Source organism: Ruditapes philippinarum, unplaced genomic scaffold, assembly GCF_026571515.1.
Source record: "Ruditapes philippinarum isolate M1 unplaced genomic scaffold, ASM2657151v2 ctg4875_1_1_1_1, whole genome shotgun sequence".
Lineage (NCBI taxonomy): Eukaryota > Metazoa > Mollusca > Bivalvia > Venerida > Veneridae > Ruditapes > Ruditapes philippinarum.
Window position 1 is genome coordinate 1 of NW_026861885.1, and position 70,350 is coordinate 70,350.

General features: G+C 32.2%; 9 protein-coding genes across 13 annotated transcripts in view; 8 read left to right on the top strand and 1 right to left on the bottom strand.

The window, feature by feature from the left end:
- The first annotated feature begins 6,334 nt into the window (after nt 1–6,334).
- LOC132717242 (methyltransferase-like protein 27) lies at nt 6,335–14,078 on the top strand. 3 transcript variants are annotated; one of them, XM_060700674.1, is made up of 6 exons: nt 6,335–6,393; nt 9,584–9,721; nt 10,555–10,683; nt 12,383–12,518; nt 12,983–13,075; nt 13,508–14,078. In XM_060700674.1, the coding sequence occupies exons 2-6, from the start codon at nt 9,617–9,619 to the stop codon at nt 13,690–13,692; spliced, it is 648 nt and encodes a 215-aa protein (XP_060556657.1). In that variant the 5' UTR covers nt 6,335–6,393; nt 9,584–9,616; the 3' UTR covers nt 13,693–14,078. The 3 variants fall into 3 exon arrangements, with proteins under 3 accessions (XP_060556657.1, XP_060556658.1, XP_060556656.1); XM_060700675.1 differs by lacking the exon at nt 6,335–6,393 and adding an exon at nt 6,478–6,596; XM_060700673.1 differs by lacking the exon at nt 6,335–6,393 and adding an exon at nt 6,590–6,725.
- Nucleotides 14,079–15,257: 1,179 nt separating this feature from the next.
- On the top strand, nt 15,258–22,331 carry LOC132717243 (uncharacterized). The gene is made up of 8 exons (XM_060700676.1): nt 15,258–15,444; nt 15,987–16,099; nt 16,885–17,095; nt 18,081–18,211; nt 19,040–19,235; nt 19,578–19,697; nt 20,623–20,742; nt 21,938–22,331. The coding sequence occupies exons 1-8, from the start codon at nt 15,424–15,426 to the stop codon at nt 22,235–22,237; spliced, it is 1,212 nt and encodes a 403-aa protein (XP_060556659.1). The 5' UTR covers nt 15,258–15,423; the 3' UTR covers nt 22,238–22,331.
- A 400-nt stretch (nt 22,332–22,731) lies between these two features.
- On the bottom strand, nt 22,732–27,935 carry LOC132717244 (uncharacterized). 2 transcript variants are annotated; one of them, XM_060700677.1, is made up of 8 exons: nt 27,754–27,935; nt 26,897–27,052; nt 26,389–26,540; nt 25,741–25,973; nt 24,880–25,072; nt 24,117–24,221; nt 23,372–23,494; nt 22,732–23,035 (listed from the first exon to the last, which is right to left on the bottom strand). In XM_060700677.1, exons 2-8 carry the CDS (start codon nt 27,036–27,038, stop codon nt 22,760–22,762), a joined length of 1,224 nt encoding a protein of 407 aa, XP_060556660.1. In that variant the 5' UTR covers nt 27,039–27,052; nt 27,754–27,935; the 3' UTR covers nt 22,732–22,759. The 2 variants fall into 2 exon arrangements, with proteins under 2 accessions (XP_060556660.1, XP_060556661.1); XM_060700678.1 differs by lacking the exon at nt 27,754–27,935 and having other exon boundaries at nt 26,897–27,078.
- Nucleotides 27,936–29,613: 1,678 nt separating this feature from the next.
- On the top strand, nt 29,614–34,332 carry LOC132717245 (uncharacterized). The gene is made up of 7 exons (XM_060700679.1): nt 29,614–29,824; nt 30,625–30,862; nt 31,486–31,586; nt 32,018–32,219; nt 33,104–33,214; nt 33,602–33,718; nt 33,881–34,332. The coding sequence occupies exons 2-7, from the start codon at nt 30,707–30,709 to the stop codon at nt 34,169–34,171; spliced, it is 978 nt and encodes a 325-aa protein (XP_060556662.1). The 5' UTR covers nt 29,614–29,824; nt 30,625–30,706; the 3' UTR covers nt 34,172–34,332.
- A 2,469-nt stretch (nt 34,333–36,801) lies between these two features.
- LOC132717248 (uncharacterized) lies at nt 36,802–41,648 on the top strand. The gene is made up of 6 exons (XM_060700681.1): nt 36,802–37,303; nt 37,916–38,013; nt 38,426–38,624; nt 39,024–39,140; nt 39,564–39,674; nt 39,960–41,648. The coding sequence occupies exons 1-6, from the start codon at nt 37,109–37,111 to the stop codon at nt 40,245–40,247; spliced, it is 1,008 nt and encodes a 335-aa protein (XP_060556664.1). The 5' UTR covers nt 36,802–37,108; the 3' UTR covers nt 40,248–41,648.
- A 42-nt stretch (nt 41,649–41,690) lies between these two features.
- LOC132717249 (uncharacterized) lies at nt 41,691–46,273 on the top strand. The gene is made up of 6 exons (XM_060700682.1): nt 41,691–42,291; nt 42,972–43,069; nt 43,539–43,737; nt 44,058–44,171; nt 44,474–44,584; nt 44,945–46,273. Exons 1-6 carry the CDS (start codon nt 42,070–42,072, stop codon nt 45,230–45,232), a joined length of 1,032 nt encoding a protein of 343 aa, XP_060556665.1. The 5' UTR covers nt 41,691–42,069; the 3' UTR covers nt 45,233–46,273.
- A 1,257-nt stretch (nt 46,274–47,530) lies between these two features.
- LOC132717250 (CAP-Gly domain-containing linker protein 1-like) lies at nt 47,531–55,686 on the top strand. 2 transcript variants are annotated; one of them, XM_060700684.1, is made up of 9 exons: nt 47,531–47,651; nt 48,369–48,526; nt 49,846–49,992; nt 50,599–51,003; nt 51,209–51,318; nt 52,442–52,640; nt 52,953–53,081; nt 53,630–53,740; nt 54,289–55,686. In XM_060700684.1, exons 1-9 carry the CDS (start codon nt 47,624–47,626, stop codon nt 54,568–54,570), a joined length of 1,569 nt encoding a protein of 522 aa, XP_060556667.1. In that variant the 5' UTR covers nt 47,531–47,623; the 3' UTR covers nt 54,571–55,686. The 2 variants fall into 2 exon arrangements, with proteins under 2 accessions (XP_060556667.1, XP_060556668.1); XM_060700685.1 differs by lacking the exon at nt 47,531–47,651 and adding an exon at nt 47,694–47,864.
- A 1,152-nt stretch (nt 55,687–56,838) lies between these two features.
- LOC132717247 (golgin subfamily A member 5-like) lies at nt 56,839–62,936 on the top strand. The gene is made up of 9 exons (XM_060700680.1): nt 56,839–56,911; nt 57,555–57,735; nt 58,086–58,238; nt 58,558–58,842; nt 59,257–59,366; nt 60,284–60,482; nt 60,871–60,999; nt 61,478–61,588; nt 62,628–62,936. Exons 2-9 carry the CDS (start codon nt 57,562–57,564, stop codon nt 62,907–62,909), a joined length of 1,443 nt encoding a protein of 480 aa, XP_060556663.1. The 5' UTR covers nt 56,839–56,911; nt 57,555–57,561; the 3' UTR covers nt 62,910–62,936.
- Nucleotides 62,937–67,528: 4,592 nt separating this feature from the next.
- Nucleotides 67,529–70,350, top strand: part of LOC132717251 (ribose-phosphate pyrophosphokinase 2) — a 10,544-nt gene continuing 7,722 nt past the window's right edge. The window contains exons 1-2 of the mRNA XM_060700686.1: nt 67,529–67,771; nt 69,772–69,955. Coding sequence (XP_060556669.1) covers nt 67,605–67,771; nt 69,772–69,955 — 351 coding nt within the window. The 5' untranslated portion in view covers nt 67,529–67,604. The remainder of the gene's footprint in view (nt 67,772–69,771; nt 69,956–70,350) is intronic.

Below are 70,350 nucleotides of genomic sequence, written 5' to 3' on the forward strand. Positions count from 1 at the left end.
GGGTTTCCTGAAGAGGAGAACAAGTACCCAAGTCAGCCCCAGCATCGACCGGAATCCTGAATGAATCCAGGTCATGGGAAATGAAGGCTGACCTAAAGGAACAACTACAGTTCCCCAGGAAATCGCCCAGACTACCCTCCGGCCAGACATTGTTTTATATGGTCCAGGAATCCTAAAACGAGTGGTGCTGGTTGAGCTGACAGTCCCATGGGAGGAACGCATTGAAAGATCCCACGAGCTCAAGAGGTCCAAGTAACGAAGACTTGGCCCAATCCTGCAAGTCCAACGGCTGGAAACACTCAGGTCTTCCCGATTGAGGTCGGATGTCGTGGCTTTCCCATCACAATCAGTGGTGGAGGATGCTCGGAGCAATTGGGCATCAAAGGAGCGGCACGAAAGCGCACAGTCCAATGCTCTGGGGAGAACAGCCGAAAGAGCGTCCAGTTGGCTATGGATGCTCCGTAGCAAACATGAATGGCAGCCAAGGTAGACGGGGTAGGGCCTGATCAACCCTACTTGTTCCACCATCCCGAGGGTGTCCCGAGTGTAAATGGAGCGAAACACCTGCAGACGGATGGTAACTCGGCTGATGACGTCTACCTCCAGCAGGACATCTGTTATTCAACTCTAAAATGATGAATATTTATATTAGACAGACATCAATCCATCCATTCCTATTCCTTTAATTAATTAATTAATTAATTAATTAATTATTTCATTCATTCATTCATTCATTCATTCATTTCATTCATTCATTCAAGGACTTCCGTTGCACAACATCGCAACGGCGTAAATCTTATATAAAACTGTATGTACTAAGTTAACAATAAAATTTATTCAACAAATAAACAAGCAATAGCGGATTTCCTACATTCTTCTGTCTGAATGTATTGGGCATGGTTTCCCGTGCTCATCATGTGAACCCCAACTATGTTAACCAGTCACCAAGCAAAATTGTCGACCTTGAAATCCGTTAATCCGTTAACTGTCCAAAAAGCTATACAACAACAATACGCCCAATTGGTCTTAAACGTTCCTGAAATTGAGGCTGAAAATACGAACGAAATGGGACTGAAAGTGAATTTCATTATAGCCTAATTGACTGTTCGGAAATATTTAAATGAGTAACTTTAGCACTGAATATAGCGCCCAAAGGGTTTTAAAACAAATCAATACAACTAAATGCACTGTTTAAACTTTCGGCCATAAACATAAGTGCCTGGATCTAGGAATTAGCGACCATGCCATACGTCTATGGCAAAACATCAAAGACCTAAGTATAATAAGTCATGTTCGGAGTTCTACCAAATGGCAACGTCGCACCCAGTTATACCTTTGTGACACGACGCCTGCCACCGCAAAAAGAGAGACAATGTAACTCTTTTGGAAGCAGCGACCATCCGAACATTAAACACAAATTAAAAAGAAAAACGGATTGCCTGATGAGAACGGGAACCAGCATTATCACACTTGTACTACTCAAAGCAATTACAACTACCGTACACAAATGCTTATAATGCAGACGATATCTGTGTCAGAAACAAACAATTGCCAAAGGAAGGATAAATGCACCCAATCAGCTGCAAATAGAGCGTAAGTAACTTAACTAATGTCAGGGTGTTTCAGGTAAAAACCACCGTTTTCAATTACTCTCTTAGTCGCATAACTATTTACCCTTTTTTTGTGCTAATTTCATTGCAGCATAATAACCTGAATGGCGTCATGCATTATGACGTGGAAATATCTAGGACCAAATGATTTTACATTTAAAAGTAACAAAAATGATCTTGATTACGCTATCAATTTGTGCACGAAATTCTTATAGATTATTTTGACCTAAATCATTACCCCCACAGTGTAATAAAATTATGTCGGGTATATCTCCAACCCTCTTTAATGTCTTAAATTAACTGAAAACATCCGGTATAGACATTTTGCTGTAGCCTTGCCACCAAATAATAATACACTTCAAATCTAGGCTTGCTCCACCAGGCCTTTGCCTTGCTACCGTAAATGCTTGCTTTAGTGTAGACGATCCAATACCTTTTCTGTGCTTTGAATACATTGGCTTGAATTAATTCAAAGCTAAGGCACCTGCGTGTTAGCATAAAAAATGGTTCACCTTATATATGTAGAATTTGATACTACTTCGATATAACCTTCACTTTCATCTACCAGTAAATCAGATATTAAAATTACATTTGCAGCTGATATTTTGCTCGGTCACATCACTCATTCTAAGGAAAGCAAAATATGCAAGACAATAACCTGCTGCGAATCCATGACTTTAATACAAATTTGAACAAACCGCAGGCAAAACTGACAAAATATGCTGCAATACATGTTGAGGTATTGTTAGTCTTGACTCTCTTACTCTGGCAGACCTCTTCAAACCCTCTAAAAGCTTGTCAATAATGTAATGCATTGAAACGTAACAAACATTGCTAATCTTTAATCGAAACCCAATTGTATTACATATAAATGGGCAGTTGAAAATGCAATTTCTTTTAATGATAACCAGGAAATAAACATGACTTTTTGCTCTATGGTAGGTGGCCAAACTGACTGCATGCTTTAAATGTTCCTAAAACGTTCAAAACAATTAAGCCTTGTGTTGTAAACTCTGTGTTATCTGCAAACGAAGCGTTTAACTATCTTTCAGCTTCAGATTGAACCTCAATGAAAAAGAAACGATCTGGTATATTCGCTGTTTTCTGGTTTGCCTCTGCAGTAAACTTTCAGAAACAGTCCAACTGCATTCGAGAAGTTGAGTAAGCGATTGAGATTGCACTGCTTTAAACAAAATACCTAACTCCTTTGCTAATAATACAAACTGACGAACTGATTGCATAAAATGCTTTGATTTTGATGCTTGCTTGATTATGACTACAGCTAAATTCTCATTATCTAATAAAACTTTCTTATGTTGAAACTGTCTCCCCCATAAACATAAGGCGAGCATAACAGGGACTATTTTTAAAAAGGTGATGTCCTTCATAATCATGTCACACAATGTTTTAGGCCACACAAGAAACGACTATTCTACTCCGTAAAAACAACCATAACCCATTTTTGAGTACCCTGCACTGTCAGTAAATAACTTCAAATTACTACTATCTAACCATACGTCATCTGGGATATAACTGACACCGCGGAATGAATACAAAAATGTGAGCCACACCGTTAAATAAAGTCTTACCGCTTCTGAAATTCTGAAATGGGAAGCATATGATAAGGCTTTTTAACATAGGACATGACATCATAGCATCTTCGCAAGAATTTCCTTCTCGAACGTAATGCTTGACTGCAAAAAGACATTTTACATACTAATGACGACACACTGACGAAACTGAACTGAGGAGTGCACTGCCTATAGTTAAAATAAAAACACTCTTTTGTACTTTTTTGCATACTGACCCCAAACATACTAGCAGATGCACCAATGTATAATAACCAAAGCTCATAATCTATCTTGGCAAAAGATATGCCAGTTGGATCTGCGGCCAGGCGCAATCTTAACTGTTGATCGTCATCTCAGTCCCCGTACTCATATAGGGAGGGCTCATTTTGAGGAAGTTGGTTGGTTACCAGTACATCAGAGGGTAAATTTCCTTATTCTTGGTCATGTACATAAGATACATAACAATAGTGCACGTAGTTATTTAAATGAGCATTTTCAAATTGCAAATGAGGTACAATTCTTACTCCACTCGATTTAGAGATAGTAACAGTTATTCTATTCCAAGAGTTAAGGGTTTCGTAAGAAAACATTTGTATTTAATGGTTGTCAGGGAATGGAACAGGTTACCAACACATCTTAGGTTCATAGCAAGTCGTGATAATTTTAAAAAAATCTCTTAAGGAACATTTTATGCAATCAATATCTGTTTAGTCATTTTAATCTAGTCATCTTACCTAGTTTTTATTTATATATTTTTTATGTTTAGTGCATATTTTAGTAGTACCTATTCATTGTCAAACATATCTGTCATAATAATTATGATTATAATACATGTGTGATAAATTTTTGTGATGGAAATACTTATGTGCAATAATTGATATAAGAAATTGTGATTGAATAATTTATGTGCAATACTTAAAAATTAGTAAATATTTTGCCTTTCTGGTGTCATATGATCAATTCTAAGGACCACAATGGAAATAAGTCGGCTTATGCCTTCTTTTTGTGTCATCCTTGGTATTGAATATATGGCATCAACACATGCACTTTCATGTTTACATGTATCTCTTGATGTTGACATTGAATTTGTAGTTGTTTTATGACATGTATTTTTTACCAGAATAAAACTATCTATCTATTCCAACCTTAACCCATGTGCCTATTTGATGCTGTTTTATAGTGTTTATATATTTTTAAGGATATGACTCCAGAAAAAAATCCGCGCAGTCTGATTAGGATCCATGTTGTTCGCTATCAGTTTCTCTACTTGTAATAGAGTTGGTAAGCGATCAGCATGGATCCTGATCAGACTGCGCGGATGTGCAAGCTGGTCTGGATCCATGCTGGTCTCAAACCCATTATGTTGGTTTTGTCGTGACGCGGCTCATATTGCCCTGAAATAATTATATGTTTTATTGTGTTACTGACATGAAACACACGCTGATTATAGACACTTGCAACAGCTACCGGGCCCAAGTCAAACTGAAAATCATTACCAAATATAGTACAATTTTCTATACTTGCCGGTGGGGAAATTGGAGGCTCTACATGAGGCAAAGTTGTCGATGCACTTACCTATTACAAATAAAGTGACATGACTATGTACCCTTGGTGGATCTACTGCAGATGCTAATTGACTCTGTGGTACAGTTGAATTTTGACTAACTTCTATTTGCGTGATATAAACCATAAAAATTGAATTACAGGATCTTTAAACGCATAAAAACCTTTTATTTTGAAATGATACTAAAGTTAAAGATCCTGTTACTCAATTTCTTATGGTTTTATATCATTAGTATAATGCTCAAATGAAGATTTATCAATATTGTAAGTTCAAAAAAAAAACAAAAAAGAAAAAAAAAAAGAAAAAAAAAACATTTTCAAAGATATAACCGAATTTACATTTTCATGCATTAAATGAAAGGAGGTAATTAGAAATTTATTTTCTGATGTCTGAGTCAAATTTTTCAATAAGAAAAAAGAAATGAATGCATATATTTTGATGATTACATATAATGTGGCCAAATATTTGCAGTACATATTTTACATATTCTTCGATGTTTGAAAATTGTTTAAGAAGGATAATTATAAACATATATAAAATTTCACTTAAGTGTGGTTACAACCTTAATTACAACATACATCATCTTTAAACCGAAAGAGGTATTATTTTGATCTTGGTCAAGCATGATAATTCATTCAAATTAAAAATGATACATATTTGGTAAAAGTTGCGCATGCGCTTGATCATATAGATATTTTATATGAGCCGTGTCAAGACAAAACATCATAATGGGTTTGCGACCAGCATGGATCCAGACCAGCCTACGCATCCGCGCGGTCTGATCAGGATCCATGCTGTTCGCTATCAGTTTCACTACTTGTAATAGAGTTAGTAATCCTGATCAGACTGCGCGGATGCGCAGGCTGGTCTGTATCCATGCTGGTCGCAAAACCATTATGTTTGTTTTGTCGTGACGCGGCTCAATTATGTTTTCTTTCTGAATTATTACTGAAGCGAATCGTATTAGATGAAGTTTAAAAGTTATAAGTAATTTCGCTACTGAATCTGTTCCTATCTTTACAAGAGAAAAATGATAACATACTGCATACATACATTCCTTATCCGAAGTTGTAACTAAGCTTGCAATACCTTGTTAAATTCAAATCTTAACCCTGTCAAAAATCTGGATCAACTTTAATTATAATCAAATCTGCCATTGGAAATTACTAGTATTTTAAATCGGTAACATATTTTGATAGTTGGTGGTTTAAATTAATAGAAAAAACATTTTATGCTAAATATATTCTTATGCATTATTTTAATGGTACTTAATCAGGACCTTATCCGGGTTTTTGTCCATGGACCTAGTGCAATGACTTTTGTGTTTAAACTTACCTTAATGATAAATGGATTATTATATTAAAAAATTCTTGCATATCAAAAAATTCTTGCGTCCTCAGAATAGAGTATGGAAGAGCACTAGTGTCAATGATATAAATTTAGTAATTCGTAAATTACAAATTCTGATCGTTAAATCAAGTAAGCATAAATGATAAATTTTCTTTTATCATTGAGTTGAGTCAAAATCATGTTGACTCAACCGGTACACAGAAATTGCGCGTCAGCTATTATTATTACATCTTGTGTTACTACAACAACCTGAGTAAACACCTAAAAATCGACGAAACCCTGATGTTATCTACGGGTCGTGAGTATTTTACATTTTACCTTCAATTTATTATATTTTTATTGTATATTTGATTCTACTTATTGTGTGTTTGTATATGTTCGCAATAGCTATCGCTGAGGTTTAAACATTCCAAATAGTTCAAGCATATACAATTATGTACAACTACATGCCATGATACAGTATTGAAAAGATGTAATTTTCTCTCCTGTGAATAGGAAATGGTATAGCATAATGAACAGTAACATGAAATAATTACATTTATAAAGAGTGAAATGAGTTATAATAGTAATAAAAGTGAATGCAACAACTGTTGTGCATCATATTGAATTGTTATTTCGAAGTGGGAGTAGGTACGGAAGAAAATATTTTGATGTGCAGTTTTAAATTCAGAAACTAATATATTTATACTCGTTTATGTTTGATTTTCTTATTGCTCATGGTAAGGAAGTAATCTAGAAAGTAGGATAGTTATAGAGGCAGAACTTAGAGAGCAAGATGTGGCCATTGTCATGAAAGATATGATAGATCAGTCGTGAAGAAGGAGGTGTCTGTAATAGTTCTTTATAGAAAAGGAAAAATCACTGATGTTTCAAATATGTTTATTCTTTAGAGATTGTCGGGATTATTTTTTATCTTGGATGTAATACCTAGGATATCTTATAAATATCGTAACACAAATTCATAATGACAAACGATGAAAATAATGAGAAAAAAAAACTAAAATAGCACTTGTTAGCGTTCGTAAATGCATGGATGTACAGAAAACACATAAAGAGTGGTATAAGACGGAACGGCTTTGTGCTAGAGATAAATTCGTGTACAAGTTTGTTTCATCACTGAGCTCTCTTCCGCCGTAAATAGTGAGATTGTTGTTGAAGCTGTCCTGTGAGAATGGTCCTCTGGTGGGAAAAATGATGAAATATAATGACATTTATCTCACCAATAATGTATTTAGAAAAGAGATCTCCTCTGAGGATGTTTAAATTGGTTCTAAGATATTTGTGTAAGATTTGGAGCTTACGGCTACCATGGTACTAATATGAAGGCACTTTTTAAATTTGAAGAATAATCAATTGAGTTTGTTCTGGAATATGTCTATGCTAGGTGCATTTCTGACTTCCACAGGTATTTGGTTCTAGTCACTTTTTGTATAAAGCAGGCAAGATTTTGAAAAGAATTGAGTGTTACAATGTATTTTCTGGTACTGGGATCATTTCTTAGATTATAAGGAATAATATCATCCAAAGATTCAGGGACTTATAGCAATAGATATGGTGGCACCAGGATGTTCGTCATTTTAAAACAGTATTAATTTATGTTGAAGACTTTTAGATTTCAGAGTTTCAAGACCATTGTCTTTGTAAATGTTTGATAGTGAGACTAATTTGATTGCTCCAGACGAGCTGTTTCCAGCTGGATCTGTTCTAATTCATGATCCTTTTAAATTTTGTGTCAAATTGTCCTATACGACGTCTGCATACGTTAAGACTGACCTAATAGAAGTTGTTTCTAGTATTTTAATTACCGCACGTTGTGTTTGGTATTCGAAATCTGTTTACACCAGGAACCATTTTTAAATAGCGTAACTCCAAGGTATTTATGGGATTCTTCTTCAGAAATTTGAATATCATTCATGAAAAAAGGTGGATGATTATGTGGTTGATGCTTCTTAGATATAAGAATTGATTCGGTTTCGCTCGGATTGAACTTGACGAGCCCAGGTATCTGCCCATCTGCTGATCTTGTTACGGTCTGAGTGCAGGATTTCTGCAACGATTTTCAAGAAGAAGATAAAGAGAAGTGTCATCAGCAAACAGCCTATGAATGATTTATGTCCTAAACAATGTCATTGATATAGGCAATGAACGTAAGAGGTCCCAATATTAAGCCTTGGGGAACACCAGCGTAAATATTAAATAAGTTTGAAATAGATCCGGATAGAACAACTCGTTTTTGTCGATCAGATAAATAGTCTTTGGAACATTCGAGGAGATTACCAGAAATCCCTGTCAAAGACAATTTATGTAATAGACCTTGTGTCAGACTTGATCTGATCCTTTGGAAATATCACAAAAAAGCTGCTCTTACTTTTTTGTCTTCATCAAGAGCTTGGCAAAAATATGATAAAATGAGGTAAGTTGAGGTACAGCGACAAATCCAGACTGGAAGGAAATGATTGTTATCAATAAAGAAATCTGAAACATGCATGTGAGCATTTTTTTTCCATCACTTTAAGGATACTTAGAAGCTTTGTCTTTCATTTGAAATATTTTGAAGATCTCCCTTTTTTATACACAATAGATACATAGGCTAATTACCACTGTGAAGAAACTTTTCTAGACCCTTTATAAAGACAGAAAAGGCAGCGGAGTGGATCAGCAAGTTCTATAGTTAGAGTTTTTTTAGGGTTTCATTATTATGATGTTCGAACCTACCGCCATCCCTACCTTTAATGATTTAAGTAGTGAGGCGAATTCTTATGGTGTTGTATGTATGTAATGTGTTTAACGTTGTTTCTTCAAATTCCTTGATGTTGTCAGCAAATTCAGTTTGTTATTGAAAATATATTAAGGCATTGGCTTTGTCATTGTTTGTTGTGTATGTTTTGTCATTGTTAGTGTCACAGTTAGTGGTGTAGTTGGTATGTTGCTGTTTTGTGTACATTTATATTTGGTTTGATAAATAGTTTCAATATTTTCCATTGATCGAATGATGTCAGGTTGCTATACATTAACCTTTCAGCAATTTTTCTTGCGTGATTGGTGCGTGCATTTCTTATTAGTTGTGTAGTCTTATTTCTTAACTGCTTATAAATAGCCCGGTGATGTGCATTGTTTTGCATATGAATTTTATCGTATGCTCTTTTGCGCTTTCTGATCTTTTTTTTTTATAATTTGATTGTACATCCATTGTGAACCTGTTTTTCTGACTATATGTGTTTTGTTATGAATTGTTTCTTGAGTAAATTTATGAAATTGTGATGTAATATTAAGTGCTTTTTCGTTGATATCGTTATGTTGTAGAGTGTACCAGTCGAAAGTTGAAACACTTTGCCTTAGATTAACAAAACCACCCCTATCGGTATAACTCACAGCAGTGTTTGAGTAATACCTCTAAAGTAATGTTCTTTTAAATCTAATTTGAAAATACCAGTTCGAATTACTCTTCATACTCGTTACCTCAACTGCATGTCTTTTTTATATTACAGGTAAACCGTAAGGAGTGCAACAGTCAGTAGCAAATGGCGAATTTCTTTGACAATTTAAGGTCAACAATGAGGGGCATGTCACCATCAGAGGTTGCAGAATGCTACACTAAATGGACGGAAAATGGGCAGTATGACAAGGTAGATCTGGTATAAATGAATTAAGACAATAAATAGATTTTTAAAGTTAATATTTGTAACCATTTATATAATTTTGATACATCTTAAAATATTATTTTCGTTTATGATTCATCATCACTTAATCTTCATATTACAAGACAAGTGTTTATATGTTATTTACGTACAAAAAATGTGGACATACACGTAAAGAAAGATTGACAATTTTCTTTTGTTAACGATTTTATTTTTGTTGGGATTTTACGTGGCATCAACATTGTTAAGGTCATTTTTTGATGAAGGAAGGCACCATGTGTCCCTTTGTGCATAATTTCAGGCACGACAGTAGAAGCACTGATCTTAAGCTGGCTGGAAAACGTCTTCACATACAGTAATCTAAACTCTTGTTGGAATTCGAACTAAATGTGTTAGATTGATGCCTTTATTGAACCAGTATTGATAGAGCCCTAACTCTGAGCTTTCATTCAATACCCGTTTATCATAAAACGCAAACATTTGCATGTGCTCTTATCATAAGAGTTGTGGGGAAATTATGATTGGGTATGCTCAAAAGTCGACAAAATTCTGTAAAAAATTGTTTAAGTCAAGATGTTTTCAAACTTTTTTTATATAATTTCGATAATTATTCTGAAAACTTCCGAAAAAAGTTAAAACCATATAACTTTACTGCCAATACTATGTCCAGTACTTATAACAATTCACAACATAAAACAACTAGCCTTATATTTATAACTTGTTTAGTTTGTAGAACTTCTTTCTCTCATATTTTAATATTCTTCTTAAATGATAATTTTATAATATTGTACTCATTTTTCTATCGGTATTTGATAATCCAGGACATGGAAGCACGCAATTTTTCTGCACCATCAATTTTAGCTGACGAAGTGGCCAAATGTTTCCCGGTGACTAGAGATAAAATTAAGATAATGGACATTGCCTGTGGAACCGGTCTTGTTGGAGAAAAGGTAAATTCCTCCTTCAATTTCATTCAAAAGAACACATTTACATTTTAGCTATTTTATTTCCTAGGTCAAACTAAATGCTTAATCAAGCTACATACATCTCTGGCCGCGTCATGTACTAAAACATATAGGAATGGTAATAACTTTTCAACACTCGGCTATAAGTATCAAATGATTAGATCTTTAGCTTTTTAGGCTGTAGTATATATATGTGACTGTAAAGGATATTATGCAAATATTATAACATATGAATAACGTTGATCATCGCGCTGTACAAAGCTTGTAACTGAATCATATCCTAAAATGAAACGGTCGACTGCTCGCTCACACATTCTGTAATATAAATATTTAGTTAATCATTCTAAGATATGTTATCGTAGTTGATAAAGGTATTATGAACCTAAATTGCAAATACAGTTATATAATTATATGTATAATAATTCAGAACATTTTATTTTACTTCTATGATTCCCATCCTTCATTGTTATTCCCCCTATAGTATTAATACAATGAAACCTTGATCGCAAAATAACAACATTACATTGGTTATTGAAATTACTTTTGCAATATCTAAGACATATTGACATAAAGGTTTACACGTTAAATTTGCTTCCATAAAAGGAAGAAACGGTTTCAATTTTTGATGTTTTAGAGTAAATCAAGACTTGTATTTGGAAACAAACAAATGTCCACCCACCAAGCTTGATCCAGAAAAGAATACGACCTTTGACTTCCAATGAATGCATGGTTATAACAAGTAGAGTATAAGACATTTGAAGAAGCATTTATAAACATTTTCAGTGTAAGAAGCATCCCTGAAATAATTAACAAAGATATTTCCGGATAAAATCAACATTGAAATATTTTTGACATCTAAGTATAACACAGTAAATTTCTTGTATATAAGACGGGATAAAGAAACAGAGGAGCTACACCCCCGTGTAAGGCTTCAGAACCACACGCCTTTTATGCCATATTTAAGCTTAGGGCAACGCTATATCACAATAATATTATTGCTTTGGATGACAACCAAGACCTGGACCTTTAAAGCAGAAAATCTGATTATTTCTCGCAACGTGTAAACATTTCTGGCCATTTTTTTTCACGAAAAATTCATATTATTACAGTGGGCGTACAAATGGACCTTGACCATTAAACTTGAAACCTGACTTCTGCCTGCAACCCGTCGTCACGATGTACAACATATTTATTCCATTCAGGAATCATTCAGTGCGTTCTTATGGAAAAGAAATTACTTTAGATCTACAGTTATGAGATACAAATCTGAATGACAGAATTGTTGACCAGACATAACGTTAAGTCACTTTTATGCAATTTGTTTTTAAAATCAAAGTGTTTCCTTTGATCTTTGAGCTACAGACCTGACTTTCACTCATCACATTTTCTGGACGTGCTACACTTTTACCCTAAAGCTATGACATAAACGGAAGAAGTTATGGACTTGACGGACAACAGTCGGACGGACTTTGTAAAATGTATATGTTGCCCCCATTTTTTTTTGCTGGACGGAGATATAAAAACTGAACCATCACAAAAAAAATACAAATTCTTTTTCATCAATGATACACTGGACATAAAAAATATGTATTATTTTCATGTAAATTGGTCGTCGTTCTTTGATTACAAAGTGGCGTCTTTCTACCCTCCATTTATCTAACAAACGTCATTTTCTTCCTTGTAGCTAGCAGCGTATGGCTTTACAGATATTGATGGTCTTGACCCATCTGAAGGAATGTTAAATCAATGTAAGGAAAGGCGTCACTACAAGAAGCTATATCAAGAATTCTGTGGTGACAATCAACTTCATATTGATAATGGTAAGGCTAAATGTGTGATAAAAAGCGAACAAACATGTGTTATTCTAATTTTAATATTTCTTTCTTAACTCATGCATTATTAAAGAATTGAAAAATATAACGAAAGTGTAAGTTCCTTCTAAACTTTAATATCTGCTTGTTTTATTTGGTTCTATGACACTGACACTCGCATCTATAATACATAACTTCTGATGAGCAAACGCAAATAATTCTAGACTCTTACACCAATAATGTTTTTGAAAGGTAATTTACATTCGCGATTTGTGCCTTCATAATTGATGTGTTTTACACACTTACTTTTAAGAGGAACTACTGTTTCCGCGAAGGTTTCTATGAATACAATACACTACAGCACATAACAGCGGAAGTTCTTTATCTTTTCAATTTCGAAGTTAAATTTGACTACAAATTGTTTTACAATTTTAAAGATAGAAATATTCATTAACTTACTTATTCATTCCTAGGTAAATATGACTGTTTGTTAGTGAGTGCTGGAATTGGTGAGAACCATATACCTTGTTCAGGCCTAATTGAGATGATTCGTATAGTAAAAACAGGTATTTCACTTCAGTGTTATATTTTTCTGGTCCTTTGGGATCACTGATTCCACACTTAAGTGTTTAAGCTGGTACTAAGGGTCCGTCGTGCGGGATGTTGCACTTTTTAATTGATCATCCCTCATGTACAGACTCAATTAAACCGAGTCTGCATTTTTCATGTTATTTTGTTATAATAAATGATTTATTTTTGCCTCATTTTCTCTTAAACTTCAAGACATCATGAATGCGACGCTTTTCCTCCCACTTTATAGTCATAACAAACCCGTAAGCCATTATGGCCCTTTGATTTTTAAATTCGATGGGAATATGAACTGTTAAATTACGATAACAGACTTAAATGACAAAATATAGACTTATCCTAATAACGTTGATTAATACTCGTCGTGTGGTGTCCTTGTACATCAAATAAGATATCAGTCTCTATTTCAGGTGGTCTTATTTTAATTGCGACAAGAAAAGAGTTTAAAGAATATGTCGGAAATGATATTGATGAACTAGATACCTTCATATCGGAAATGGAGAGTGCAAACAAAGTAGAACTGATTGAAAGACGGGATTTTGCGGCTTACTCGGCGGAGAGAGACGGAATTCTTTACATACTGAAAATAAAGTGACGACATTGTAATATTTGCCCATGCTGTACAAGTATTCGGTACCTTTATATGAAAAGATATTATTTTGTAATCCCAAGTATGTACAAATTTATTGCATTGCTGCAAAGTAATAATAGAAAATAGCTATGTAAATTAGAAGTTTATTACAAAAATACTATGACTGTAAGAACTTCAGTATTAAATAATGTTCAATGATAGATCAAAATCTTGATTTTGCTTCTGAATTATGTTCATCTTAACTTAACTTAGGCTTAATAACAATCAACGTAAGTTTCATAACAATTATTGATTTCTCTATATTATTTGTATTATTGATTTCTTTGTATTTATTGCACTGAAATGTACATTTTACTTGAAAATTATAATGTATATGATGATGAACTATGTACAAATAAAAAAATAAAAGTTCTGTTCTGTTCATTAATATTTGGAATGAACACGAGCGTCTTTGCAAGAAATTTGATTATTAAAGTAAGAGAACTTCATCGCCTTGTAAACATTTTGAAGGAGCAACGGAACGGCTCGTTAATAAAAATGGTTCGACTGCAAAATCATAGATTGCGAGTCCGATCTCCCGAATTAGTTTGTTTTACCGATAAGAACATGTAACCTTATACAGAAGCACCTTGTTACAAAACTTTATGCATTGTAGGTTAATTAACTAGTTAATTAATCTTGGATCAGATCAATATTCGAAGATAACCTTCGTGATACTCTTCTGGAGTACGTCGCCAGTATAGGTGTCATGTGACGACAACAGTATTTTTTTCAAGTATGAATGTTTCTAGGATATCATCTCGCTCAATAATATGATGTGTTGTCAGGATGATAGCTCTACGTTTATGTCGCCCACATAAGTTACGCTCGCTTTCACTTTGTTTATTTGTCTTCACTGGTACAAGATTACAGTACGATGTTTGAAAGACATTTTTTATGAAATACGTTCTTTTTTATCGTTATGATAATGAACTGTTCTTTTATGACAGTTATTCGTTGGGTTAAGAAATGCAAATGCAGGTTGTTTTCAAGAGATGATGCAGAATATTACTGTCTGTCGACATCTACGTTTCCAAGATTGTTACCAGAGTTATAAATGGCATATAATTTCACTTCGTAAGGTCACTCATATTGAAATATGTAAATGAGCCGCGTCATGACAAAACCAACATAATGGGTCTGCGACCAGCATGGATCCAGACCAGCCTGCGCATCCGCGCAGTCTGATCAGGATCCATGCTGTTCGCTTACAAACTCTATAACAAGTAGAGAAACCAACAGCGAACAGCATGGATCCTGATCAGACTGCGCGGATGCGCAGGCTGGTCTGGATCCATGCTGGTCGCAAACGCATTATGTTGGTTTTGTCGTGACGCGACTCAAATATCTACAGATAATGCGCATTTTAAAATCAACCAGGGTATAGGGTGAATGTTTTACAAATCTAAACGTGGTTTCAGTAATTTACAATTGTTTTTGACAATTGACTCATGGAAGCATGAAAATAAAGCCCTCTTTGGAACGGATCATATTCCCTTTGATATATCTTTGCCACTTTTTACAGATATTTGATTACTATTTTATCTGAAGTAAAGAAGTTTTTATTAGAGTTTTGATAAAAGAATTCAAAAGCACTTTCATTTTAGTGGAAAGGAATACAAAAAGATAATTTTTATCTAGTTATTTAATTAACCAGAACAATTGGATAATATATATAAGTATGACCTAAATAAGATGTCGACGCAAGGATTTAGGGTAAGTTGTCTCTTTGTATGTAAAAAACGTAACTCATATGTATGATGGTCTAAGGTTTGAGGCGTATAATATATTTTTAATCAGTAATTTGTAAGATTTATTCAATTAGCAAAAATAGAATCAAATCTGTATATCTGTATAACATATCAGTTACCTGTATATAAATTATAAAACAATGATATTATTTAATTTCGTATACATGCATTAGTTACAGATATTACTGATAAAAGTAATTATAGGCAATAAAATTCCAACTTAATCATATAATAATCAGTTACATGTATTTCTTAACAAATAAGTATATCAATTGTTTCGAACTTTAATCTTATTTTACTTAAAATTATCGTAGTTACTTTGTGTTTTTTTTTAAATGTCATGATTTACAAAATGTAAAAAATATTTTCTTTATTTAAGCTTTTTATCAAACATGTGTCATCTTAACGAAAGCACAATCCCTATACCATGCATAATTTATTTTTACTATTACTACACTTCTTCCTTTTTCAAGACATATTTATTTAGTGTGTTGATGTGTTTCATAGGCTTCATCGGGTGCTGACTCTCCGAATTCGTGGTTAAAACAGAGCTATGATTCTGGAAGTCGCTCACAAAATTTCGTTGATGATGAAGATGATCTTATCTCGAGGAAATCAAGGTATTTGTTTGTATTTATTATTGCTATGTGAAACGAAATCGACAGTTTTGAGAAAAGAGTTTTTTACATGTAGCTTACTAAGAGGACAAAGAAAAAGACATTTATATCAAATGTCCAAGAATCTGTAGATACACTGTCACGTTTGTTATACATATATCTTGTATTACAAGGTATCATACTTGCAAATTATTTTGATGAATGAATTACGCTCACCATCGAGAGACTGTAAAGAATAAAAAGTATTTGACTTACAACAGCTGTGCTTAATTATATTAAGTTGCTCTTTCACTAGATTCAGTTTTGTTTAAATAATTACTAGTTAAGAAAATAGATATGGTAGCAATTGACATTGTAATCCTTTTTTTACTATATTTAAGACGTTTGAGTATATTCTTTGTATAATCTTAGAGAACGTGCTTGGGCGTATGCATATGTTTGTATCATAGGAGAGAATTTCCCCCTGAAACCCATTGTTTTACTTTTTTCAGACTTCTTTCCAAAGTAAACAGTTTTCATTTTTCATATAGCCATGTTGTATTTTTAAAACCTTGAGTAAAGTATAGTATTCTGACTGTATATCTGTCTGTCTGTCTGCAAATATCACATTTAGTTAAGAACTATAAATTGAAAATTGAAAATAAAATGCCGCGGGTGCAACAAACATCTTCTGTCAGTAGAACATTGGTTGAAACAACTTATTTATAGCATAACAGTAATGCAAATATCCATACATAGGTCAGCGGTTATAGTAAAAATACAATTTCTTACGTGATTGATTTCTGCAGTAGGGCAATGAGTATAGCTCCTTCAGTGAGGAATGCAAGTCCGATCAAACCAAAGAACCCGAGCGGGTCACGTGGTAAACTAGGAGACGTATTAGAAAAGATGCACGAGGGCGTTGTACTGTCACAGCATGACGTATCAGCTGCTATGAGAGACTATAATCACCTTCTAACGAAATTGGAAGAATTGGAAGCAAAAACGAAAAAGATGAAAGTAAGTCTTTTTAATGATATTAACGAAGAATTTAAACATAATAGAACATACTGTAAAATGTTCATAGAACACATACCCCAAAATGACTCAGCTAACAAGGTACCCAGTAATACACGGAACCAAGCAGAGGAAGGCTTATGACTGGAGAAAGGAGTGGTAGGCACGCATCATCTAAAGGCACAATTAGCAATTTAATCAGAAAAAAATTATAGGATATACAAATGAACACAATCAAAACGGCTGTAACACTTTTTGGACATAATATTTCAAAAGTTTAACATGCAAATGAAAACACTGCTTGAACATTTAACAATGACATAACATGGAAAGTTTAACGTTTCTAAAATGGTACAATGGTTTATAGTTTTTTTCTATAAAAAAAATTTGATAGATCAAGTATCTTGATAAAATAATACCATATTATCAATGTTGAAATGATTATATGCATTGGCGAATTCACCATTTAATCTTCTGTAAAAGATGTTATATTTCGTTATAGAACATTTCATTCTTCTTTCTCACATAACTCATGTGCGTCAAATAAATAGAGGATATTGAATAAGAGAAGGTTCAATACTGAATTTATTGAACGAGTTGAATAATGTTATTTCATTGATCGAGTTTTATAAATTTAGTTAGAAGTTACACGAATATAATATTCCATTTAACACATATCTAAAATAGAATTATTTACAGTAAATATAAACCACTTTTTATTGACGCACTTATAGTGCGACACATTTACGCTATGTCTGTTAAATGCAAATGACGCACACGACAGTACAATACCATATTTAGGGAGTCGCGAAAGCGGCACTGGTATGTCATAAAATTCTGTTTTTGCGAAAATCTCTACCGATATCACAAAAAGAATATGAAAACAACGTGAGGGTAAAGTCTGCGAACCTTATACATGATTTGAGTTTCTACCTTTTGAAATTTGTATGAGAATAGCATAGGTAAAGGATCTTATATATCTATACAGTTACAAGTATCCGGAGAAGAGTCTGATGGCATTGCCCCACCAGGTGAATCTAAAATCACACGAGACGAGAAAGACAAGTTACTGGAGCAGATCAAAAGGAAAGACAAATTAATAGCTGATTATCAAAGCAGGTAATGGTGTCGACTAATAACATTAAATTAATATTTTGATTAATTAAATAAAGTTGATTACTGAATAGATCTAAATACAGCAGTGGAATGCGATCAAAGCGGCTTTTTAATGCCTAGGTGATATTTACAGTATGTGCATATTTCAGTTAAGTTTTATTTTCCATCTACATACATGCATATGAGGTACATTTCATAATATTAAAACAAGTGTACACAGTAAGAAAAACTAGAATACAGCTTATTTACATATGACATTCTGAAGAAGATGAAAAGTTATTATTGTATATCACAATATAAAAACAACAACAAAACAAAGCAAGACAAAAGTGCATAGTATCACAAAAATTAAATACTTAAATACTAAAACCTTTATATTCATTAACCTATTAAGTGTTATTTATAAAACATTTTGTACAGACACTCATGATTAACTTGAATAATATAAAAATTTAAGAATTATCCAAAAGAAAGCGTTTTCATATTTGAAGGACTATTGAGGTACTTCGTTTTTATTCTTTACGGAATATTATACTGTAGTAAGAAAATGTAACCCATACCTGCACGTATCCTTTTTGGGATAAGGTTGATTACCACTGCATAGGGTTGAATGCCATTTATAAATTATTTATTTGAATAGTCTTTATATAAACGTGTACATAAATGTAGTAATCAATAAGGAATTGAATTCTAAATATCCGCCAATTTAGAAATTGTATACTCAGGAAACTTAGTTTGAATTACACTTAATAAAATGATAAATAAACCCGGTAGACATTTGTGATTTCGGAAAAAAATTCAGTACATCTGTTAAACTTTTATCTTATAAAGATTTCAGAGGGTATCACACAAAGCTAAGACAAAGGCAATGAAAAACGTATATGTTGAAGATGTCATACCACCTGAAAAGATTATCAACAGCTTTGTGGACTTGTATGAGAAGGAATGGTACCACGCTTATGAAACGCTGAAGTCATCGTGGCACGACGAGGAGCGAGTCGTGTTTAGTCTGTTCCGAGTTGTCAGAGTAGGTGATTTAATTTTCTCATGTAAAATGGGCGATGAGGGAGATGGGGGGGGGGGGGGTAAGAAAAGCGGAATTACTGAATACGTGTAAAACGGCTTTTTCCTGTTTTGTGTTGCTCATGAACAAACTCTATAGAAGCGATTCTGCCACTTTCCTAAACTATTTCTTATATCTGAATTAACAGAATTATGATTAACATTTTGTAAAATTGCTAGTCAATTATTCTCTTTTATAAAAAAATTATATTTTTGAATAAAAAACTATATTTCGTGATAAAAATGTTATTGTTGCACCTTCCTTTTCTTTAGGATGACTGCAATTTTATTTACAATTCTTCTTCAGCATGCGTACATATTTTGTTTTGACATTGCTGAAACTCAGCGGACAGCTGTTGAAGATTATTCTGCACGATTACAAGAAGTGATGTTGCAGCCAACTTTTACACACCCAATGTCTAAATTGGTATTGACATACTTTTCGTGTTCAGTTTGATTATCTAAATTTGTCAAAAGTAGTCCTTAAATGTTATTGAAAATAACTATAGAATACGCTTTACTCCCTTTCACCAGTGGAAACATATCGTTTACACTTTTTTAGTAAACTATTAACAAATGAACATGTAATTGGTAATTCGAATTTTATCGATTTTTTTTCAAGAATGTATTTATGTTTGATTTTTTTAACCTGTCAATTACATACTGATTACACGGTCGATGCACACAGTATATTAATCTTCGGTAGATGTTCGGTTAGTTCCGTGAGATGTACGCTGTAATTTATTTTTTATCTCTAAACTAAGTGTACTCCGCGCTATAGCGCAATACGGTAAATCACGAGTTTATAATCTAAGTGCCACACGTGTTTTAAGTTCGAGGCCGCGTTGGTCCATGTTTTTTATTATTAATACTTTCAACATTATTGAATCTATATATGATTATTTTATGTTGTTCGTTTTTTATTGTTTACTTAATTTTGTTATGTATATACTCTTTTTAAATAACATGTTTTTTAAGAATTCATGTTTAAAATCAAAACGGATTAAAATCAATAAATGTCTTTTCAATGCCGCAAAACACACTACAAATCTGTTCCATTAAAATATACTGCAAAAATAAAGAAAGAGTACTAAAACAATGGTAACAGTAAGGATCGAACCACAGACTTCTCAATTATCAGGCATTCTCTTTACCGACTGTCCTATTGTGAATTAACGAAAACCTTCACATTAAGCTGGCGTGACTTTCAACCCATGACTAATATACTCCAAATTAATTCACGGACCAAACCGAAGTGGGATCGAATATTTAAATGAGTCCTATAATGTATTCATAATTGACAGGTCAATAAATTCGAGAAATTTTATCTTTTTGGGAAATTCTATTTTTAGAAATATAAACCCTCAGCAGAAGTTAACACAGAGAACCAACAGTATATACAAATAGGTCAACGACTGCTCAAAGATTATAAGAATGTGCTTGTAAGTCAGTCTGTTCCAGCCGTACAGGAGGTAAGAGAAAAAATGAAGAGAAAATAAGAATCCCTAAAGAAAGTCCAAATGGCAAAATTGAAAATGTTGCAGGCTCCTGTTCATGGACAGTACTGTCAAGTGCACACCACCGTCCACTCCCCCTAGTACCGGCTTAGGCAAACTTTAACATTTAAATATGAAAATGGTGAAATTTTAAATTTAGAAACATATGCAGATGTGTATATACGACGTTTATCATAGAACATTCAATGTGACACTTTCGTGCCATTCCATGAAAATACTACTTGGTCTCTTTGATGAATTCCAGAACAGACTTCATTGAGGTTTTTGAACATGATGGGTCTGAAAACATTTTTTTTTTCGAAGCTCTAGAACCATTTGATGTAGGTCGGGACCATTAACTCGTGTACAAATTTTCAAATCATTCTCTCTCCCCCTTTTTTTGTGTGCACAATGACAAAAAAAATGAAAAGCGTTCCAATGCTTTTCACTCAAATTATCAGGCTAAGAATCGCACAAAAATCGATATTCATTAATATTCTGGGTACGTTTCCTTTGCAGAGTTTTTCTTTATCATATGCTTCACTTTGTAAGAATTTCAAATTCAAATAATCATGCTTAAGATAGTATTGTTATCATTATGACCGTATTGTTTATTAGATGATTAAGTAACATGTTCCATAAAATGAAAATATATAGTTTTATTATAACTTACATAAACCCTTTACTGTATAGCCTTATGTGACATCGCATGGTTTTATTTTTATCTATCATCCTGGATGGTCAATATTTTTTTGCAATATTCCCAAGGGGCGAGTTATCTATATAGATGTTCTTGTTATCTCCCCTGATAAGAAGTATTTAATGCATATCGGGTGTAATTTGAATTACAACAAAGTAAAATGAAAATTGCAGACTCGGTTTAATCGATTATGTCAGTGAGTGCAACATCCCTCACGCTCCTCAGCAACGGTTTGAGCGGCACTTAAAAGTGCTGGAATACCCTTAGTCCTTAGGTAAATTAATCATATATTGAATACGTATCTTATTAAATAAGAACTGAATTTAAATATGCAGATAGGTTTGTCCATTTTAATCATTATCTATGATTCTTGCCCACATGCAAACTATCCGGCTGCTGGGTTTATAAACCAAACATGTACTTCAATAAACATTACTAATATCTGTAAGGTTTTATTATTTTCGTTTTCAGCTGTTTCGTAAAGTAAAACTTCCAGAATTATTTGACAGCGGGTTTGTGAACAAAATAGTAAGAGACTTTGTGAATCGAACAGTTGAGTTGATTTGGTTGATGGTCGTGCAAGAGCCTCCGATGATGGTTTATTGGCTCGAACCCAAACAGACCGTTGTGAAGGAATATTTCAAGTTTTACAAAGAGAAAAGAGCGTTAGTGAGACAGACTGTATGGCCGGCTGTATTTCATAAAGAAGGCGGGGCGTTGCTAAGCAAAGGTGTTGTCATGGCGGGAAGTGCAGAAGATTTTGCTGACTGATATACAGATGAATTGAAAAGGGAAATGACAAACAATTTAAAAAAATGAAGAATAGAATTGAAAGCTTGTTAATTTTAATCATAGTAAAATAAATGTTGTTGTTATTGTTATTTTTGGTGATGTGTTTGAGAAGATTCACAATGTATATCTCGCAAACCATGTTTATACAAAGCATCTGCTACTTCCATACCTCTTGGACACATCTCGCATATATCAAATATCAGACTATAGCAATTTAAGAAGATTAACAGATCACTTCCCTTGCGACTTTTATAATTGTTTACACAAGATATGTTAAATTCAGTTCGTAAAATATGATAAAACAAAAATACGCAAGATGGTTTGATTCTTTTTATTTCAAAAATAAAATAATCTACTTCACTGATGAAAAACGGAATGTCCAGAAAAAAATCATGAACGTGAATTTGTAAGAAAAATATAATCATGCTTTTAAAAGCATTCGAGTTTAAGCCAATATGTTCCATGAAGGTCTCGAGAAAACTGTCAAAATGTTATTTTGCTTTAATGTAAGTGAGCCACGCCTTTCTCCATTAGCGGTCCATTTTTGTGCAAAAACAACGCTGGCCAAACGCAATTCTGCACGGCATTTCCGCTCCTGGTAAATGGCTTGAAGAGACTTGTTGGTCTGTCCCCTTTATTACAGAATTCAAGATGCATGGGATTGGCCTGGGTACACATCATCCATATTACTTCTATACAACGATCTATGAACGCTACTTGTGAATTCGTTGGCCGTTGAGCTGGATGAATTGTTTTCAGAATGTCTTCATAGAATAGCTGTAATCAGTTACCAAATTTGTTATATGTAAGCGCTTAAAGAATTCCATAAAAGCTATTTAATTGTATTCATATACCCAATAATAATATTTATAACTACTCATGACTACTTAGTTAATCATATACTATTTCATTTAATTATTATCTTACATTTACCCACTATGCTTATCAACAAATATTCTATTTTGCGCATGTATTGTTTACACACCAAAAATAAAACAAACGACAAGAACGTATATATGCGTACAAAAACTATCATTTACATATACATAACATATAAACGACTATATAACTTAATCAAGCATATTCGTAAAACAATTGAATCTCTCGGCTTACCCATTTGACAACGGGTAATGATGCAACAGATGCATACTTTCTGAAGTCTCTCAGCATTGCATCATTTTCTCGGACAATAGCAATGAGTTGACGATCAGGTCTTACTTGCGCCTCTAAAGCTGCCTGAAATCAGCAAAATTGCAAATTTGTACATCCTTGAGTTTTGCATATAAAGCATGTAGAACAAGTGGGATATTGTTTATTTTTTATTGCTCATCTGATTAAAAAAAAAATAAACATTTTAAAAATAAACACCTCATGCGTACATTTAATCGTACTAAACGAGCAGTCAGTGATAAAAACACCACAGTTTAACATGATGATAGGTTATAAAATAAGGGCGTCCGTGGTCGAGTGGAAAAGTTCATTGACTTTAAACCACGCATTTGTCCCTTACCGCTTAAGGTTCGAAACCCGCCAGAATCCCGCCAGGGATTTTAGATTATTTCATGCGATGAAGCTGTCAAGCTTCTATACGAAACGTCGGTGGTTCTACTCAGGTGCCCGCTCGTGCCTGCACAGAGAGACACCTGAGGTGTTCCTTCACTCCATCAGTAAAGCTGGAAAGTATGACCTCTACTGTGTTGGTGCGACGTAAAGCCATTTCAGCAAACACAATTTCACAACCTAGACAACCTTTAACTTTACATAATCAAATTGATAAAAAATATAAATACAAATAAGCAAACTTCAGTATAATATACAAAATACATACACGCGAAATTTGTTAATAATCCATATTTACCCTAGACTGTTGTGAAATGTTGGGATAAAGCATTTCGTTTTCTGTATGCATCATTATGTTCACTATCTGTCTCTCTGCCGTGTTTCCACAATAATCATACGCACTCTAAATTCAACAATAATATCAATTGAAAATAAATATATTATTATTATTGATGGAATTATTTATATACTACTTTTATAATTCTTAAGTTGTACGAAACCAAACCAACATTAAAAGACTTAATATTAGCTTAAATATTACGCCTTTTAGAATATATGACAGTCACAAAGATAGCAAATAATTATATAAACATTATATCAGTAATTTCGGGGATGCTTCAAAATTCAGTTTTTTTTTTACTCTCGTTCTTTTTAGTCAAATGGTCACATATCTTGAAGACAATACAAAAACACGGTCATTTCGAATACGGGTAGAGTCACTAAATCATCTCTTCAGTTTTCATTTCATAGCCTTGGTCAAGCAAGATTCAAGAAATATAAAGTCAATATTTTTGGTCGACCTTTTGCGTTATCGCCCGAAATATATTTATGCCTAAAGATAAAACAAATAATTTTCCACTTTTTAAGTTAATATGAAAATAGTCCTCTATTTACATTTGTGAAAGTTTTGAATATTTTGGCTCTTTTCGAACTTTTCTACATAATACATTCGTCAATAGATTGAAAGGTATGATATACGGAGTCTGACAAAGTTAGACTGAACTATACGAGTGTTTGATTCACTGAAAACATAGAAGTTGCTGAAGCGATTTTTATAGTACCTTTATTATCTTAGTGAGATGTTGTATGGTTTCGTTTGGATCCCTGTACATTTGCTGAAGTTCCTCGTATGCTGCAGTCCACTCTCTGTTATATAGCTCATTGAACATATCAGCCACGTGCTTCGGGCTAGTTACCTCCTCTAAATCTGTCGCTTTTCCATTGCGCAATCTCTCGGACGCCAGTTGACTCAGACTGATATAATTAATCGATTGTTAAATCAATGTACATAACAACACTCTTCGTTTTATATTACCATTTAAAAATTATATCGTATTAACCCTAAGACACAATTAATCAAACGTCAATTGTCTTAAAGACAGTATTTTCGTAAAGAAAATAAGATTGAAATTTAAATAGAACCCTTTGATATTACTTTCTATTATTTGGTAACCTAAAGTGTTCCATGAATGGGAAGTGAAACCGTAAGTTGCTTTCTTTTCCATTAAAGGTGGCCTTTCAAACTGATTTAAAGATATAGCTGACTATTTATCAGACTCGCTTTCTCTCAAACATGGTCTGTTATTTATTATCATTATAATTTATATGTTAAAAATGTATATGACTAAGCAGCCGGTGCAGGGTATAGGACTAAGCAGCCTGTGCAAGGGGGCGTGAGGGATTTTGAACTTTTTCTTTAACCCTCATGTACAGTCTCAATCTAACCGATTCTGCAATTTTCATCAGCCTTCTTTAGGATTTTTTAACAGGCCATGGTGATGATGCTTTAGATAAAGCAGCTGCAGCATACCAGTTCTTATCATTATGCTGATGATATGTCATTAAGACATTTTTGGATATTAAATAAGTGTTTTAAACACCTTGATCATGTTTACTTGCTTGAAATTTTCTCTACTACTTACTGATCGCTGACTTGCTTTGGGTCATCACGTCGCCTCAACTCATATCTATCATAATCCGACGGTGTGGCCGAGTAACTGGGCTCGACGGTTCGTCGGTCACGGTGTTCGAACTGACTCTCCATTCGCCGTCGGTTATAGGCTCTCTCACTCTCTTCTGTATGCTGTGGAGGATAACCCCTGTCAGTAGGTGTATTTCTTTTGGAGGGTTTATCAATACTTGGGGTCACTGACGCCTACATTAAAAACATCACATTATTAATCATAACGATAAAACACTTTATCTAAGTAGGCGAAAAACAAAATAACTAAAATTTGCAATATTTTAATATTACCATTATTAAAGCTATTTATCATAATGCTCACAACAGCGACAAGTACGAATATCAAAGAGAATATTTGTAATAATTATCTATTTTAGTGGAAAAAAAACTCGCATTTTCTTTTATTAAATAAATACTCAACTTTAAAAGATACTTTAATATTAAAAAAACACATCATAATACAAATGATGAATATGTTACTACGATACTATCTGCATAATTATTTGAATACAAAATAATTTTATAATAAAATGCGTCAGTTGTCTCGAAAGTCAAACATGTTTATCTGTGGTTCACACAAAAGCACAAGTATTTCAACACATCATACCGGTTTTTTCGTGAAGTAACCGATCAATTCCTCAAGCTCCTGTCGTGCTGTCGGCATTAAACCATTAGTTCTGGCGTTCCGTAGCTCAGTCCAGTTTCCGCGCTCAGCCATTGACAACAGCTTTGAGAACGAGTCGGTCTTCGCACCAACTCCTGGACAATAGATGAAAATAAAGACTTAGTTATTACTCACTCAGACACTCATAATTATTGAAATAAATGGTCTGGGCATTATGCTACATAAAGCATTATTGTCGATGATCATTTGAAAAGCATTTCAGTAAGCCAGCCTGATAGCTCCTGACATAAAAGAACCCGAAATCTTTGACTAGATCTAAATACACAGGAAAATGTGATTTGAAGTCGGTAACCTAACCAATACGGTCTTAGAGGCCCCGGCCTGAAAAGAACTTTCTTTCATCCATCATTCTTATGAAAACCCAAATTCCATCATTCTAATGAAAATGCCAAAAGATTTGATTATACAAAATATTGATAACTTTCTCTACCATTGTTATATTTGATCATCTCTGTGTGCATGCTCTCCACAGCACGTGTAGCAGCTTTAACGTTTCCACGTGTTAGTTCACTGTGATCTAACTCTTCCATTGCGTTGAGCACACGCATTACTGAACCTACGCGTTCCTCCATGATTTATGTGTGCACTGGAAATGAAGACGAAATCTAAAAACTAAAATCATGAATAATTAAAAACTTAAATGCACAATTATGATTTAATAAAAGAACTTTTTCTAATCGTTTGCTGACATCACTTCTAACACTTTTACTTCTTTCTGAATCAATGTCTATGTCTCAGTCTAGTATCAGGTGCCGTCATGGTTTTTGTAAAGTTATTTCATTTTATTTGTTTCCGTTATTGTTAAATTGACTTTCAAACTTTAGCACGGAAACCTTAAAACTCAATTATCTTTTCATTTACAATATTAACATTTAAGACAATGTTGATTTAGAATACACACATATCTGATTTACTGGGAGTTTCCTGATTGCGTTTTTTAAATTTTAAATGTTCAATGTACATATTTATATTGTTGTCTACGTCCGTCCAACAAAAAGTGTTTCTGAGGTGAACTCTTTATATTTGTCACTTTTCAGATGTTGTTGTTTTCCTTTAAAATACAACATATTTACGTAATAAATGTGTACACTCTTTATGCTTTTCGCGATGTTTTTACATTAAAAAACCAGTAAATGATTTAGTGTCGGTAATGAAACAGCCACTCTAAAAACAGAAGAAAAAACACACACAAAAACCTACTCGTCTCTCGTTAACAAAAGAGCACACAGTAAAAGTGTTTCTGTCAACTTCATCATGTATAAAACATTTGAATTTTTATTAACTTACCTGACTGTTTTATGAATAAAATCTAATAATCTTATTTCTAATATCAATAACAAAATTTCCCTTTTATATGTTAAATTTTTATTCCCGATTCATAAATTCACATAAAACACTAAAAGAACGATACACTAAAACTATAAAGTCTTAACGGGTTGACAATAGTACGAACACTTTAAACAGTAATAATTTGATTGCAATATTTGATATAATTGATATATCATTAACATCTACCAATGTTGAATTAACCGCTGAAATAACAGGTTATTATTATGCGAGGGAAGCATTGTCTGTCGTGGTATAAAATTATCAACACATAGTTACTTCACGTAAATAAATACACTCAAACCATCCGTCTGTACTGATGGTAACAAAGAGATAGACTAACCTCTTCATGGCTAAAAAAATGATAAAGATTTACATGGAGCGACAAAATACATTTTGAATGATTTGTAAAACTTAGTAGTAGGTGCATATAAATGTAGTGTATTTGACAATTTTTTTTTCCGGGCCCCAAAAAAAGAGGGTGCCCCATTTGTACTCCCTGTCAAATGATCAGTATGAGCCGGGGAACAATCCCATACTAGCCTTACAAAATCACTTATGTATATACATTTACAGCAGTTGTATCATAGTTTGGGGACCTTTCTGTTGAAAAAGTGTTAGAGTTAAATCGTATACATATACATGCACAGTGCGGTAACTGGAGTGCAGGTATCAGTTACCCGCACTCCAGATCATTACCGTTGATTGGCTCAATTTTGCTGGGGTTTACATATTGTGACGGCAGAGAAAGGGAAAGCGGCAGAAATATCATAATCAGATGCTCGATCATTGGTTACTTTTTCCCGGGGTTTAAAATTGTGACAACAGGAAACGTGTTTTTATGTTTGACTCTGATACAAAAGAGAAAGAACACCAAAACACTCGGCAATCTGATTTATACTCGGGGGCTACGCCCCCTCGTACAAATCAGATAGCCTCGTGTTTCGGTGCTCTTTCTATTACTTATTATTTTACAATAAATCATGATTTCAATAGCATGCATTATAGTCATACCCTTATTGCTAGCCCTTTTTATTGGGTTAACAACGTTAAAATTGGGATTGGGAGAGTTTGCACCAGTGTTACGACTCATAAAAAAAGGTTGCCAGGTTTATTGAATGTTTCTATATTATTGTTTTTAACGCAACATTTTGTTTAAGTTCAATACGTGATTTTATTCTGGTTCTAAATTGTTCATTTTTTATCCTTGATTTGAATTTACCTTAGTATAAATGGTATTTTGCGAGTAAAAGAAAATAGTTCACTAATTTATTATCATTGAAAAGTGTCTAAATATTGAATCATAACTCACACATAACTCTTAATAACTTGAATTAAATACTTAATTACTCTAAATTATTCTAAATTAAAGGTTTATTTTTGCCATGTATGCAGTAATTAGACATGTTATCTTTGGAAATTTGAAAAGGTTAAATTTGTCGTAAATTATTATTGTTATGGGGACATTGTTATGGGGACATTATAGGTGCGTTTAAAACAAGATTTTCGGTTTTTATCGTCCTTCTAAAATATTTCTCATAAGAAACAAGTTTTGATGATTAAACAATTCCATGGGGGGGGGGGGGGGGCGTGTTAATATTAGCCAAGGATAAAAAATAAAAATCAGTATAAAACTAACATCATGAGTGTATAAGTGTAGAATATGAATGGAATGGCATAAATTGTCGTGTAGTAATCAACCAAAAATTCAAGGGAGACAATTGATTTTGTTCAAATGATAACCTCTCATTCAATACGGATCGAAACATCTGTAAAAGATATGTTATTTCTTCTGTTGTTTAACAAAACTATCAGTGACTGTCAAAGCCATCTTCAACAAAATCAATTTAATTTTAAAATTCTATGTTAAACCTAGTCAATACACAGAATAATATTTTTTCACATAAAAATAGTTTTAATCTGAAATGTAAATAGCTGTTAACTGATGCGTTGCAAGCTTGGTTTCGATAAAAAGACAGAATATGAAAAAGGAAGTATAATATATAAAAGTGGCTTTAATATACTCTAAAAGGTAAGCCATTATGTTAGATAATAGTTCCTAACATATGACATGATATAAATGCTGACAAACAGATTTCTTACAAATGTTTTTTTTTTTTGCAATTCAGTTTCAGTTTTTAAAAGCGAAACTAGTTAAACGCCCAGTTTATTTATGATAAATAGGCTTATATATATTTACAAAGCTAAATTTTTAAGCGACCTTTGTAGTAATTTAAGTATAATACACTATTTATAACAATTCATAAAGGATTTGGTCTATTGATTTCAAAACTTGCCACTCGGGTATAAGTTATATTAAGTAACAGCAGTATTTACGACACGAGTTATTTCAAGCGGATTTTCTTTTTTCAAATGTGCCTTAAGAAGTACTATAAAGTGAAATTTAACATGAAAGGCATAAATAAACGACAGATTCAGGACAAAAATGGGGACTGAATGAAAATTCGGATTGAAGACCTCAAGGTCATTATATATATAAGCCGGCCGATTATCACTTACCTGCCCGCCGTGTATTTACTACTTAAGAAATAGTACACAACACTGGGGACCTCATATTATTATAGATCGATAGAGACCGATCAGTCAGCTAGAAAATTTGATAATATATAAACGTCACTGTTCGGTTTCGGCCCGCCCACTGTTTTTGGGCTTACTAGGAGGTCGCTCTGATGCAACGAGGTCTAAGGTGCTTTGCACTATTTTACCTCATTAATTAATTAGAAAACATATTTCACCCTAATACTATATGTGTTTTTTACCTCATTAATTAATTAGAAAACATATTTCACCCTAATACTATATGTGTTTCAGGGTAAAATAAACGCATCATCTCTGGATGCAAATAAACTGATTCTTTTGTGATAAACTTAAACTCATCGACGACCGCCCAGTCATGTCTGAGAAAGGAAAAGGAAAGTATGGCATTGTTGAAGATGTTCTGAAGAAAGGAAGTAAAAAAGTAACACCAAAGGAGACAGAAGCGGCTCTGAAAGCGTTTAATGATATGACCCAAGAGCTAGAAAGTTTAAGAACTCTCTCTTCAAACCAGGTTTGTTTATTGATATCATATTTTGAAAATGCGTAATTCGTCAGAAGCGCATATAGCGCAAGGAACGGGATTCTATTCACTTAAAAAAGTAACATGTAAAAGATAAAGACCAAATTGGTTTCAATTTGTTTGTTATAAGTGAAATATCAGTAATTGAAACATGATTACAAGGAGTTTACAAGTTGATCCATTTTGAACTCAGCCAAAGTTCTGACTTTTCAAAAGGTTATCGCGATGAAATCAAGCTATAAATATATTATACTTTACTTTTTTGAACTCCCGATAACACTTTAAAGTTCTTTTAAGCACAGTTTGATTAAGGTAACCCATTTTATAACAATGCGTAGAAATTTCGCCGAAATCGACACAATTCTTTCGATATTTTCTTTTTATAACAACAACAAAAACGCTACGCTAAATATGAGAGTATATGGAGCGAATAGGGAGCAATGTTGAAGGAACGCATCTGTGTCATCACCTAGTCAACTCAAATATTAAGATAAACAGACACTGAAACGAGGCACTTCACAGGAATGAGCGACAAAAGTGCGTAATGAAAAAATAAAAAGTAGAAATAATGGTCGAAAATAAAATAAAAATGTAATATATTGTTTACATTTCAGGGCGAGGGCAAAAAGCAAATTGATAAACTAAAGGAAGAGAACCGAAAATTGATGGAAGAATCAGCAAACTTGAGGATGCAAAGAGATGAGTTTCGAAATAGGTTAGTAAAAATTAATTGCCTAGAAACAAATCAGAAAATAACATATCTATATAGACTACTAATGTACCCTGTACTGTATAGGCGGTATCATCTTTCAGTCTATTTATACTAAAAGAATGTTGTATTATACTTTTGAACTTTGAAAAATATACACAATACAGGTAGTGCAATCATTTTATGTTAGTATGTGTCTGGAAGAGAAATCAATAACGTCTTTGATCATTTGTAAAATCAGATTTGTAAATTAATTGTATTAATTATACAGTTTTTAAACAACACTACCCCCAAACTGAATACTAATATTGCAAGTTCTATGTTTTCTGTGTCGATCGCCAATAAGAAAGTAAGGACAAAATGATCGAATGATTTCTTACAGACAGAAAAATCTAATAAGAAGTTAAGATGATATTTGAAATTCATTTCCATTTAAGGTTAAGCTCGATTGCCGGTCAGAAAATGACAGAAGGTAATTCTGACATCGCCGATTTAAGCGATCCTTTTCGACCTACCAATTTGGCTGAACGGTTCGGTCAAATGTACGATGATACATGGACACAAGCGTACGAGACATTACATAACAACGCTGCAACTGACGAATGGAAAATAATCGACTTTCTGGCCGATATCATCAAGGTCTCAACTTTAAATACACTCTATTTCAATTAAATGTTATATGTAAAATGATGTTTGTTTGACTGTAACTACTACAGTAACTTAATTAACCTTTATTGTTTTACATTGTAGGACAAGAAGTTATTTCTAGTCCCAAAGTTATAATATGACTTTTATATGGCTTAACTTAGACTTTTTAATACAACCGGAAGTTGTAATTGGTTCAATATATCAGAGCAAAGGAAGAATCTTTATTTGGTTGTCGTGATAATCATTGGTTCAGAGCTCCAAGGACAATATTTTTTTTTTCATCAAGTTTATATTAGCAAATATGTCAACAGTAAATCAATAGTGTTTTGCTTTTAAGGTCAATAGAATCGTATCACGTCGTTTTCATATATCTGTGATTGCCGCTTGTAAAATTGATTGCGTCCAATGTTTCTGTCTGTTTGTAACGGTTGTATATAATAACTGTCTACTGACTATATCTTGCATGTCACTATGTCTTTGAATAACGATTTTATTAAGATAATGATGTCGCATTTATTTATCTTTTGAGTATGACTTGAAAGTTATAAAGGGGCCTCTTTGGCAGAGTGGTTAAAGTCGTGACTACTCGCCGCTCTTGGTTTGTATCCCAGGGATCACTTTATTCCAGATTTTTATATTCTTTTATTTAGCTACCTTGCTGAATGTCGGTTCCCGTTCTTGATTAAAATAATATACGGAGGGGCACCTGAGGTCTTCCTTCACCAGTAAAGCTGGAAATTCGCCGTATGACCTCTGCTGTGTTGGTGCAACGGAAAACCCAACAAAATAAAAGAAAAAGAAAACCCAGGCGTTTCTTCTGATGACTACTTTATCTTGCAAAGATTATAATGTCAAGTTAATTTGTTTGTTTACAGAATGTCGATGATATGTGCTTAAGGACAAGTGCGGATCAGATTAGCAAACTTGGACATTATATAACAGATGATCTTGTTTCTCCGAAATTGCAAACAGAAAAGGGCACTTTTGTAAGTGTTTCTTTAATATTTCTTTTAGAAACTACTAGTATGAGAGATTTATCTTATCTTTTTTTAAAATAAGAATACAATTGTACACCCCCCTAAAAATTGTTTAAATGAAAATAAAAAAATGCGCTAAATGCTAACCACAGGGGTGTCAATGTGTAAATATTTGCTCAGTCGTCAGTGAAGCTATTTATGTTTGGTCATTTATAGTCATTTATTGGAACGGATGCGATATGAAAACAGGATTTTGTGATTTTCTATATTTCTTATTGCATAATTAATTAAATTGGGTCTGCTTTTTCGTGTATTTTGTTGCATTTATTGCTCCCGAGAAAAATCTTTTCAGACAGTTTCAGAATCAAATTACATAAATAAACTTGATGATTCCAGGTAGCATCAACCACTTCTATTATGCAAATGGATGAAAAGCAAAAGGAACGAGTGTATAAACTTTTGAAAGAGTTTCGAAAATCGTTTGCAACATATGCGCCTCGGCCACTTGTGGAGGTAATCATTACTATTGTTTTATGATGGAAAAAAGTTTTCACCTAAATGATCATGTTTCTTTTAATTACTCTTTAAAATCCAATATATATGTTCAATAGATGCCTAGATAGAAAACAAGAAAAAGAAAATAAACCATTAAAAAAAAGTTTTAAATTTTTTCAGATATTTGAAAAGTGCTACATGGAGAAGATACAACAAGCCTGGAAAATTTCATCTTATAATGCAGACATTAGAACGTTCGTCTCCAAATGTGTTGAAATTATATGGCTTATGAAAATACAAAGTCCTCCCATGGAGTTACTATGGCAACAAAGTGGTGATCCTTGTGACAAAGATAGATTCGCGTTTTACACTAAAAAAGGTGAAAAGGTGGAACGATGTGTTTGGCCAGCAGTCATATTGCATGCTGGTAATGGACCATTAGTATCTAAAGGTGTTATACAAGGCATTTAACAACTTCATTGTTACTCTTACTGTATACTCCCGTAGACAGAAATATACCCCAGTGAAAATGCACATTATATGTACAGTCCTTTATTTCATTGCTTTGATATGTATGTACTTACAATTATCATCTGTCATGTATCTTTGACATTATAAATTTATATAAATTACTTGATTTGTCTGTAATTTTTTATTATCTCCGGCCCGACCTTAGATAAATAAATAAATAAATAAATAAATAAAATGAAAATTGCAATCTAAGTTAACACCATAGTCACTTCTTTCATCATCATCATCATCATCACCACCACCAACACCACCACAACCACCACCACCACCACCAACAACAACAACAACAACATTATCACCACCACCACCACAAAAACAACAACAACATACAAGCATAACTACGTTGATATTTAGATAACATTAATACAATATTGATAACCTATATCCCACTGATTATTACACAATTAATATTATTCATATAAACATTTGTGACATTCAATATTATCCAAGATTTTAGTAAATCTTATATCAGTTATATCTAATAAGATTGAAGAATTACATAGAAAGGCTATAGACTTTAGGTATAGGTTAGTGTTTAATAATACATATTTACAAAAATAATTGGTTAAGCCTGCCGCAGTCAGGCGACCAATTATTTTTGTTAATGTGTATTATTGAACATTAATCTATTTAATGATCATCATTATTTTTTTTCAACCAAAAACAGGGTTTTACTCTAAATCACCGATAGCTCCGCCCTTTCGCTCTAAAAGATGTCTAAACCTTGTCAAGTTTCTAACATGTCACATTTAGAAAAACTAAATAAATTGCCTTTTCAACAAATAATCAGGCACATTTTTTACTGAAATGTCACATAATTTATACCTTTATCTACAGTAACACTATCATGTTTCTATAAAATATCTGGAAAAAAACAGCGAGGAAAAAAATGCAATTAGGTAAAAACAATGGAGTTAATAAAATTTGTAAATCCTCTTAAAATAAATGGAAAATGTGAGACAAATTCGTTGGTAGCTTCAAATTATTCACTAACATTTAAAATGCCTTTTGATTTGCTCATTTGAAAAACAGTTGACCTTCTTTTCTGTATGTCAATTTAGGTTTACAGGTGGAGGGGGTCCATTAACAATGAGTTTTCCAGCCAAAAATGTTATCATTGTATTCTTATTAATGCAGTTACTATCGACTTAAAGAAAATAATGTTTTGGTTACTTTTCTAGAAAATATAAAGTTTAAATCAGTCTGCAATTTATAACAGACATTTTTCTTACGAAAAACTTTTTATGTACATAGCCATTCGGGCCATGGCAGTTGAAATTGCTAGTAGCCCGAACTAATTTACCATATCCCGAAAATTAATATAAAATCATTAACAGATGAGAATGATCTTTCTTGTGGCAAAAAGGCTTCAATAGTTAAAAAAAGATGATGCAAAAAATGGAAAAGACAGTATTACAAGTACTTGCTTAAGATCATGATGGAAAAGTGGCAAGGGGAAGTCAAACCCCTCGATTTTGTAATAAAAAAAGAAATCATTCATTTTAGATGACAAAAAGATGGCAAAAGTTCTAAGAGAAGAGCTATGAACTGTAATCAAATAATTGTGGGTGTACTTTGAAAAAGAGAGGAATATTAAATAATGTATATCTTTATTTATTGATTTGCTGTGACTTGAAAACCTACTTAATTATAAATTGAGGGGTGCTGTACAATTTGGTGATATTGGAAAAAAAACAAGAGTTTTAAATATAGTCATATGAAAAAAAGGTCATGAAAAGATGAAATTAACATGCAAAATATAGTTTTCACTATCAATTATGATTATCTGGTGAAATATTGCTGAAAATAGTTGAAAGAACGGTGTTGCGAAAACATGTGACAAACGAACAAAATTTATAGTTTCCTAACAGATAATCTCACAACAAACAAAAGGAAATACACCAGTTATAGTTATATTTTTACTAAGGCATATAAACATTTTAACACAATTATTTCTGTTCGTTTTATACCATTTTTAATTTCTAAACATTGTACAACAGTCAGACTATGTACTCTGTATTTCACAATAGCCCGAACGTAAATTTACTAGACTCAGGCTAGGGCTTTGCCTTTTTTCGAAGACTGTTCTTAGTGTTAAAAGGATATAAAAAGTTACTATGTAATCATTTGTCTCTGCGTGCCCCACATGTACTATCTATGGAATAAATTAATTGATTGTATTCTCACATTTAGAACACCTGGCCTCGCTTAATTTTTTTTACGTTGGCATTGTTTTGCCATCCTTAGATATTTTACAATTCAGAGTGGAAACCATTACCTCTATCTCCTCCCTAATACAATGCATTATTGAAATTTGTTAGACTGGTTAGACGACAGATTAAGTAAATTTTATTTAGTTAGTACACATTAACCAAAGTTAGACTTAGCAGAAATTTGAAAAATACTACAATGTGATTGGACAAAAAATAATGTTGATCATTTATGTTTTTTAATTACCCCGATTCAATAATATGCACATGTGGACAGTGTGAAATAAATTCTTTAAATGTGTCCTTATTTGTTATGTACATAGAAAACATATTTGTATTTAATTGAATGATACATATTTTGTGATTATGACTAATTGTATTGTATGTTTACATATTGTTTGCTGAATTGAATTTGAAAATGTGCCAAATACGAACTAAGCTGAAATAGATGAAGTCCGCGATATAAGAAACGTATCGGAATAGTTTATAGGTAGAGATTTCAATAGATCAAAACAGAAAGAGGAAGTAATTTGGAAAAAAGGAATGCGATCTAGTTTTACTTTCTATTTTGGTTCATAATTTTATTTCACTTTTATTTAAATGATAATCGACCAAAATATTAAATGGTATTTATTAATCATAAACTTTATACACAATTCTAAACAATATGACGACTGGTAGTTCAGACATTGATCTAGTTACAGAATACTTGATTAGTGTTAATAGGGAAAACAAGGGTGACTTAAAGTTAAAAAATGCTATTGAAGCACACAATGAATTTAAGGATAAGTTTACAAAGTATAAAAAGTTTTATGATGATCACCAGCGACATGAAGGTCTACAGGCTACACCAACTTCACAGGTGAGTTTTTAAACCGTTTTTTTACTTATGAAATTACTAAATTGACTGTGTTTCTCAGGTTGAGCATTTATTTATTTTGGCACTTCTAGTTTTGCTAATAAAAATAACGTACATTGGTACTGTATAAATCTATGTTGTACTTTCCAATAGGATTTTAAAAGAGATATTGATATTCATAAGAGAAGCATTACGAATGATTTAAATTGAATGATTTAACTGTTTTTTGTAAGTACAAAAGAAAAAAGCAAAGTATGGAAGACTTTCATTACGTTACGATATTGTTATGTTGATAAGCGTATAATAAAAATGTGTTAATTTGATGTTAAACATTTTTTCACTATGAGAACCTATAATTATTTTAGGAAAACAAGGTAATTTTAATTACAATGCTTATACCATTCGTCAAATCTTACTGCAGCGGTAATCAGGTAAAAAAAATAGTACCTTGATTTTTTTAAGCTGACTTATCACTTATCACAGACATTTACAATATGAAAATATTTTCATTCTTAAACTTCATATCTGCTATTTGTAAAGTTTATAATTCTCTGAAAAATTCTTGATTTTTGTTTTGTTTATTTTTTATTCACTATATTATGCTTTCATCAATAGGATGCTCCCAAATCACACGAAAAACTACGGACTGAAATTGAGAAACTGAACTTCGAAAAAGAAAATATGCGAAAACAAATTGAAGAACTACGGACAAGGTATGTTGAAAGATTTTGTTATAAGATATTAATCATCTTACAAAAAAAAAATAAAAAAAAAAAAAAAACAAAAACACTAAACATTAAATAAATATAAATGTATAAATGAAGAAGCAATATTTTAGCTATTTCTAATATAATCTTTATTAAACAAAAAGGCATTATTTATGGCTCCATATGTTAAAAATAGCCAAATTATTCCGATGTCTTTGTAAACTTGGCGGTGAACTTAAACACGATAACATGAAACTGAACTAAAAAAAAACTTTAACATAAAATGTAATCACAAAAATGCTTGCCATCCCAAAAGCAGGAATATTCACAAGTGCGTGGTAAATTTGATACATTTATAGTTTTCAAACATAACATTTTCTTTTATCTTTTCACAAAAACAAAAAGTTTTTAATTTCAGGCTAAGTACTTTGGCAGGCCATAAAATGATGGACGGAAATCCTGATATTGCAGATTTAAGCGATCCGTTTAGACCGACAAAGCTCGCCGAAGAATTTCGAGAAATTTACGACGATGACTGGACGCATGCTTTTGAAGAACTGGACACAAATTCTAAACCTGAAAGTGACAATATAGACACTCTTACTTACCTCATAAAGGTGAGGGTGATGAATTTGACCATTTGCCCGTTTCAAGACTAAAGTAAAATATTAAGTTGTTAAATTTTGAAAAGAACCCTTGAAATATTTAAGATAGTATAAAATATGGAATGATTAACTCGGTGATATGGGCATGGCGGATAAATTGCTTTAACCAAAATACTCAAATAAACCGATCCTACAACATTTTCCATTTTTTTTATTAGCCGAATTATCTTTTAGTTGTCAACCTTAAGCAAAAAAGAAATGACAATCTAAGAACACAGAAAAAATAATATAGTGAAATGTGGATACTTAATCATCTTCTCTGCTCGCCACAAAGCTGATTTTTAACGGTATAAGTCTGTTTCTTCTAATATCAACGACTGTATAATGTATCATTATTATATTTGATTTTAGGAAATTCAAACATTTTGCACATACTCCAGTTCACAACAAATTATTGCAATGGAAAAAGTATGTAAAGACGAGTTGGTAAATCCAAAGGTTCATATCCTAAAACACAGCGAAAAAATGGTAATTTCTAACTTGATTATGCTATTTGTAAACAAGAAAAGGTTTTAGGTATTAAATGTCTTTCTATCCGATAAATGATGTTGATACCTTTTTATAGTTCTCAATGTTGATTCCAATTTCATTTAATAGTAATTATGGTTACAATTTAAGCTTATTTCATTTTATAGTAATTATGATTATAATTTAAGCTTGAAGATTACAACTTTAAAAGGCAAATTCTCAGAAATATAATTGGGATATGACAATATGAAATCTTATTCCATCAATATTGGCGGATATCGTGAAGCTGACAAAAGGCAAAACACTAAAAAAAATTTATATTGTTTAAAAGTGTTGAACATCGTATTTTAAAATACTCTTAACTTTTAGAATGTATGATTCAGTATAATTATAGTAATCCTGATGTTTCTTTTAAACATGAAGTGCGGAAAGACACCATCAGAGATGAATAATACACAGTTAGAAATCACACACAGAATGATATGTGACCTGAGGAAGTCTATGGGAACTTTGTCTGTTAGACCATTGGTCCAGGTAATCTAATCAAATAATTTTTTCTCCCTTTTACAACAACTGACAAGTTTATAAAAAAACTTAATAAACAGGCTCAATAACTCCTTGCCTGTGGCATTTTGAATTTTGTGTTGGAGGTTTTTGAGAAATTATTTATTTTATTATTATTATTATGTTTAACACTTCTATTGTCAGTTTTGACTTTGTTGTTTTCCCACCTTATTCAGTATGTGAATAAATGATTCGGTATGATATAGAACCGACTTAAAAACACACTTCAAAAACCATTTATTTATAAATTTTCAGATATTTCATGAAAAATGGGTGATAAGAATGAAACAGGAAGAGAAGTTACCATCCACTTCCAAACATATTGAAAATTTTGTAGCAAAGGCATTTGAAGTTATATGGCTGATGACGATTCAGAACCCGCCAATGGTATTAAAGTGGCAGAAGTGTGGTGAACCGGTTGACAAAGAAAGATTCACTTTCTATACAAAAAGAGGGAATACAATTAAACAAACAGTATGGCCTGCAGTGTTACTTCATGAATCCGGACCTCTGATGTCGAAAGGTGTCGTTCAAGCACAATAAAAGGACATTAAATATCCGAGCAGACGACAGAAAAAAAGGATGTTGTATATATTTGATACTGTATAACTATAATGTATTATTTTTTTAGATTATATTTGAAAATAATGTGATATTTTTAAAAGAAATTTGATGTGCATGCTTGATATAATACTGTATTCCGTTGAGTTTTGTTTGTTATAATGAAGTCGAACGGATCTGAATGTAGACTTTCCGGCTCTTCCTCCTTGTGCATTATTTCAGAATTATTCATTAGTCCAAAAAACGGCAAGGGACTTTAGCTAGAAGTCCAAAGTCGACGATCATAACCTCTTTCTAACGCAGGGTCCTACGTGCTGACCTCTTAAACATATATTAAACAATGTTATAAAATATTATGGTTGTATGTGGTCAATAAGACTAAAATCAGTTTCTAAATATTGTTATGTAAGATCCTAACTTGTTTGAATGTGTATGCAGTTTTGTTTTTGATTTCTTAATACGGTTATTTTTGAATCAGTAAATAATTTGTTCCCAGATGAAATGTGACAATTATATTGTTCCTATATATAAGATACACTTACCTTTGTAAATTGATACAAATGACTAAACAAAATTGATGTCTGCAAAACTAAACTAAGCTTCTGACGGAGCACAAATTAAATGGCTAAGATATGGCCGAGGGAAGAGTTATCCATTCATATGGTTAGATATAATGGAGACATTATTAATTTATTTTCCCTTTAATCAGTTAATTTATCGTCTTTCGGAAACACTTTAATGTTCTTCGGTAAGTTGAAATTTAACAATTTGAGAGACCTTGTTCCGAATCCGATCCAGAGGATTTAACATTGAATTCGGCTATGATAATACTAAAGGGTGCGAAATGTTAATCCTTTACCTGCTGGGGAATATCACTGACTGCAAATATAGAGACAGGCCTATTGACCAGCTCAATTTTGAAAACATTTGAACATTATTTAACTTCCGAAATTCAAAGAACGGCAATTCTATTATGAAAATAACAAATAATTAAATAACCCAAACGTGGCAGGTATGTTAATATGTCTTGTATGATTACATTGATGCATTTCCAAAACTACGAACACTGTGTCAAGACAAAATAAGGTTTCGTTGTTTAATGTTGATATTTTTTAATCCTAATGTTATGGATATTAGCTGCTTTGATTCCGAACTTTCCTTTTAAAGTTCTGGGGATTTGAAATACAATAGTTAAGCTACCAACAGCTTTTAGGCTAATTAAAAATATTCTAACTTAATCATACAATTCTTATGTTCAAATGATTGCATACACGAGTGACTGTTTTGTTTTATAAAGTAGTGAACAGCTCAAAGCTCAGTTCATGTGATATATCGACAATATTGTTAATGTTATTGAAACGGAATAAAAGTAAACAAATAATGTCCTTTACATCGGTATTAATATTGTTAATATTATTGAAACGGAATAAAAGTAAACAAATAATGTCCTTTACATCGGTATAGCAGTTTCTATACTTCATGTAAAACCGTTGAACCTATTTTCAAACATATTAACTGATAACATTATGTGAAGTGTTTAAAATCGATATGATCAAAACTGAACGTGATTTAAGAACTAGCCTAGTAGTATTGATCTGTTAATCAATCAAGCGTTTATATATTGATTGATCTATGTAAAACCGAAAACGGAAGTTAATTAAATTTTTTCAATAAATAACACATTCAAACGTTTTTTAAAATTTAATACGTTAACTTGACTGCAAAATTAAAGTTACATTTTGCTTTATTTCAAAATTAACTTTGTCGATTTCGGTATTTAAAATTAGATATTTGCCACATAATTATGTCATCAAAACCTATAGAAAATGTGGATACAGACAAAGTCGGGGATTATTTATTATATTTGAAAACAAACAATGCCAGGACAGACAAGGCACTTGACGAGGCTATAAATGAACAAAAAGAGTTCATGGAATCATTTAGGAGGTATAAAAAATTCTACGTAGACCACCAGAGCTCATATTATAAAATCAAGCAGGAAAAAGAGGAAAAACAGTTATCAAAGGTTAGTTATATTAAAATTGATTTTTACAAATAACTTGTTGTCACGGCTATCAACGAAGCTACACTTCTCAGTAACTATTACCATTTGTATAGATTGTAGTGCTTGACAAAAGAAAACTTTTTAAATAGGTAGGTAAGTAGGCGGGTGGGTAGGTAGGTAGGTAGGTGGGGTAGGTGGGTGGGTAGGTGGGTGGTTAGGTAGGTAGTAAGATAGATAGATAGATAGATAGATAGATAGATAGATAGATAGATAGATAGATAGATAGATAGATAGATAGATAGATAGATAGATAGATAGATAGATAGATAGATAGATAGATAGATAGATAGATAGATAGATAGATAGATAGATAGATAGATAGATAGATAGATAGATAGATAGATAGATAGATAGATAGAAAGATAGAAAGATAGATAGATAGATAGATAGATAGATAGATAGACGACAAAGTTGTCAATAACAAAACAAACAAAAATAGTGTAATATTTTGTTAAGGAAAGTCTTTTAGCTTTTTTTTTCTAGGAATTCTTATACAATCTCCAGATAAGAATATAAGGTGTACAGTTGTTATATTTGTGTAGCAAATTTTGCTTTACGATCTTAAATTATCGATAAAGAATAGAGAATGGGAATAAACTTATTATATTGTGGTTTAAATATTAACATTTTTCTACGCACAGGATTCTCCAAATCTTGTTGGCAGGTTACGGAAAGAAAAAGAAGATCTTGCATTTAAAAATGAATCATTGCTGAAGCAGAATGAAGAACTTAAAACGAGGTACGAACTAAACACATATAATGGATGAAATATTCGTGTTTACAAATCACTCATAACAAACTCGGATATAATGAAGACTCTTACTAGATCCCTTCTTTGTTTTTTATCTTAAAATCTTTGTTAAGCATACTCGCTTATAGCGTCAACTCGGGTACAAGAAGCCCCATCAAAAGGACCGAAACTACCAATTACGACTGCAATTATATAGGATGTCTTTAGCCAGTTGCGATAGTTATATCGTTTAGAATGATTATAGTATATTATGTATAATTATGAAAGACATGTGCTAATTTACAAAAAGGATAAACATTGATAAATCTTTATAATTTCATTATGAACGATAATCATTTAAGAAACAGCTTCAAATAATATGAAATATACTAAATACTGATAAATAATCATATGATTCTAACAAGGAAACGAACTTATGATAAAATAGATGTATATGTTAAATTTGATACATTTTCAGATTAAGTACATTGGCTGGACATAAAATGCAAGATGGTAACCCAAATATTACTGATTTAAGCGATCCATTTCGACCAACAAAATTGGCGGAAAAGTTTAGAGAAGTATATGATGAAGAATGGACTCGCTCGTTTGAAGAGTTGGACGTGTTTTTAAAGGATGAGATGAAAGTTATTGCTACTTTAAGATACCTCATGTCGGTAATGACAACCAGTGGGTTTTGAAGCATTAAAACCAGCCCTCACTGTACTCTTTTACAATTTTAAAAATTGTATAATAATAAGATAGAAATTTAAGAAAGAAATAGTTATATCATGCACTAAAACTCAGTCAATAAGGATGTTCAGTTTGAATAATAAAGTTACAATCTTTCGGTTTTCTTTAAACATTTATTGTCAAAGAGTGTATTTTAGAAATATCCTCAGTCTGATAAATTTAAAGATATAGATACAATATAAAGGATGTTTATTTTGTTGTTTTTTAAACTGTGATTATTATTATTATAGTTCTTGTATTACAGCAAGTTGAGATATTTTGCACTAGATTCAGCGAAAAACAGATCAAGGACATAGCACGTACTTGTACAGATGAAATAGTGAATCCAAAAGTTGTGACTGATGAAAATCAAACGCTTGTATGTCAACGTCATCAATTAGTTTAAGATAGCAAAGCATTGAATTCCATATTCGGATTCCTAGCGATCTAGATAATATAAGTTTTGAAAATCTAATACTATTTTATGATTACAAAAAATGAACCAAGATACCTCTCGGGTCATGAGCATATTTCAAAATATGAAATCAGTACTGCTTAATTAAAGATAGTGGATTGGAGAGTAAACATTATTTCAATCTTTAACAATCTTTAATCAAAATTTAGGTTTATTAAACATGTTTAACTAACAACATACATGTTCTCTATTTTACTTTTATACAGCGATGCAAAACCCCTTCAGAAATGTCTAATGGACAGAAGGAAACAGCCAAGAAAATAATTCATGACCTAAGAAAGTCAGTGGGAGTACTTTCGGTCAGGCCATTGGTTCAGGTGATCAATTAAAAGTTTTTGTATTTTACCATGGAAGTGTGTTTTGTGAGCACGCGTGTGCATAATACTAACCTTGTGTGTGCGTCTGTTTGTGATCATACATCAACCATTCCTTATCTCGAAATTTTGATAAATTAATACATTTTTTTTATATAAGAAAGAAACATTATGGAAATATGAAATATTGTTGTTAGAAAAGGCTTTTTACACTTTAATTGTAGTGATTAATCATTACCCAGTAGATATAATACACCAACTCAGTTTCCATAACATAATATGTAATAAAATGCAGATATTTTTTCCTATTTCTCAAGACTCCAAATTATTATGTACATAAAAGTATAAACGCTTCCTTTTCAGATATTTGATGGCTGGTTTATGTGTAATCTTAGAAAGATAAATAAACTACCACCATCTTCAAGGGAAACTGACGCTTTTGTAGCTAAAACATTTGAAATAGTATGGCTGATGAAAATTCAAAATCCGCAAATGGAAACACAATGGCAGTCACAAGATGAAAAGTGCGACAAAGATAAATTTACTTTCTACACAAAAAGGGGAGATATTGTCAGCCAAACAGTATGGCCGGCTGTGTTACTGCACAAGAATGGCCCTTTGATGTCAAAAGGGATATTACAAGCAAAATAATAGCCGTTGATAACAAAAGAAATCTTGCCAGTTAAATGATGAACATCGATGTCAATAACAAACCCAAAAACAAAACAAACAAACAAAAAATCGCATCTTTTTAGGAGAAAATTTTACTGTATCTTTTGACAGTATCTCTTTATCAATCTTTTCTCGATAAGTAGTGTTTGGTGTTTTATTATTGGTATTATGCATGTGCGTATATCATCAATAAAAATATAGAATAGAAAAGGGCAATGGAGTGAAGAGTAAATGCAACAATTATGCGAGCAATTGTACTTCCACATTACACTAAAATTAATCCATAAAGAAGTGAAATGAAACATATCGTTCTTGCGGTACATGAGACATTGTGAATGTTATATAAGATTGACCTTTTTGGTCAATATGCATGCGCATGCCTTTAATTTAAAGATATCAAACACCATCATATAGTATTTTTATCAGCTTTCTTACATAATATTTTTATCAGCTTTATAAACAAAAATAGTTGCAAATCTTGAATACGGTAATGCACTTGTTTTTGTGATATTTTTAAAACAATAGGAACCAAAATATGATGAAGATTAATACTGTCATACATCCAGTAATAGGAGAGTAATAAAAAAAATGATAGTCGCAGAATCGGGCTGATTGTTTTAATAAGCAATAATGCAAAGTGCTGCTTTTCTCATGACTCTTATACCGGTCTCAGTAAAGTGTTAACTTTGTCCAGATTTTTTAAAATCTTAAACAAGTATTAAACTCAATAATTTAATTAAAAGGTCAATCGTTTTGACAGACATCGTTCATACATCCTGTTTCATCAATATCATTTTAATGGATGCAGGTTTTTAACCGAAATCCGAAACAAGCCGTAACGATCAATGCACAATTATCCAGGTTTCTCGCCTAACAACTGATACAGTCAAAAACTTAAACATAAACCTTTAATCACAAACGTGAAATAAATGTATGTCATAATCACCATAAACAAACTCGTAAGTAATTATCTCCCACCAAACAATCAATAATGCATGTCCAACTTTTCGTTTTCTAATAAATATCACTTTGTTTTTGCTTTAGTCACTAAAAAAAAGTGAATTTTAACTATTTGCAAACTCAAATTTTTTTATCAATGTCAGTAGCTAGAATCACGTGCTGCAGTGATTCTTCCGTGTTTTTTATTTACGTACAATTTATTCATAGTAATCATAGTAAAAATGGCGTCTTTTATTTCAGATAAATGCTATATTTTCTTGAAGTGACCACAGACTGATAGAAAATGATTATTTTGCATTTTTCTGTCTAGATGAAAAAGTCGAGATATTATGATCGTCTTTGTCGTCGTGCAAACCCTTTAAGGTAGCCCATTATTCAAACATTTTAAAAGTTATTAAGGTATGAGCCCCCTAATGGGCACTATAAGGAACTATAAAATTGACAACATAGGTCAATTATATACCTTAAAAGACATAAGAAAGCAAAATTTAAACAAAGTTTACCGTATGGTTTACGAGTTATGGAGATTTTTCTTAAGTAAAACTGGGCTATTAGAAGGGCTCTTTTTCAGAAATGAGAAACTCTAAATGTTCTATTTTATAATAATTATGAAAAAATGTTTTCCTATAGAACATTTTTGAGAAACAAATAATAGCATTCAGCTAACAAATGACCCAGCAAAATAATTGTTTTTACTCAAAATGTTTGAAATATGTCTATAAATGTTACCCTACCCACCCATTTTAAGTACTTGTTTGATCATTTTTCTACTTGGTGCGCCTTATTCAAAATATCCCTAAAATTTACTCAAATAAGGGACTGTTTTCAAAGTTTGCATAAATTTTTTAATAAGTATATTGGTTGCGCTTGTCAAATATAAAATACTTTTACCGTCTAGTTTTTATTTTATTAGACTTTGAAAATAACAGGTACCATATTTGATAAAAAATTTGACACAAGTTAGCCAATAAATACCAATAGTAATTTCATAATTAAAATGAAAAGCTTTTTTCTTCTCAAGAGTGATATGAGAGACACAAATAATGCTCAAAGAAAAAAGAAAAAGAAAAAAAAGTTGCCGCTTGAACCCACGCCCCTCAGTTATAATGCAGTTGACAGTAGTTCTAGCCTATTTGAATACTCTTCAAAGTGGAGGTCATGCATTAGGTGGATCATACCTTTACATGAACCTTGGTATCGTTTACTTTCTCATTATGAAAAATTGCAGTTGTCAGACAAGGTGCAAATTCTGGAAGCAATATTTTTGGAGTTATGCCCCTTTAAAAGCGTGCGGTGTTATTAATAGTATTTTAGCATGTTTTTTTACATAGGCGTTATGTCACAACTCAAAGCAGGAAGTAAATAAAGATGTTTACATGAAAGATTTTTCCATTTATTAGTGTAGTTCATATGGTACGCTCGATTGACATTGAAACAGGTGAAACGTTATTTAAATTTAGTTTATTATAAATTATTTACGTTAAAATGTTTATCTAAACTTTAGTTTAAATGATGAAAATTTTCTGTTTCATATTCTTAAACAACCAGTGACAAGGATAAGCTATTTTCAAATTTACCATTTCTCTTCATAAGTAAACTACATAAAGGACTTCTTAATTGTCTTTCGATGGAGTAATTGTTCCAAAACTGGGTTTGTATTATTGATATGGAAATTGATTAATATGTGTAAGATGATAACAATATAAAATGTGCCATATGGAGTGCTTTCAACTACACTCAAAATGTAAAGCAAATACGTACCATGAAGTAAAAGGCACTATTGTGATAATAAGTCTTAAGTATTTCTGGATATACTCGTATTTTTCATTTTTCAAAATGTAATTCTAACATTCTAACACCTAGGCTGCTCATTCGTGTATTAATTCCGGCATGAGCTATCACTTGAGCTGGACCTACCGTAATTAAAATTCATTAATTCTGTAGAATGAGCACACGTCCCATCTACAGCGATAAGAGGCTAACGACTCGAAATCAGCGGCGATAGATCCTTGACCACCCAAACGATAAATTGTTATTCCATATGCATATACTTGCTTTGATATTTCAACAATGATAAACGTACTTTTATTGTTACTTGTAATCTTTATTTTGTCTTTTATTGCAAAAATAATGATATGATTTTGTTTCATTGAAGATAAAATGGACGATAAAGTCGCTCGTCTTCTTTGTCAACTTAAAGAGGGTAAAGAATTTACGAAGGGTCAAGTACAGGAAGCATTGCAATTTTATCAGTCAATCATCGATGAAAAAAAAGCGTTACATGATTTTTGTGAACTTGATGGAAAAAATATTGTAAGTACAAGAATACTAGGGGTGTTTCAGAATTTATTAATTTTTTGAAAATAACAAAAGTTGAACACATGTTTTCATATTAGAAGTTTGAAAAAGTATGACGGACATGTTCTTGTGCAATGGCCATGCTTTGTCGCACAGGACAACTTGTGCAATGACCATGCTTTGTCGCACAGGACAATACTTATTTGGTTAGTGGACAAAGAAATATAAGAATAAGATAAACATGTTCTTCTCAAATATTGGCTCCGTGTGACTTATTCTTTTCTTTATAAAGAAATTCTTGAATTTTTTGTGTATAATTTTTTTTTCATAAAACAGTCGGCTTGGAAATTTTCCGACGTCTTAAGAATAAACCATTTAAAGATCATCAAAAATATTTTTTACAATCATAGATTTTAAAATTTTCAATCTTTCTGTACAGGCAAAGCGAGAATACATTGTTTTGAATAAAGTAAATGTTTTATTGCAAATTGTCAAGATTAGTATGAAATGTCGAATTGCATTAATTGTGAAACACCATTTTGTATTATAATGTTGAAATATAAAAGGACATGGAAAACGTGGACATCAAAATAGTTCTTTGAGACGCATACATGACAGCACCAAATTAGTCATTGATCTAGCGTACCGAATGAAAAACAAAATTGCAATAAAATTGTCCTTTCATACAACGTTGTATTAAGTAATGTTAACAACTATATTATGAGTCATGTCAGATCGTGTGCGATCGTAAGGTAACATTCTCAAATACTGATGATAAAAGCACTGTAATAGTCATTCTGAAAAATTTTTTATTTAATTTCGCCCTTGAAATTGGTGCTATATAAGTAAAATACACTTCATATTTGTTAAAGATAAATATGAATAATAAATATGAAAGTCGGCTGACTCAAAATTCATATTTTTTTAGGGAATACGAGTACTTCCACATTTTTTTTATCTTAGACAGTCAATAGTTTCAGTTATTTATTTCATCTACACAAATAATAATACTGTTGATTTTCAACACGGCATTAAATTGTGAACTGTTCACTCGCTGACGTATAATCAATTGTTGTTTTTCTTCATGGTATAATTAACTTAAAGTATTTTTTCGTCTTCGTGTCTTCTATGATATATTTTAAGTCAACATGATAAAAGTCCGCCGTTCTGGCTCATGAAAATGTATGGAGTTGTGTCATATTCCTAGAAAATGTATTCCATATTTCACTCAAACGAAAAAAAAATCCTCTTAATATCTAAAAATGCCATTTATTTTACTGTTCACCATTCAAGCATGTTTATTCAATTTTTATCTATTTTTTTTTTTTGGAAAGAACAAGGACAATGCCACTGGTCATCTTAATAAGGAATTACAACAAGTCCAGGTGGATAATCGTGTTTTAAGTAAAGAGGTAGATTACTACGTGCGCAAAGCTTCTGAATCCGCGACCATAGGGAATACAAGACAGTTTGAGAAAGAGGTATATAAGCCTATCTTTATATGTTGTTTATTCCCCCACCAAAGTCAAAGGGGATAATAAGAATGCTCTCCGTCGGTCCATTTTTGTCTGGATTAAATATAAAAAACTGGAGCGATTTTCTTCAAATTTCATACACTGACAGAGGACTTTGGGAAAAGTGAATTCTTTTAGAATCATTTTCCTTTATCAGAATTACCTTAAACTTTTTGACCGAAGCGTTACTCCAAATGTACTTGAAGCGCTTCATTTTAATACACTGACGTAACACATTGTCTGAAAGGGATTAACCATGTATCACGTGTCAGTTGTTATACTAGAAATTCAATGTTATTGATCTGTTCTATCTATGATCTATGATTCATGTATTTACACTTTCAAAGCTCCAGAGTTTAAATAGAAAACAAATTGCTTCAAAAATGTCAATTTACATCATTTCATATTGATTAAAGCTGTAAACTTTATGATACTAGGCATAGCATATTTGCTTCAAAGTAAATAAAAATCTCATAAGAACCAGTTTTCACACATTTACTGAATCAGAAGTTAAATCAAACTTAATACATAACAGGAACAACTAATAATATAATCTATTTTACAACTGCATAGTATGAACACAGTGATGAAATCAAAACGCTAGCAGCCGAGCTGAAACAAGCGCATTTGGATCTCCAGTTTACTAAACAAAAGCTGAAAGAGTCAGAGGATATAATAGAAAACTTCAAGATCCAGTATGAAAAGCAAAGAGATGAAAATACTCCGGTAAAAATGCAACTTGAACAATATAAGAGTGAAAAGGAAAGCATAAAGAGTCAGCTTGACAAGATAACGAAAGATTACGAGGCAGCAATAAGAAGTCTCAATCATTACAAAGCCAGTTCAGCAGATCTAGCACAACAACTTGAAAAGTTAAGGTTAGATTACAAAAATGAAATTGACCGCTACACAAATAAGGAGAAGCTTAGTAGGAAAATATATGAGGGAGCCGAACATAAAAACGAAGAGCACCATCAGGTATTAAATATTATCATTTTATTTTCCTTAAATCTGTTACATTTAAAAATTATTAGACACTTATTTTCCCCCGAGACTTTTAACGTTTGCACGTCTTTATATTATGCTAGCACATGTGTGTGTTTTCTAGTTTTAACCTACTGATTACTGTTCTTCATTTGATTCTTTTTTTATTTGTTCTTAGTATATTTAATCTTCTTTTCAGCATAAAGAACAAACTCAACCAAAAGCCTTTGAAAAGCTACGACAGGAAAATACACAACTGAAAGAAGACAAGTTGAAGTTATCAGAGCAGATAAACGAATTGAGGAATAGGTAATGGTACTTAAAACATCCTTGTATTTGTTCAAACAGCTACCCGTTAAATTTATGAAAATTGCATATTTTTACATGAAAGGTAAGTTTATTTAAAAATGTAGCAGTGTAATGTTAATAAACTTTAAAATTTTGGGTATTTCAGGGTCATTATGGCAAGATCTAGGTTATTATGCAATTTTGGCCGCCTTGCTACTCGGCATTATTTTTCCATAATAGGCGAGTGAATGAGCGCTCAAGCAGAATGACGTCATCAACTCTCAGTGACTTTCAAGATGGTTGCTGACGTTGAATGGACTGTAGTCATTTGCACATAAATGACATAAAATTAATCACAATCAGCAATCACAATGCCTCTTAAAATTAATGATTTATAAACTCAAGACAATACATGACCATCAGAAATTCCAAAAATGATTTCAGATTGACAGTAGGAAAAAGATCGGATCGGTGGCATTTAGACTCGGACATCAGTCTCAGAAACCGTTCTTGAAGGCACAAAACTTCATAAAAAACTGGCAATAAATCTTAATGTAATTCTTACAAAAATGTAAAGAATAGGATACTGTATTTATCAATAAAAAAACAACATTTTCTAATATTTATTTTGTGTTGTCATGTTTTCAAGTTAATCGGAGAGTTAAGCTGGATGAGACAAATATTTGTTTATATTGACAACTGTCCGTTTCTTAGAAAGGGCGACAACCAAGATTAGCAGCGTTGTCTAAGACATAGGTATTAAAGACGTTAATACTTGTTTGCTGCTCGCCATTATGCGATAATGGCCCTCGAGTTCATAATGCCCTTCGGGCCTGCGGCCCTCAGGCCATTATGTACATCTTCGGGTCATTATCGCATAATGGCGAGCAGCAACCAAGTATTAACCTCTAAATTATATCACGTATGAATTAAAGTATTTGAATCAAAAGTTGATTTTGCATTGAAGGGACAAAACAACGTTAGGAGAAAATTTTGAGAAATTAATCTTTCCAGTTTTCTACTGGCTTCAATATCAAATATAGACAACATAATGCATCGCAAAACTTCTCTGCGTCTGTCGTATTAAGAGCCTGCTAAATAAAACAGAGGAGAATCATCCAATAATGCAGTATGCTGTTTCTAGGCTGAGTGTTTTGGCTGGACACAAATTAACGGATGGAAACCCTGCAATAGCAGATCTTAGTGATCCATTTAGACCAACAAATATTGCGGAGCAATTTAGACAACTTTACGATGACGAGTGGACATGTGCTTTCGAAGAACTTGGAGTATCATTTGAAAGAGATGAAGAAATAATTGACTTCTTAGCTTGTATAATCAAGGTTTGTGTGCGCCGCAATATGTTGATTAATATTGTGTCTTGTATTTATTCTCTTTGTATAAAGATATGAATGTAGAGTTCTTCATTTTTAGTATGTTTTTAATATAAAAAATACTAAGAATCAACAATAAACACTATTGGGTCAGATCCGGCGCTATAATCATTTGCATAGATAGTTTAACATAATCTTCCTTGGGAAAAGCTTAATTTTTATATTTACATGCATGTACACTGATTCCTACGATTTATCTTTTTAGGGATGCAAAATTATTTACATTATATAAATATCAATCTCTATATATGTTGATTGTAGGATATTGATCGGTTTTGTATCAGAGCAGGCTCTCAGCAATTGGAACACCTGAAGTATTTTGCGAAACTTGTTATACAAGATCCGGAATATCAGCCAGACGCAAAAGAGGAAAAGGGGAATAAGGTGCTGGTATGTACATGTATAATTTTCAAATTTATTTAATTTATTTAATTCATGTGTGTTGATTTTTATTATTGTTAAATATATCCGTAAAGAAATTAATACAGTGGTAAACAATTTTTCTTATCTTCCTATTTTTCTGGTTCAGTATATGATAATTTAATGATGTTATAATTGAGATGAACTTCATTTCTGTGTTAAATCATGTTGTCATTGCCAGATATTTAAGAAGATCGAGTATGAGAATGAACAAAAACAAAAGCGGTAAAATAACAACATCCATTAAAATATGTCTAGTTAAATGACATTATCACAAAATTTTAATAATTTGACAAAAACAAACTTCTTTAAAAATAATAAATAAATTCATTCATACAATTTTCATTTACTAATATCTTAAGAAATATTCATGAATAAAATATATATCACAAATTGACATATTGTGGAGTTTGTGTTATCATTGAAGAAACCATTTGAGGCTTTAAGTAGTGCATAGAGAATACAAAGGGATGAATAATATTCTCACTGTCATTTTTTTTTTCATTGGCTTGATCCAGAAATGTGACCAGATAATTCCTATGACCAGGGCACAAGAAGAGCTTGCAGACAAAATGCTTAAAGACTTTAGAAAGTCTCTTGGGATGATATCAAAGACTCCGCTTTTGGTGGTAATGCGTCTTATTTTTACAAAAAGAGATTGTATACTATCTGCAAAATTGTACAAATACTCATTCTTAAATTGATAAATTAATACTTGAGTATAAATCAATCAATATGGCTGTATGTATTAAGAAATTAATGAATAGCAATACATATTATTTTTGTAGATAAGATTTTACTTTTATTTAGTTCAACGTTTTTATGTTGTACGACATTATTGTTCGGAAACTTTTATCTTGCACTGCAATAACATACTGCAAATTTTATTACTTTACGTGCAATGCTAACTTTGTAGAAGAGAACGAAGAAAGTTACTTAATTTATTTTATTACAAGTAATGATATTTTTATTTGATATGTATATATGTGAAATTTTGTCTTTATGTTCTTACATTTTTTAACCACAAAAAAAAACCCATTTCACCCAGAATCATTTTGCATTTACCACTGTTTTAAATATGTTTTGTTTGATTAGAAGAAATGTTTTTGAGCATTGCTCTACATGTGCATCTAAGACTGGTGTTAAGTATATTATGTATTATTTTTTTCACATACAGATTTTTCGCCAAGCTTCTAAATCGATCAAAGACAAAATAGGGCCTAAACCTCCGAAAGGATTGGAAGATTTCTTAGAGAAAGCTTTTGAACTTATCTGGGTCATGAAGATGCAAGATCCAGCAATGGAGTTTGTTTGGAGTAAACCTGGTGACAACTTTGATAAGAATATGTACACACATTATACTAAACGAGGAAGCAAGGTTGCTCAGTGCATTTGGCCAGCCATCGTCCTTCATAAAGCCGGACCGTTGATGTCAAAAGGTGTTGTGCAAGGAAATTAAATCATTCGTTATAGAATGTTGTATATAGAACTGCAAAAAGCAGGTACCTGAAATATAACATTCAAGTATGATAAGATGAAGTTTTAAAAGGGTTTTCCTGTGAACAATACGGCTTAAAGAGAGGCAAAATGTCTATGTTTATTCAATAAGCCATACATTCATTTATACACAATTTCTGTTTAATTTTTTGATTGCCATTTCCCGATTGTTTGTGATAACGGATAAGTAAAATGATCTGTTTTTGTGATTATACTGATATATTTTTAAAGTGAATTTTGACGTGAATTAAATTTTGAGTGCTTAGTATTTTATTCGTAATGCACAATGCATAAAAGAACATATGTGAATCTGATAGAATAAAAGATTGAGAATGACAAAGAAAATAAGTAAATATATGAATTATCACGAACGTTCATGAACTGGCTCAATCAAACCGATCCTGCAGAAGTTTCGTTTGTGCTGATTTGATTTTCACATTGTCTATTTTACTACTTCTTACTGCTTATGAATATCATACTAGTACGTTTGGATGCAACGTGAACACATTTCATGGACGTGAGAGCACAATGTTGCAATGCAAATAAACAGTGTACTTACATAGACTTGGAGATAATTATTCAAAAACCAATGTGTATGATAAATTCTTTACTTTAATGAAATAAGCTTTTTCTCTCGACTTTTTATCATGGAAAGGTCATTTGTCTGTGGGTAGATCTACTTGTACTTATATTAATTAGTTCACTTTTAGTAAGTCCCATATCATAGTCAATGAATGACAACATACCATTTCTCTTCATGTGACACAATAATCGGTGTTACTGGCAATTACATAAGTCCGATATGATAATCATGTAAAATCAACATATCATTTCTCTTTATTTGACACAAAAATCGGTGTAACTAGTAAAAAAAGTAAGTTTGATGTCATAGTCATGCAAAATCAACATATCTTCTGTCAATGAGACACATTAATCTGTGTTAAGGCTAATAACATAAGTTTGATATAATATATATGGAAAGACAACATCTCATTCCACTTCACGTGGCATATTATTCGATGTTACTGGTACATGTAATTACATTGTCAAATTAGCAATAATAAAGAAAGCAAAGGGATTGCTAGTATTATCTTATACACTACCAATTATTTTCTCTGCAAGTGTGGATAAGGAAACGATTCCCAACAGCTTCATTTCGCAAACTATTCTTGCCATTAAAACCTGACCGAATGAAATTCTCATCTTCTGTTCTCAAGATATATTTCATTTCATTTAATTCATTATAAGCATTCTCGAATAAGTTTGATATTTTCAAACATTTACTTTAACTTTCAACTGTTCATATATCTTGACCTTTATCATTATCAGTAACCAATGAACGAGCATCTAAATATGATATTTCTATCTCTTTCCCTTTCTCTGCCATCACAGTAAGTAAACCCCATAAAAATGCCAGTCAATGGGTATGCTCTGGAGTGCGGGTAACTAATACATGCACTCCAGTTAACGCACTGTGCATGTATATGTATACGATTTAACTCTGACAAATTTTAAACAGAAAGGTCCCCAGACAATAATATAAGGAGAAGTTGTTTCGACCTTATCCTATTTTATTCATATACGTTATCTCATGTAATATATATTATCAATGCAATAGGCATGCAGTATGTTTCTTAACCTGACCCAATAATGAAACAATGGATGTAGCTTTAAAACTTATTACAACATAGCTTCCCATCTTTCCAGCTAGCATTAATATCTTCTTGCTTTATCATGTTTATTTGATCAAACTTTGACGCGTTTTTTTTTCATTTTATTTTCTATTTTGTTATCAAAGTTACTTTTGGTGGATTAGAGAAAGCTATGATTAATTAAATTGTATTAATTTGACCAGATTCACTGTAAACCAATGAAGTCGCTACCAACACCCTCCCCACCCTTTACCCCGAGAAAAAGATATTATTAAACTGTTTAAACTATTCATGTAAACATGTTTTATTTTATTCATTGTATTGCATTATTTCTCTGATACGTCTATTTTTTCTCGTTGATATATATCTTACATAGTTTAAAGGCTTACTCATAATAAACATTATTTTAATATAGCTTAATATATTCTTCTTTTCGACTTAATGTATTCAACAAATTGCGACAATTTATAAAATCCTAAACCTACTGATCGTGTATTTTTCAGTTTTAAACTAAAAAGGAAGTAAATTTTCGGTACAATGCACATAAAAAGTTTATTTATGAATACGGTGATATCGATTGATAAGTATTCATTCGTGTATTTTGAAATGATACCTATACTTTGATTTTATTTCCTTGGATATTATTGTCGGGTAAGTAGCATTTTGTGTAAAACTATCATCTTATCTTTGTTTTATATTTCCTACATTCTGATCCGACGAACAAGACTGTTAAAATATAGAAAAAGGAATCCCTAAAGAAAGTCCAAAGCGGCAAAACAGAAAATGTTAAGGCTTGGGTTTGATTGAGCCTGTTCATGTACGGTACTGTCAAGTGCTACCATTGATATAACCAGTTAAATACAAATCGTTTTGTAATGCCCTAGCTAATTGGCGATCGAGTTTAAAGGGTACGAGAAATGTTGCACTTCACATGATCTCAGATGAACCCCCTCATTTCATTCAGCCTGTGGTTTTATTTTATTATTAGTTTTATTTCTGCCGTATGTACCGTTTCCAGCATTTGTTTATTCCTTATGTGAGATGTTCTCTGGTTCTTGCATGTTCTCCACAACTTATTGTAAATTTCTCTTCATAACTCAATCGAAATAACGGAACACTATTCACAATAGATTAATTTATCGGAAGATATGAGTTTTTCCATGGACATGAACTCGTGAATCCAAGATCCGGGTCCGTCAACTTTTTGATCTAATGCTAAGTAATATAAAATATTGTCCGCAACACAATATGAGCTTGTTAAGAAAATATTAGCCTTTATGTTTTTATTAAAAAGCGATACAATGTGTGATGCAATTTCGACGAAACGTGATAGTGTGGCTGAATTACTCACACAACTAAAAAGAGGGAATACAATTACGGATAATGAATTGAAGGACGCAGTTGCTTATCACCAGTCCTTTGTTATGGAGCTTCAATCATACAAAGATATCGCCGACTTTAACCATGCAACACCAGTAAGTCCTTTCATGTTTGTTAAAAATAACATCCCTATGGCGCAGGATATCAATTCAATGAATTACGAATATACTGTTTTCCAACCAGAAGGCTATTTTTTTCTCTCTATATATATCATATTAATCCCTATAAAGTTTGCTTGTCAAGAACCACATAGAAGATGCTTTGATAAGTAATACATTGGGATAATGTGTCTAAAAGGAACTAATGCTTTGCGGAAATATGTATATCATAACAATGTTTTAGCACGACGAAGCGTATTTGTAATCTTCGCCTAAGTCATTATCTTTGGTAATTTTGGAACATTGGAATAAATAGAAATTAAAAAAAAAATGGTATTTTTCTTTAGAAAGCGGATTGCAGACAGAAAGACATACAACATGAATTAGATGATCTAAAAAAGGAGCATCAGATTTTGGGTCAAGAATTGAAATATTATCGTGACCAAGCAAAGCATGCGGAACAGACAAATGCCGAATCTCTAGGAAACCAAAGACATTTGGTATAAAAATTATCTCGTTATATATGTTTCAGATGTCAGTTATTATCGCGGTGTTTTATAATATCTTGTACATTTATCAACTTTTTATTCAATTATATAAAGAAAAAGACATTACTAATTGTTTGATTGTGACAAATCTCAAGTTCTCTGGTTAACGGAGAGACGCATTTTGTTAACGGTGATAAAACTAATATTGTCCGTGTTTTTATTTGCTTTGAGACAAAAACAATAATCTCGTAAACTAATATTTCAATGGCAAAATTGTGTATTAGTTGTGTAATCATATTATAAATGTGTGCCACAGTAAATTATGTTACAGACCAAAGGTAAAGAAGATCATGAGAATGTTAAAAGAATGTCCGAACATCTGACAGCTAAATTGAGAGAGTCCGAAACAGAGATTAAAAAATGTAAGTGTGCGTTGAATAAGCTTCAAGCAGAAAATGATGAGGCAAAAAATGAGATCAAAAGACTTACATTAGAACGCAATAAAGCAGTAAATGAGCCAGAAAAAGGTGAAGTATTGACAGAGCTTGAAGCCAGCAAGAACGCGTGTAGAAAACTCCAGGATGAGCTACATCAGCTAAAACTGGATCATAGTAAGGTACTTAAAAACTTTTATGATTACAAGAACACTGGGTTTGAAAGAAAAGCGACAAATGAAAATAAATATGACGAGAAAAAGAAAAACTTGGTTATACACAAGTCTCTAAAATAAAATTGCATAGTCACATTTACATTCATTCTTTATATAATTTACAGGCATTTGATTTGAACAGAATATACCATTAAAACTATTGAGTCACTTTCTATTTAGCCGTTCGAAAAGAAATTCCACATTCTAAAGTAAATTTCAATCTAAAAGACTATCGTTTTTATTGGATTAAAAGATACATGTACAGTTTATATTTCAAATTGCAAAACAGCCAAATTGAATATGCAACATTTATGAAAATGACTTTTATTAATTACTTATCGTTTCCAACGTCAAAATTAGTTTCATATTTAACATGTTAAGAGTCAAGATAAAGGACAGTCGAAAGCACTGGAAAAACTACGACAACAAAACGATCAACTTAACGAAGATAATAAGAAGCTTATGGGACAAATGCATGAATTAAGAAACAGGTTCGTACCTTAATATTCTTTGACTTTAATGCAAACAAAAACGATTTTATCTCTTTCGCCTGAACACCCAAACAATTTTCAAGCTTCTGTAATCCGTGCTCTTATTTTTGAGCTCTGTAATTTATTTGATGAATGAATTTAAAGAGATTAACCTTCTTACATGTGCTAAAATTACTGCAAATCAACTATATGACCTTTTATGCATGCTAAACATCTGATTTCATTGATATTTTTCATTGCTGATTTTCGAACAAACTTGTTATTAAACGATAAACTAAGCAATGTATTCATTTTTTAATTCAGATGCTTAATTATGTGCGCTTATAACTCAGTTGAATTATCAAAACGTATTATAAAGATAGTATCTATACATAAGAGAGCAAGCACAAATCAATTATACAAATATATTGCATACTTTGTTGCCATTTTTATAAAAAAAAATTGTGAAAATACTGATTACGGAGAAGCTTTTTAATCTACTCAATCCGTAAAATTATTTGAATGTACTTAATTAAGTATATAAATGACAAGATTACAAATAAGCTATTGTTAAAAGATATCCTTTGCTCAAAATTGATATTAAAAATTGCTACACAGTCTCTTCGTAAATATAAAATAAACATGTTTGACTTCACACAAAGACTATTTAGTAGGTATGTTATGTCTAAAATTATACACACCATGTTTGGTCACAATATGAATATACAGGATCTTTATTTAAGAAAGGACCCACTTTATTTGTCCCATAATAGGGAACACAGTTTCCCATACCTAGTTTATTCATTCTTTTATTCAAATTAGACTTATGTAGATTTCAATAAATTTCTTTGATTAAAATATTTACTCAACGATGAGAATAGTATATCTTTAAACAAAACATCTGAATACAATGTCAGTCATGATACTGTTTATTTTAGGCTAAGCGTGATAGCTGGACACAAACTTACAGACGGGAATCCTGGGATAGCAGATCTAAGTGATGCATTTAGACCAACAAAGATTGCCGAACATTTTAGACAACTTTACGATAACGAATGGACACGAGCTTTTGAGGAACATGAAGTAAAGTTCAAACATGAAGAAGAAATAATAGACTTCTTGGCTGGTATACTCAAGGTGTGTGTGTGTGGTGCATTCATGGTTATTTTTATTGATATATCATAATTCTCATGTTAGTTTGAATTGATGAATAACTCAGTTTTGAATTTTTAACACTCCGTTAATAAGTTTGAGTTTTCAAAAGCAAGATATTAATGTTCAACAGCGAACAGCATATAATCAGATTACTTTATATCACTTTAAACTATTAAACTTATTGTCATTCGTATAAAGTTTAATATATGCTTCCGTTGTCAGTGTGTAAATTCTGGACAATCGGTCAGCAATGAACATAAGAAAAGACACTTAATGTTTTAAACGCATTTTATATATTTATAAACGCATTTTATATATCTATAAATGGAGTTTACATATTTGTAAACGCTTTATGTTTCGACGTTTACAGGATATAGATCGGTTTTGCGCCAGAGCCGGGTCGCAGCAATTAGAAAACCTTAAGTTTTCTGCGAAAAGTATTATTCGAGATCCTGAGTATCAGCCGGATGCAATAGGAGAAAGAAAGGATAAGATTTTGGTTTGTATATTTCTATATGGTGTTCTTGCTTTTTTTAAGAATTTGCATTCTGTGGCTTACAAATACCGGCTTTTCTTTTCTTTTTATTTACTGTTAATATGAAAATTTTATGTTATAATACAAATGTATCTGTGTTAATGAAGTCTTGTTTTATTGGATGATATTTAATAACATCAAGTCTTAGGATGAAATAAAATAAAGTGTGGAGTAAAATCGAACCAAATAAATGCATAAAGTAGTACAAGTAGTGTAAAGTAAATTCAAAGGGATAAAAAATATCCTTCATTGTTATTATCTTCTTAACGTAAATGGTAGAGTGTTTTAATACCAATTAAAACTTATATACTGAATATGTTCTGTTTTTTGTTGTTGTTTTTTTTTGGTTTTTTTTTATTTTGTTTTTTTAATGAATTGTTCCTTTTGGGTTGATAGTTTGTAAAAGTAGGAGTAACTGTGATCTTTTCATGTATGTGACCAGAAATGTACCAATTCAGCTTGCATGACCAGTGCCCAAGAAGAACTTGCAGACAAACTACTCAAAGACTTTAGAAAGTCTCTTGGAATGATATCAAAGGCACCGCTTTTGATGGTAATTGTATCAAATTTAATTCTATTCATTATGTATTGCTACATGCTATATAAAAATCTTTTCATGCGTTTGACGTGATAAATGAAAGATATTCATACAAAACGCAGAGGAATTTACTGTAGTTTTGGTCCTTCGGGGTCACTATTAAGTGTTGAGAATTTAGAACCGCTAAAGCCGGTGCTAGGGGGCCTGAGGGATGTAGCACGTTTTCAATATCCATCATGTACATACTCATCAAACCGAGTCTTCTATTTTCTTGTAATTTTGTTGTGAATAATGCTTCCGAGCGATAACTTTGTTTCCAATATTTTTATACTTCACAACAGCAGGTGTCAAGTGCTGTGTTGCAGCTGTAAAAAGTTGCCTGACCTCACGTCAGTGTTGTTATATTTTTTTGATCCTTCGGGATCATTGATGCAAGCACTATTAAGTGTTGAGAATTCAGTACCGTTCAAGCCGGTGCTAGGGGCGTGAGGGATGTTGCACGTATTCATTATCCCTCATGTACAGACTCAATCAAACCGAGTCTGCATTTCTCTTGTAATTTTGTTGCGATTAATGCTTGCGAGGGATCACTTTGTTTCCAGTTTTTTAGTATCGTCAGTGACTTTTTTAAGACTTCTATTTAAGGCAGTGAAAATTATAAACATTTTGAAACTTCTACGATTTTATTGCAGTAAGTGATGAATGAAATGCAATATTTTCGAATTTATTTTGTAAGTGAACTTCAGACACAATTAATAAATACAACTTAATTTCGTATGGTCAATTATGAAAATCATTAGTAAATGATAATTGAAAGGAAAAAATTCGACCTATTCTATGATTGAAAATTGCCAACCAATAAGTACAAGCTTATTTTTGGAAGTTAAAAGGATTAAAAAAAGATAGCATTGTTCATCGAATTAATTGAAAGCAGTGCAGTGTTGTCCATGCTATTGATTGCGTAGGGGTAGTATTCTTTGAGCGTTGCTTTTATTTGCTTCTAAGTAATAAATAAGTGTACTAGTATCATTTATTTCATCTTAATGTCTTACAGATTTTTCGCCAAGTTTCTCCACTGATCAAAGACAAAATAGGGTCTACAGCTTCTGATGGGTTATATGATTTCTTAGAGAAAGCTTTTGAACTTATCTGGGTCATGAAAATGCAAGATCCACCAATGGAGTTTGTTTGGAGTAAACCTGGTGACAACTTTGATAAGAATATGTACACACATTATACTAGACGAGGAAGCAAGGTTTCTCAATGCATTTGGCCAGCAGTTGTCCTCCATAAAGCTGGGCCATTAATGTCAAAAGGTGTTGTGCAAGGAAATTAAGACTATCGAATTGATTCTTGTAGAAACGCATCAAAAAAATCATGGGATTCAATTACTAAAAGGATCCCTATAAAAAATCAATGCTTAGAAGAAACGAAAAATCAATTTTCATTAGTATGTAATATTTCATATCTTTATCTATATTATTTACAAATATCATAATATCATACAAATACAGCCGCCATGTATATATTTTACATTTTAGTTTACATGTTTACATGTCAGTTTTTTGTTGTTACTTTTGTTTTTCTTGTTGTTGTCGTTGTTGTTGCTTCTTGTTGTTGTTGTTGTTTATTTTCCTTTTTGCTAATGAATCAAATGTTGTTTTTTTTTGAAAATCGTATATGTCAATTAACGTGAATAAAAGTTTGGTGTTTTATCTATAATATATGATTGGGCTTCTTATTTAAAGCTATATGAATGTGGTAAAAGGTATAATCATGTAAAAGTGTAAAAACATGAAACATATTAATACATGTAAATCTATGATTTACTACAAGAGGCCATTAACAGACACGGTCAAACAGAGCCTGAAACATTTTCAGGTTAGCCGTGTTAGGCTTTCTTTAAGATTCTCACTTTATCTATTTTATTACTTTTTACTGTAAATGACTTTCATTTGAGTGAATTTGCTTTGGTTATGGACATTAGAGCATAAGGGTGAGACATATTAAATGTATCCAGGTGTTCCCAAATGTACATAACAAACATATGGTACGTAGAATTCATGCAAGCTTCACAAAATTTGGGGATCCTATAGATACGATTATAATGGGTCTATTACCCTTGCTTCATGTGCTTGTTTATAGACATTTGAATGTTAAGATAATTTTACTAAGCTAATATATAAACATTGCTCTTATATAGAGATGGTTGTTCAAAATCAATTTGCTTAATTATCCATTCACCTTTGACATGAAACAAATGAAATAAACTGCATCTTATCCATATCTTTTCAATTCTTTGTCAGTTAAAAGAAAAGCTGTTAACTTTGTTCACTGTTTTCAAACTTATACAACTATCAACGTTTTGTTCTGAAATTAAAGACAGCTCATCGCCCATTTTAGTGGTAGACACATATTTTACACGCATTTTCTTCTATCATATCGTTGTGGGAAATACGGTAGGGCCTCGAACTTACTCGAAGTACTGTGCTTTGTCTATATTATTGTGTTGGTCGGAGAAATGAAAACTGATGTTATACAGTCTAGCAGTGTTGAAATTTATTCTACACTTACCACATTGTACTGTATTCAGACTGTGATTTACACATTTTTTATTTAATCTTAAAGTATGTTCGACCCCATTAACATATTCTAAAATTATGCAAAATTATGAATAGAAAATATATGTTGATCTTTACCCACAAAACGCATAATATCACATAAACCTTCATGTAACTAGGCCATACAAATATTGAATATTTTACTTCACAGTGTATGATGCTTTCCAATTATTTTTATGGATGAAACGGTAGTTAACCACTGGCAGACGGAAATTTCAAGTCACAGAATAAGAGAGAATCTGTCAAAATAATCATGAAACAATTTGATTGCGAATATCAATCTGCAAAAATTGTATACTCAAATTTAACAATCTCACTGAAACTGAATGAATGAATGAATGAATGAATGAATGAATGAATGAATGAATGAATGAATGAATGAATGAATGAATGCACGTAGCATCTATGCCTACACAATACTGGTATAAAACGATAAACAATTACACTTAGCAGACAGGTTGTCCAGTAAAAGTTGTGAAATATTTAATATATGGTATGTAGATATTAAAACAGCAGTTTTGAAGCAAAAAGACTACGTGAGAGTAAATATAGAGGACGGTATTGACTAAGAACTGGTAGAAGGGATTCGGCTACCGATTCAATATGTCTGAATTGGGGTTAGCTTGTAAGGACGCAGGAAGACAGTTCCACAGACGGATACCTCTGGGGGAAATGGATTAAGAGTGACACTGTGTTTTACTTTAATTATGGTATCAAGCAGTTCAGGTTTTCGGTGGGTGTCTGGTCATGGTGGTTAACCCTTACAAGACAGTATTGGATTTTGTATAGCAAGGCCGTCGTCGATGGTCCGGCCGGTCCGGCCTTGGCCGGACCAATATTTTGGCCAAATATGAGTAAAAAAGACAAAACAAAAACAGAAAAAAAACACGCATCGCTGATTAGCAATTTGACACTTAATTGGCCCCTTATGCAATGAGCGGTAATATCAGAAAATGACTGGACACTGTTAATTGACCAGGTATTTGTAGGGGTCCTACGAAGTCATTTTGACAAATCAGAAAATATTACTGTTACTGTACCTGACTTTGAAATTTGTGTCAAAACAGACAGTGCTAGAACGAGCACTGTTCTCTGAGGTCATTTTGTTAAAGATGCCTGCTACTTATGTTATCAGCGATAGGACATTCTCGGCGCTCAAAAGAATAAAGACATATATACTTAAGATCAACAATGTCTCAAGTACATTTGAACAATCTAGGTAATGGTGTTACATATTCATAAGTACAGGACAGATTCACTCAACTTACGTGTAATTGCCGATGAGTTCATTACCACCAGAGAATTACGGCGATGTGTTTTTGGAAAATTTACATAAAATGAGACTCTGTGTTTTGTAAGATTATTGTGAACAAAATACAAGTTACTGCTAAACAAAAAGCGGTTATTGTTGACTCGTAATGTACTATTCTTCCATCATGGCATCGATTGTTATTTATTACATGCTTTTCGGTGGTTTATAGAAATATATCAGTGATATAAAACTGGTTATTTCACTGTTTGAAACAGTGAAATTATTTCACTGTTTTGAATTTAAACCCCTTACGTTGTTTTAGTGAAATACCAGCGTGCACAATACTGGTTACCAACTTAATGACGTGACGTCGTAAATTACGTCACGTTATTTTATTAGTTCGTGCGCTTTTCATTCAGTATAAGGTTTAATGTCTTTTTAAAAACGTTTCTTTGCATGTAATAAAAAGAAAATTTGTTTAGTATAGTGTAAGATTGAAATATATTTCACCTTGTGAACACCAAATGTTCATATTTCACTCGTGGCTGCGCCACTCGTGAAATATACCTTTTGGTGCTCACTCGGTGAAATATTTTCCGATCTTACACTGAACTTAACAAATATTCTCTATTTAAGCTTATACCATTGTGTGATTTATGTTAAACAACCTTGAATTTCACCCTTAAAACCCTTACGACGCACTTAAATCTGTAAAAAATCATTGACATATTATAATAACATGTACTAGCGACAGGCTGTAAACTGTGCCAAATATACGGGAAAACGCCCCTGAGAGCATCATAGAATAAAAAAATTTCCGGGGGAGCATGCCCCCGTACCCCCCTAGATTCTGGCTAAAACCTACCAAATAGGCCGCACCAATCATAAAATCGTGACGACGGGCCTGTATAGGAGAATATGTTACATCTCTGCTCTTATTTACCAGTTAAAATCTGTTAACATTTTATATACAACCTGGGACAAAATACGTATATGTTTCAGATAAAAAAAAACCTGGTGTAATTATAGTCGTTAAGTTCATTATCTGGCAAAATTGGTCTTAATTATGACTTGATCAATTTTATTAGACTTGGAATACAGAAAATTAATATATCTAGCTCTGTGATTTTATAGATTCGACATTTTTGCTAAAGATGCCTATATAACGGTGGAAATATGTTCTAACTGAGGCTTGACATAATGTTTTAAGCAGTTTCTATGACAGTTGTTTTTAAAATTTTAACATATTATTTTATAAATCTAACTGAGCAACTGTTAATTAAAATTTTGTTGGCTTTTGCTACCATGTCATATACATGTAGACCCTATGTGATATTATCCAGGATTGAATTTTCGTGACCTCATTGTTACACCTAAATATTTAGCAGCCTTAATTATTTGCTCTTTCTTTTTCAACTTGGGTGGTTCCATGTACATGAATATTGTATGATCGCCCTTAGGAAACGGTGCGTGCTGTGATATGCAGGATTTGATCCCCTTAAAAATCCATTTTGTTTCGTTCGATCCATTGTATTTAATTCTCTATGGACTAATTAAATCAGATCCCCAGTTTCCAAGGCTATCTGAATTAATGTAATTTGGTAAATTTGGTTGTAAGACAAATTATTGTGTCGTCAGTTAATAGTCTATGATTATATAAGTACATGTATACATACTGTTCTATATATTTTATGTTCTGAATAGTACTGGGAATTAAATTTAGATGTATTAGAAGGCAAAATTCCAAAAATGTTTTTAGAGAATGATTGTGCTTTTTGGTAGTTTTACGCACGTTTAGCACGAAATCGCCCTTTCTCGGCGCCTCCGTCAAACGTCGGATAAGAATAATAGCCAAGATACTCCGATTGGTTTCGCACACTGAATTTTGGTAGTTTTAACTGGATTGTTGTAAACAAAATTATTTTAAGATAAATATATAAAACTTCACTATGCCTAAAAACAAAATAGGTGAATAAGTTCATTGAACAGAGGATTTTCTTTAAAAGTTAAGAAAATTCTAAATACTACCACGGATTTATCATCCGTGATACTACATATCCGAACGTTTTGTAGTTGAGGCTATTGCGGGAAAAACCGATAAGGAAAATAACCGAGGATTCCGTAAAGTCATCTTGGCACAAATTGCAGGATCTCGTGAATGACTGACGACACACCAAAAGAGTGTTTGTTATTGAAAGAAAAAATGCCTAACATTAAAGTTTTTAGTGGGAGTTCACATCCTGATCTTACCCAGAAGATTTGTGACCGCCTTGGTATTGAGTCGGGTAAAGTGATCACCAAAAAATTCAGCAACGGAGAGTGCAGGTGCGATTTCTTCACTTGTGACCATCATAAATTTTTGTAACCATGCCAAAAATAGAATTTATCAGGTCAAAGACAACGAAAAAGAGCATATTCTATTTACTTATGTTGTGTCATTTCATTATGATATCATCAAGGCATTTGCTGAAGACGATGATATAATTTTTTATTTAAAACTAAAATTGTTAATAATCATCTATATGTTATCTATGTCTGCATCTATTGGGGGGCAATACACAGTTTTCAAGGCTTCTCGGCAAACAACTGACTGCGCCACAATCAAAACCTCACACACAAGTCTGTAATCACACACCTGAAATAAATGCATTTCATATTTAACATATATATATGTATCTCACAGCAAACAATTAAAAATACATGTCCACCTTCTAGTTTTCTGGCACACAGCCCTGTGTTTTTCATTGTTTTGGTCGCGAAAATCAACGACAAAATAAGCGGATTATCCCTATTCGCAAAATACAACAATATATTAACGTCAAAAACTTAAATCACAAGCTATAGTGTTTCTTCCTTCTCAAACAATGCACAATCTGAAAATAACATCCAAACGGGGTGCCATCCACCTACTTTTTTCACTATTCTAAGTCTTCTGCAAACCCTTTAAATTGAAGAGCTGATTCACCGGCTAGCTCCAGAAACCACACGTTCGCATCCGACAGGTACTCTCTCATAAAAACAAGGGTCAACGCCACTAAATTCAATTTTACTAAATAACTGAAACACAATACTAGTCATTGAAACTTGAAATATAGTAACTATAAACATTTAGAACCTCAAATATCCACTTCAATTTCAAAACTGTCTCTTATTTGTGAATTCCACCCTGGCCAATTCGAAACTAAACAGCCGAAACTGTGTACTGCCTCCTTGACTATGGCATAATTTTATTTCTATAGATTTCATTGTGATGCTTTAAGACAGCATGTCATCTGACACTCTAATTTGTCACTAATTTCTCTTCATCTCTAATTTTATGGGCTGGTGAAAATGTAGTGGAATATTTCCATACAATGGTTTGAATGATAGTGCCTTGAATGATTTTAGTTTAACTACTGTATAATTAGTCAATTATGCCTTGTTCTCATATTTTCGGGGGTTCTCATATTTTCGTGGCGTCATTTCCGGTCGTGAATGACAGCTAGTGCGTTTGATTAGACTCTCCAAAAAGCAGTTGAGTTTTCGCCGACACTTATTTCTATCAATTACTACCGTTAAATAAATGTTGAATGTCAAAAGATTTTCATGTTCTTTGTCAATGTCATTTCAATTATAATTATTTCTTTTCTCATTTTCATACGTTATTTTCAACTACACAGCAACAAAAAAGAACCTAAAACGTATCTTCGCCTAAAAATTCATCACCGCGACTTATGCCTAACTTAAACCAATGTCCCGAAATATTTTGAGTGCAGTATAGAATTTGAGCGCGTGTAACGTAATTAACGAAACGAGGCTATCCAATCAAAATCCCTGAAAATATGAGACAGCTTCCGAGCGACACAGACTATCGATAGTGAAAGTAGAAAGATTAGGATTTATTATTGAAATAGTTAATTTTCGTATTTTAAACGGTTCCTTTTTTGTTTGTCATAGTTTTAACTTACTGCTGAAGTTTTTTGTCTTCCACTTACTATTAATTTAAAAACGGTGGCTTAAATTTAAAACGTTAACCCCCCGAAAATACGGGTCAACGGCATAATTACTTCAAATTATGGTTCAGAACTGTAAACTATTTAGGTGAGCAAATGTGTAAGGAGAATGCCCTGTCATCATGAAGGGACGGACAGATGATTAAATACCGTTAAATGTCCTGCTCTGTGATTTTGACATGTATGTATTTGCCATTTTCAATTTTTTTGGTGGCAAAGCAAAACTACAGATTTGGCTCAGCAGTGGAATAACAGATGAAAGATAAACATATTTGACTTGATATTAGACTACAACTATGTAAGATCAAAGCCAAGATATTTTTTCTATTTCAGTGTTGAGATAGGAGAGTCTGTGAGAGGGGAAGATGTTTATATTGTACAGACAGGCTGTAGTGAGGTGAACGACATGCTCATGGAACTTCTGATTATGATCAACGCGTGTAAGATCGCCTCTGCCTGTCGGGTCACTGCTGTCATGCCATGTTTCCCGTATGCCAGACAGGACAAAAAAGATAAGGTCTGATGTATACATGTGTTTTCTCCAAAGCTTATTATTATTAAAATTATATATTTTGTTGCTTATAAGCATGAATTTAAGTTACTCTTGAAATTATATAATTTAATTATTGAAAACCATCCAGTTATTAAATGATTTTAAGGACAGTATTAAAACAGTTTCACTTGGTCAGTTAAATAGTAAAGCTTACTGATTTGATTTCCACTGCATTTAAAGAAATAGAGGATGATTTATTTTGGAAGAAGACTTAATTAGTTTCTATTTGACTTGTTGAATCTACTGGACAAGGACTTGTTGAATCTACTGGACAATTCAGGTCATTATTGTCTGGAATGTATAGTTATAGGATTTTGTGTATTGAAAATATATTATTTTTTTTCAACTAATTATTTTGA

Bases quoted from the DNA above. Each gene is read 5' to 3' on its own strand.
- LOC132717244 (XM_060700677.1), bottom strand. From the start codon at position 27,038: ATGGAGGAACGCGTAGGTTCAGTAATGCGTGTGCTCAACGCAATGGAA. The intron at 26,541-26,896 runs GTAGAGAAAGTT...TCTATTGTCCAG, and splicing joins GATGATCAAATATAACAATG to GAGTTGGTGCGAAGACCGAC. The intron at 24,222-24,879 runs GTACTATAAAAA...TGTTGAATTTAG, and splicing joins ATCTCACTAAGATAATAAAG to AGTGCGTATGATTATTGTGG.
- LOC132717242 (XM_060700674.1), top strand. From the start codon at position 9,617: ATGGCGAATTTCTTTGACAATTTAAGGTCAACAATGAGGGGCATGTCA. The intron at 9,722-10,554 runs GTAGATCTGGTA...TTGATAATCCAG, and splicing joins AAAATGGGCAGTATGACAAG to GACATGGAAGCACGCAATTT. The intron at 12,519-12,982 runs GTAAGGCTAAAT...ATTCATTCCTAG, and splicing joins TCAACTTCATATTGATAATG to GTAAATATGACTGTTTGTTA.
- LOC132717248 (XM_060700681.1), top strand. From the start codon at position 37,109: ATGACGACTGGTAGTTCAGACATTGATCTAGTTACAGAATACTTGATT. The intron at 38,625-39,023 runs GTGAGGGTGATG...ATTTGATTTTAG, and splicing joins CTCTTACTTACCTCATAAAG to GAAATTCAAACATTTTGCAC. The intron at 39,675-39,959 runs GTAATCTAATCA...ATAAATTTTCAG, and splicing joins CTGTTAGACCATTGGTCCAG to ATATTTCATGAAAAATGGGT.
- LOC132717250 (XM_060700684.1), top strand. From the start codon at position 47,624: ATGGTACGCTCGATTGACATTGAAACAG. The intron at 48,527-49,845 runs GTAAGTACAAGA...TTTTTTGGAAAG, and splicing joins AACTTGATGGAAAAAATATT to AACAAGGACAATGCCACTGG. The intron at 53,082-53,629 runs GTATGTACATGT...GGCTTGATCCAG, and splicing joins AAAAGGGGAATAAGGTGCTG to AAATGTGACCAGATAATTCC.
- LOC132717243 (XM_060700676.1), top strand. From the start codon at position 15,424: ATGTCGACGCAAGGATTTAGG. The intron at 19,236-19,577 runs GTAGGTGATTTA...ATTCTTCTTCAG, and splicing joins GTCTGTTCCGAGTTGTCAGA to CATGCGTACATATTTTGTTT. The intron at 19,698-20,622 runs GTATTGACATAC...TTCTATTTTTAG, and splicing joins CACACCCAATGTCTAAATTG to AAATATAAACCCTCAGCAGA.
- LOC132717247 (XM_060700680.1), top strand. From the start codon at position 57,562: ATGTGTGATGCAATTTCGACGAAACGTGATAGTGTGGCTGAATTACTC. The intron at 57,736-58,085 runs GTAAGTCCTTTC...ATTTTTCTTTAG, and splicing joins ACTTTAACCATGCAACACCA to AAAGCGGATTGCAGACAGAA. The intron at 60,483-60,870 runs GTGTGTGTGTGT...CGACGTTTACAG, and splicing joins TCTTGGCTGGTATACTCAAG to GATATAGATCGGTTTTGCGC.
- LOC132717245 (XM_060700679.1), top strand. From the start codon at position 30,707: ATGTCTGAGAAAGGAAAAGGAAAGTATGGCATTGTTGAAGATGTTCTG. The intron at 31,587-32,017 runs GTTAGTAAAAAT...TTTCCATTTAAG, and splicing joins AGAGATGAGTTTCGAAATAG to GTTAAGCTCGATTGCCGGTC. The intron at 32,220-33,103 runs GTCTCAACTTTA...GTTTGTTTACAG, and splicing joins TTCTGGCCGATATCATCAAG to AATGTCGATGATATGTGCTT.
- LOC132717249 (XM_060700682.1), top strand. From the start codon at position 42,070: ATGTCATCAAAACCTATAGAAAATGTGGATACAGACAAAGTCGGGGAT. The intron at 43,070-43,538 runs GTACGAACTAAA...ATACATTTTCAG, and splicing joins AATGAAGAACTTAAAACGAG to ATTAAGTACATTGGCTGGAC. The intron at 44,585-44,944 runs GTGATCAATTAA...CTTCCTTTTCAG, and splicing joins CGGTCAGGCCATTGGTTCAG to ATATTTGATGGCTGGTTTAT.